General features: G+C 43.5%; 1 protein-coding gene across 1 annotated transcript; it reads left to right on the top strand.

Moving 5' to 3' along the window:
• The first annotated feature begins 1,599 nt into the window (after positions 1-1,599).
• LOC149461649 (uncharacterized) lies at positions 1,600-49,876 on the top strand. Its single transcript, XM_089677881.1, has 8 exons — positions 1,600-1,698; positions 8,283-8,657; positions 16,270-16,449; positions 22,633-22,848; positions 30,721-30,841; positions 36,375-36,474; positions 41,226-41,321; positions 47,188-49,876. The coding sequence occupies exons 1-8, from the start codon at positions 1,644-1,646 to the stop codon at positions 47,191-47,193; spliced, it is 1,149 nt and encodes a 382-aa protein (XP_089534007.1). The 5' UTR covers positions 1,600-1,643; the 3' UTR covers positions 47,194-49,876.
• Positions 49,877-53,918: the final 4,042 nt, after the last annotated feature.

Below are 53,918 nucleotides of genomic sequence, written 5' to 3'. Positions count from 1 at the left end.
CATTCACTGTCCTCTAGACATAGCGGAACACTGATCGCTGTACGGGACCTCTGGACGAGGTCCCAATCACGTGATCACTGATTGGCAAATCAGTGATCACAGGAACAGTAGTAAACAAGATGTCACTTCCTGACATCATTGCTTACTACTAGTGAAATCTGTGAATGATCACAGAGGTCACATGGTACAGGGTTATTCACAACAGCCTTGTACCATGTGACAAGCTGTGACCAATCACAGCTCTCACAGTATTTCTCAATGGCTGCAAGAATGCAGTCAGAGAGGAGAAATTATTGCTTTTACAGCCTTTATGGGTGTAAAAGCAATCAGTGTAAAGAAAAAAAAAAATCTTCATCACCCCCCACAAGTAGTACAGTGTCACCATGGTGACACTCTACTGCTAGGGTGACAGTATGTAAAAAATAAATAAAACATAAATAATAATATAAAAAAATTAAAACTTTTTTTGAAAAAATATCATTTTTGGTTATAAACTAATTTGGGTTTTTTTTTTTTTTTACTAAAAAGATAACCAAATACATTTTGGCCAAATTATTTATTTGCAAAATGTTATAAGAAAAACACCTTGTTTCAAAATGTTTGGACTTTTTCATTTATATAACAAAAAAAAATTAAAAATCCCACTGGTGAATAAATACCACCAAAAAAAGCTTTATCTGTCTCAAAAAAATACTAAAAAATTCAATGTTTAAAAATTATAATTTTTGGTTATAAACTAATTTGGCTTTTTTTTTTTACTAAAAAGATAATGGAATAAATTGTGGACAAGATTTATAATGAAATATTATTTATTTGCAAAATTTTATAAGAAAAACACTTTTTTTTCAACATTTTCGGACATTTTCATTTACATAGCGAAAATAATTAAAATCCCGGCAGTGAATAAATACCACCAAAATAAAGTTTTATCTGTCTCAAAAAAATGGTAAAATAATTCTTATGGGTACAGTGTTGCATGACCGCGCAATTGTCATTTAAAATGTGATAGCAATGAAAGCTGAAAATTGGCCGGGACCAGGGGCGGACTGATCATTTGGAAACTGGGGCACTGCCCGAGGGCCCGGGGTCAGTAGGGGGCCCCATGAGATGCCCCTGGTACCTTTTCCATAGGCTTTTTTGAGTTTGGGCAAGGACACAGGGGCCCCATGATCCCCTATTGCCCGGGGGCCCCATGAGTTGTCAGTCCGACCCTGCTTGGACAAGAAGGGGGGAAAGTGTCCAGACTGGAAGTGGCTAAAAATACCGCCATCCAATGAAATGGCTGCAAGCGGCAATAAATATTCCATTTCATACAGATGACTCTGGTATGTTCTTATAGCTGCCGATGTAGATGTGCGCATTCTCCGGTTTATCAGCCAATCAGTGTCCTCCGGTGATCACGTGCCTCCAGGTGAGTCGGGGATACAATGTTACTATTCCCTGTCATATTGCTACAGTTCTGCGTTCTATCCCCGCCCCCTCTGGTGTTAGGAGCTTCTCGGGGAGGAAGGGAACGCTGACGCGCATGCGTAGCTTGGTGAGAGGGCAGTCCCAGCTGTCTAAGCTCTGATTGGTTGAACGTATAGGCGGGAAATTTGATCTGCGCAGCTGCCCACATTCTTTTCCGCCATGATCTAAGACAGATGGAGGTGCTCTGGGTCAGCCTGGTGCTGATTCCGTGTGTCATGTCAGCCAGAAGTGAGTATCGGCACGTGCTATGGAGTCTGGGCCCGGCGGACTCAATGTTGCACGTGTCCGGATGGTGTGAACCCACCTATTACGCAACCTATGGGGGGATCGCCGCCCCGCCCCCTTGCTGTACCCCCGATGCCTCACCATCACTGTGCGCTTATAGAGGGGCGGAGCTATCAGCTCCTTTTTTTTGGCCCCGCCTCACTGCTTCGGCAATTTGCCCCCCCCTCCCCCTTCGTGCTCGGTATAGACCGTGACCGTGCTGAAGGCACGGAATATCTCACCGACCCCCGCCCCCCCCCCAAAAAAAACTCATCACACTGCGCTGCACGTCGCCTTTCCTCCTTGTCAGTGTGCGGGGCTATGAATAGCTGTCATTTAAACCCCGCCCACTGCACCAGGGATTAGGAGGGGAGTGACAGCTGGAGTGCTTCGAGTATTGTGAACAGTTCAGGAGGGCCGTGTGTACAGAGAACACCTACTGGCCTCCTTAGTACACATAGGTCAGTAGTAAGTGACGTGGAGTTCAGGGGTCAGTAGTACATGATGGAGAGGTCAGAAGTGACGAGGAGCTGAGAGGTTAGTAGTAAGTGATGCAGGGTTCAGTGGTGACGCTGAATTCAGGGGTCAGTAGTAACTGACGCTGCGTTCAGAGGTCAGTAGTGAGTGACGTGGAGTTCAGGGGTCAGTAGCAAGAGACGTGGAGTTCGGGGGTCAGTAGTAAGCGAGGCGAAGTTCAGGGATCAGCAGTATGTGATGCAGAGGTCAGAAGTGACATGTAGAGTTCAGGGGTTAGTAGTGAGTGACACATAGTTCAGGGGTCAATAGTAAGCGAGGCAGAGCTCAGTAGTAAGCGAGGTGGAGTTCTGGGGTCAGTAGTAAGCGAGGTGGAGTTCAGGGGTGAGTAGTAAGCGAGGTGGAGTTCAGGGGTGAGTAGTAAGCGAGGTGGAGTTCAGGGGTCAGTAGTAAGTGACGTGGAGTTCAGGGGTCAGTAGTAAGCGACGTGGAGTTCAGGGATCAGTAGTAAGCGACGTGGAGTTCAGGGATCAGTAGTAAGCGACGTGGAGTTCAGGGGTCAGTAGTAAGTGTCGTGGAGTCCATTGGTCAGTAGTAAATGACGTGGCGTTCAGAAGTCAGTAGTAAGTGACACATAGTTCAGTAGTAAGTGACGTGGAGTTCAGGGGTCAGTAGTAAGTGTCGTGGAGTCCATTGGTCAGTAGTAAATGACGTGGCGTTCAGAGGTCAGTAGTAAGTGACACATAGTTCAGTAGTAAGTGACGTGGAGTTCAGGGTCAGTAGTAAGCGTGGCTGAGTTCAGGGGTCAGCAGTACATGATGCAGAGGTCAGAAGTGACAAGGCGCTGAGGGGTTAGTAATAAGTGACACGGAGTTCAGGGGTCAGTAGTAAGTGACGCAGGGTTCAGTGGTGACGCTGAATTCAGGGGTAAGTAGTAAGTGACGTGGAGTTCAGAGGTCAGTAGTAATCGAGGCAGGGGTCGTTAGTGAGCAAGACAGAGTTCAGGGGTCAGTAGCAAGAGACTCAGAGGTCAGTAGTAAGTGAGGGGAAGTTCAGGGGTCAGTAGTAAGCAAGACAAAGTTCAGGGGTCAGCAGTATGTGATGCAGAGGTCAGAAGTAAGCGAGGTGGAGTCCAGGGGTCAGCAGTAAGCGAGGTGGAGTCCAGGGGTCAGCAGTAAGCGAGGTGGAGTCCAGGGGTCAGCAGTAAGCGAGGTGGAGTCCAGGGGTCAGCAGTAAGCGAGGTGGAGTTCAGGAGTCGGTTTTTTTTAATTACCGGCAATTTTTAATTTTTTTTACATTCAGCTGACAGCTGAAACATTAACGCATGGTTTTCACTACTAAAATACCACAAGACTTGATAAAATAGTTCATGCGGTATTTTAGTAACGTTTTTTTTACTGAAAACTTTTTTTTTTCTGAAAAAATGCTGTGTGGTATTTTACCGCATACTCCGATGCGGTAAGATACCACTTAGTGAGTTATGCCCTTACTCATGTCCAGGAAGGACTACGGACTATGGGATTTATAGTGCACATGACATGGAAGTGAGGGGGAAAGGCAAGGCTCAGGAGCTCAGAGGATGTTACAAAGAGGCAGAAAAACAAAGTAGGAAACAATTTAATGAAAAATACATTACAAGGCCATTAAAGTGGTTCTGAGGGCTGAACATTTTCCACCTTAGTGTATTCCTTGCATTAGGGTAAAATATGTTTAGGCGTCGCACCCCCTTCTTACACTTCCTGTGCCCCTATTGGATCCAGCACTGTGCCCGTCTGCAGCTTTTCTCTTCCCTCACTTCCTGGTCTCACAGGATTTGCTGAGGCAGCGGGAGCCATTGGCTTCTGCTGCTGTCAATCAAAGCCATTGATGAGGAAGCAGGGGGCGGGGCTGAGTCCCACTATCTCTGTCTATAGACATGGGCAGCAGGGCTCGGGAGTGAGCCTGTTTGAGTGCTTCCAAAGGGAGCGGATTTCTATGGGGGCATTTCCCAGGAGAGCCAGTGAGGGACCTGAGAAGAGGAGGTTCAGGACTATCCTGTGCATTCCAAGTATAACATGTTTGTTATTTTAAAAATAAATAATTTGCAATCACTTTAACCAATGGATGTGTATGGATTATTATTAAATAGGGATATTGTTTAGTGTCACTTTAAAGGCCAAGTCCACCTTGCTGGCCAAGTTTCATGGTACATCTACATTGTTGGTGTAAGGAAATGTGGTGGCATTCTGCAACCCCTTGTACCTGAATTGTGGGGTTCTTCTACTTGCAGCATCATATTCATATATATGGTATATAATATGTACAGTGCATTCATAAAGTATTCAGACCCCTTCATTTTGTTCAATTGTGTTATGTTGCAGCCTGATACTACAGTTGTTTAAATTCATTTTTTACTCAATCTGTACAAATCTTTAGTAAGACCTCATCTGGAATATGCAGTTCAGTTTTGGGCACCAATTCACAAAAAGAACATTGGGGAACTGGAGAAAGTGCAGAGAAGGGCAACCAAACTGATAAGAGGCATGGAGGAGCTCAGCTATGAGGAAAGATTAGAAGAACTGAATGTATTCTCTCTTGAGAAGAAGAGATTAAGAGGGGATATGATCTCCATGTATAATACATAAGGGGGATATGATCTCCATGTATAATACATAAGGGGGGATATGATCTCCATGTATAATACATAAGGGGGGATATGATCTCCATGTATAATACATAAGGGGGGATATGATCTCCATGTATAATACATAAGGGGGGATATGATCTCCATGTATAATACATAAGGGGGGATATGATCTCCATGTATAATACATAAGGGGGGATATGATCACCATGTATAATACATAAGGGGGATATGATCTCCATGTATAATACATAAGGGGGGATATGATCTCCATGTATAATACATAAGGGGGATATGATCTCCATGTATAATACATAAGGGGGGATATGATCTCCATGTATAATACATAAGGGGGGATATGATCTCCATGTATAATACATAAGGGGGATATGATCAACATGTATAATACATAAGGGGGGATATGATCACCATGTATAATACATAAGGGGGGATATGATCAACATGTATAATACATAAGGGGGGGATATGATCTCCATGTATTATACATAAGGGGGGATATGATCATGTATAATACATAAGGGGGGGATATGATCACCATGTATAATACATAAGGGGGGATATGATCTCCATGTATAATACATAAGGGGGATATGATCTCCATGTATAATACATAAGGAGGGATATGATCTCCATGTATAATACATCAGGGGGGATATGATCTCCATGTATAATACATAAGGGGGATATGATCTCCATGTATAATACATAAGGAGGGATATGATCTCCATGTATAATACATCAGGGGGGATATGATCTCCATGTATAATACATAAGGGGGGGATATGATCTCCATGTATAATACATAAGGGGCGATATGATCACCATGTATAATACATAAGGGGGGATATGATCTCCATGTATAATACATAAGGGGGGGATATGATCAACATGTTTAATACATAAGGAGGGATATGATCACCATGTATAATACATAAGGGGGGATATGATCAACATGTATAATACATAAGGGGGGATAAGATCTCCATGTATAATACATAAGGGGGGGATATGATCTCCATGTATAATACATAAGGGGGGATATGATCACCATGTATAATACATAAGGGGGGGATATGATCACCATGTATAATACATAAGGGGGGGATATGATCAACATGTATAATACATAAGGGGGGGATAAGATCTCCATGTATATTACATAAGGGGGGGATATGATCTCCATGTATAATACATAAGGGGGGGGATATGATCTCCATGTATAATACATAAGGGGGGATATGATCTCCATGTATAATACATAAGGGGGGGATATGATCTCCATGTATAATACATAAGGGGGGGGGGTATGATCTCCATGTATAATACATAAGGGTGGATATGATCTCCATGTATAATACATAAGGGGGGGGATATGATCTCCATGTATAATACATAAGGGGGGATATGATCTCCATGTATAATACATAAGGGGGGATATGATCTCCATGTATAATACATAAGGGGGATATGATCTCCATGTATAATACATAAGGGGGGATATGATCTCCATGTATGATACATAAGGGGGGATATGATCTCCATGTATAATACATAAGGGGGGATAAATCTCCATGTATAATACATAAGGGGGGATATGATCTCCATGTATAATACATAAGGGGGGGATATGATCACCATGTATAATACATAAGGGGGGATATGATCTCCATGTATAATACATAAGGGGGGGATATGATCTCCATGTATAATACATAAGGGGGGATATGATCTCCATGTATAATACATAAGGGGGATATGATCTCCATGTATAATACATAAGGGGGGATATGATCTCCATGTATGATACATAAGGGGGGATATGATCACCATGTATAATACATAAGGGGGGATATGATCTCCATGTATAATACATAAGGGGGGATATGATCTCCATGTATAATACATAAAGGGGGATATGATCTCCATGTATAATACATAAGGGGGATATGATCTCCATGTATAATACATAAGGGGGGATATGATCTCCATGTATAATACATAAGGGGGGATATGATCTCCATGTATAATACATAAGGGGGGATATGATCTCCATGTATAATACATAAGGGGGGATATGATCTCCATGTATAATACATAAGGGGGATATGATCTCCATGTATAATACATAAGGGGGGATATGATCTCCATGTATGATACATAAGGGGGGATATGATCACCATGTATAATACATAAGGGGGGATATGATCTCCATGTATAATACATAAGGGGGGATATGATCTCCATGTATAATACATAAAGGGGGATATGATCTCCATGTATAATACATAAGGGGGATATGATCTCCATGTATAATACATAAGGGGGGATATGATCTCCATGTATAATACATAAGGGGGGATATGATCTCCATGTATAATACATAAGGGGGGATATGATCTCCATGTATAATACATAAGGGGGGATATGATCTCCATGTATAATACATCAGTGGTTCATATAGTGAACTCGGTGTAGAGTTCTTCACCCTGAGGTCATCACAGAGGACAAGGGGGCACTCCTTACATCTGGAGGAAAGGAAATTTAATCTCCAAACACGGAAAGGTTTCTTCACAGTGAGAGCTGTGAGAATGTGGAATAGACTCCCTCAAGAGTTGGTTTTGGTCAGCTCAGTGGATTGCTTTAAAAAAGTCCTGGATTCTTTCTTAGATACACAGAATATAACTGGATACTAACATTTATAGGTAAAGTTGATCCAGGGAATATCCGATTGCCTCTCGGGGGATCAGAAACACATCTTTTCCCCTGCAGAAGCAAATCGGATCAGGCTATGCTGGGTTTTTCACCTTCCTCGGTCAATGGATGGTGGGTATAGGATTATAACTTTTTTTTTTTAGCTGGATGGACTTTTGTCTTTTTTCAGCCAGACTAACTATGTAATCTACACTACAGAGTCAGTACCCGATGATGACAAAGTGAAAACAGAATTTTAGAAATGTTTGCAAATGTGTGAAAAAAGTAAAATAAAATTTAGCTCAGGTGACTCCAATGTCTCTTGATTGTTGCTGAGATATTTCTACACCTTGATTGGAGCCCACCTGTGGTAAATTCAATTGATTGGACATGATTTGAAAAGGCACACCCCTCTCTGTAAAAGCTCTCACAGCTGACAATGCATACTGTATCAGAGCAAAAGCCATGAGGTCAAGGGAACCTGCAGGGCTCAGAGACAGGATTATTGCAAGGCACAGATCTAGGGAGTGCTACAAAAAACAATTCTCCCGTACTGAAGGTTTCCAAGAGCACAGTGGCCTCCATAATTCTCTTTTTGATTTGATTTTTTTTTTTACTTTATACAAAAGTTGGAATATGACATTAAAGAGACCCTGTTGTCAGACAATTCTTTGTGAACTTGTTAGTTGTACAATCGGGTACTGACCTTTTTTTTTTTTTTTCTTTTCTTGACTTTTAGTCTGCGATTCACTCTTGCTAACCGCACCAGATGATAGTGTAACCTGTACGACGACGGAGCCAGCCATACTCGGTGGAAACGTTACACTTACTTGTATCCTCCTGAATCTCGAGGAGGTTTTGCAGGTGACGTGGTGCAAGATAAAAGGCAATGAATATAAAGACTTGGCAGCTTCCAGCACAGGACATGGGCAATACATATATCCAGAGTTTTCTGCGTTTACTTCTTTCATCCTGTTGGATCCAGATGCACATTTAAGGAGATCAGCCATTGTAATTTCAAAGCTGGAGAAGGAGGATGAAGCTTGTTATGGCTGCTATTTTAACATAAAGTTATCAGTTGCTGTTCATGGTGTCATTTGCCTGAAGGATATCGGTAGGTTGGATTTGGGACTATTCATGTCTTCACACTTTAGATCAGGGCTGGGCATTAGTGCAAATAGCACTAGCAAGGATTCCACTTTATTTTTAGGTTTTGGTTCACACATTGCACTGATGTCAATAGTTCACAATTTTACAGGGTAATAGCTAGTAACCAATAAGTTTAAACAAAAACTTTTTTTTTTTTTAATAAGCAGTACATTTGAATTTAGTACATGTTTTTGTGGAGAACGCAGCACCAACCCAACTATATTTGATGGGCTGGACTTTGCCTGGTCCCCAAAAAACCCTCTTAGGTGACTGGGTCATTGAGAGCCATTGTCATTGTTCTCTGATCTTTCTGCTGTCTGCCCTGTCAACACTTCATCCCTTGTTTCAACATTACTTACTCTTGATCACTATTCCACCCCTGCGCAGAGTTTTTCTTCTCTATTGCACAGCCTACTTGTCAGGGATCTGGGTATGACCAGAAATGTGTGGACTGACACAGGGAAGTAGCAGGCTTCAGGAACACAGGCGTAGTCAGGGCTGGAGAGGTAGAATGGTCAGGCAGGCCGTAAGGTACTGCCAGGCACCGCCCGGTGGGATCTCTAGTGACCCACAGAACAGGATTCCCCAGGGCGCGGAGTCTAAGCCCCAGTCTGCCTTTTCACCAGAGCCCCTGATGGTGGGGATGGACTTGGCGCAGGACTGAGACCAGGACGCGGCCCCTGAGTGCACCCAACTGTGGTAGAGGGGTCCGCCGAGGGTATGTACCGAGGGAAAGCCTGATGTGAAGGGGCTGGCAGGTTCGGACAGTAGTGACTGGATCCGTGCGGGATGGATGGATGACAGTATGGAGTGTAGTCAGTCAAGCCGAGTCGGTAACGGTGGAGGCAGATCAGTACAGTGCAGCAGGCAAAGAGTAAACGGGTCACGAGCCAAGGTACAGAAACAGGAGGTCAAACAGCATAGGAGTAGGCAGAAGAATAGTGAGGAGTCAGAGCAGGAGATGGTCAACAGGAATCAGAATCAGGCAGGGTCGGCAACAAGGTAACTTCTCTCAGGAACAGATGCACAGGAAACTAGGAACAAGATACAGGGGCTCATGGGAAACATACACCAAGGCACTGACTGCAGGTCTTGCCATTCCTTAAATGCACCTCCTGCAATCAGCCTCAGGTGATGGCTGATTGCAGGAGTGAGCCTCTGGTTGCTGAGAGCACCCGCTGGCCAGCCCTGGTACTGCAGCCCACAAGGCAGGTGAGTCCCACCACCATTGGCAAGTCCATTCCTGACACTACTCCTCCACAGCTTTCTCCTTTCACTCTATAGTCAAAGGGTGGTGGTAGGGGGGAGGCCTGTAAGTGAAACTGTGGAAGGGAAAGACTAGGTCCCCTCCCCTGCCATGCAGAACTGTGCTACATAGCAGAGCAGTGTAAAATCTCAGGACTGGTTGGACAGAAATCAAATCCATTTGGCAGATAAACCAGCTTTTGGACATACAGTATACAGTTAGGTCCATATATATTTGGACACAGGCACAATTTTTAGTTTTTTTTTCAGGTATTTACCAAAACATATTCAAGCATTAGTTATATAATGGATATGAGCTGACAGTGCGCACTTTCAGGTTTCATTTGAGGGTATGTACATCCAAATTTGAGGAAGGGGTTAGGAATTACAGCTCTTAAGAGTAGCCATCCCCGCTTTTTCAAGGGACCAAAAGTAATTGGACAATTGAATAGAATCATAAATAAAATGTTAATTTTTAATATTTTGTTGAGAATCCTTTACTGGCAATGACTGCCTGAAGTCTGGAACCCATGGACATTACCAAAGACTGGGTTTCCTCCTTTCTGATGCTTTGCCAGGCTCTAACTGCAGCTGTCTTCAGTTGTTCTTAGTTTGTGGGTCTTTCTGCCTTTAGTTTTGCCTTCAACAAGGCAAAACTATGGGGTTGAGATCAGGTGATTGACTCGGCCATTGCAGAATATTCCACTTCTTTTCCTTCAGTTTCACTTACAGGTCTCCCCCCTACCACCACCCTTTGACTATAGAGTGAAAGGAGAAAGCTGTACACTAAGAAGCTAATCGTGTAGTTGAAGGCTGGATCAGAGAGATAAAGTTTTGGAAGCTGAAGATTCACTTTAACAACTCTGCTTGGAATTTTAGTGTTGTCAGCCCATTATAGGAAGTTAGGTGCTCCATGTGCAACAACAGGTGATTTTTCTGTACTTGCATGGTTTTTAAAGAAACAAAATATGGAGAAATGGCCATGTAATGGAGAGATGTACTGAATTTTTTTATATAATTTGCTCAAACATAGACTTTATGGTAAACAACTCAATAACCTAAAAATTGCTGAAAGTATACTATACATTCCATTGGAAAACTACTGTAGGTGCATGTTGCCCGTCCATATTTGGGTTTTGTTTTTTTGCACAGATTTTCAGTACAAACTTTGGAAGGTCTATCCCCCTCATTCTTGGTCCACTCTGGTAGAATCTTCAGCATCTGACACTTCTAGGTACATGAGAAGTCTACATCTGCCTACTGGGCTTCGACCTGATGGGGGTGTTCACATGTCGTGATGATTTGATTGGTGTCTGTGGCAAAAATGAATGCTGCTGTCACGTTACGAACACAATCCCTTTAAAAGAATGTGGTTGGGCCGCAAATGCCTCATTGCACATGGTTGCAGCACATTGGTGCAGCATTTATGGGGTTCAAAAATGCATATCACTTTTCAGAAGCACAGCAGTTTGACTGAACTCTAAACTAAAACTGGGAAGAGCTCATATTTTTCCCCCTTGATAAGCCTGTGAGCTCATTTGAAGAAACAAACAAACAGATTTCCACATCCACACAAGTGAGGTGGATAAAGAATTAATTGCCCCCTTCCCCCCCTCCTTGCTGTGCTATTGTAATTTGAAAGCGGGACTTCTCCACTCTCAGAACACACTGATGCAGGCGCCTATCGAATAAAAGTTTTCAACAGTCCTGTTTGAAGGAAGTCAATCCTTAGATCCACTTCTGTGAAGCAGGAACAGCCATAGATGGATCAAAATTGGGCCTGTCCCTGCTGAACCGGCCAAATTTTGGTCCATCTGTTGCCAGCTGAGATTGCAGTACCAGATCTCATCTGCAGATGGCAGCATAGGAGAAACCTATTTTCTGTTTTGGCAACATTTCATTTGGATGATCCAACCCAGCCTTCTTCAACCAGGGCGCCCGGGCACCGTGGGGTGCCTTTAGGTTTATTCAGGGCAGCCTTGGCAAAATGCCTACAAATTGCTCAAAAAGTATATACAAGCCAGCTGGTGGATGAAGCCTGCCTTTTAGTTACACAAAGCAATGGGTTTTCTGGTACCAAAATAAACTTTATTGCAACCGAAAGTTACAGACATGATAAAGCAGAGGCAGATATGAGGTAGTTAAATATTTGTTAAGGTATACAGTAAGAAGTAACATGCCCTCGCAGGGGCTTTTACATCATACATCAAATTATATAGGATGACAAAATGTATACTTGTACCAATCAGAGGCCTAAGTGGCATAGAAAAGGAATGTACCTGGAGCTTTGCATGGCGTTGTCCTGCTTGCCCGTGTTCTGATCATTATGGGGACGACTATAACCGCTTATGTAACCGCTTAGCTCAAGGATTAAGGCACAAAGTAGGTTAAGTGGCAGAAGATAATGTAGAAGGGCGATGTATGCAAGAAAGGCAAAGAGCCAAGAGGAAAAGTAGAAAATGGTGAGATGGGGCAGGGATGAGGGAGAAATTCGCCAAAGGTTTTCATTGTGCACCTTTACAACCATCCAGCAGCCAGCATCCTAACAACCATCCAGCAGCCAGCATCCTAACAACCATCCTGCAGCCAGCATCCTAACAACCATCCTGCAGCCAGCATCCTAACAACCATCCAGCAGCCAGCATCCTAACAACCAATGACATCATTGGTTGATGAGGAGTAATCTGGGCATCTGAACAACATCCTTGTTTGCCCATCCCCTGCCCCTTTCCGTCAGCACTGGGGTCACATTAGCAGAGTGAGGGAGAAGAGAAGCATTAGAATACTAGTCAGTACCAGTGTGCAAAGGTGTATTTGCGTTGGAAAAAGAAATCCCCTCTGACATTGGGTGTAGGGCTGCCACTGACGATTGTTTTCATAATTGACTAGTTGGCCAATTTATTGTTTATTGTCGATTACTACGATAAAGACTACAAAAAAGCGAGGTGCAGGCCAGTCAAGTTCTTCCACCCCAAACTCGCTCATCCATGTCTTTATGGACCTTGCTTTTTGCACTGGTGTGCAGTCATGTTGGAACAGGAAGGGGCCATCCCCAAACTGTTCCCACAAAGTTGGGAGCATGAAATTGTCCGAAATGTCTTGGTATGCTGACGCCTTAAGAGTTCCCTTCACTGGAACTAGGGGGCCAAGCCCAACCCCTGAAAAACAACCCCACAACATAATCCCCCCCTCCACCAAACTTTACACTTGGCACAATGCATGTTCTCCTGGCAATTGCCAAACCCAGACACGGCCATCAGATTGCCAGACAGAGAAGTGTGATTGGTCACTCCAGAGAACACCTCTCCACTGCTCTTGAGTCCAGTGGCGACGTGCTTTACACCACTGCATCTGACGCTTTGCATTGCACTTGTAAGGCTTGGATGCAGCTGCTCGGCCATGGAAACCCATTCCATGAAGCTCTCTATGCACTGTTGTGCTAATCTGAAGGCCACATGAAGTTTGGAGGTCTTTAGCTATTGACTCTGCAGACAGTTGGTGACTTCTGCGCACTGTGCGCTTCAGCATGTGGGACCTTGGTAATTGTCATCCTCATGGTCGTCCAGTTCTGGGAGTGCATCATATGACGTCCTCCCAGAACTGCACCCCTAGCAGCGCGCACCTAGCGCTCTCGGTGATTGCTGTGTGAAAAAAAAATGATAAAAATGTCATATGGTTGCAGTGTTGCATGACCGCGTAATTGTCATTCAAAGTGTGACAGCGCTGAAAGCTGAAAATTGGCCTGGTAAGGAAGGGGGTATTAGTGCCCTGTAGGCAAGTGATTAAACAAACATGCTATGCCTACGTGCTCTGTGTAATGGTTTTGCACAGAGCAGTTCCTCTTCTGGGGTCCCCCACTGTCACTTCTGGCTCCTCCTGCTTCAGAATGCCCCTATAGCAGGCCACAAAGTATAGTATAGAGTGCCCCTATAGTAAGGTAAGAAAAGTCTGCCTTTTAGAATCACTCCTTTCCTTCTCCTGCACAGGACTACATGTCCCATGAGGCAGTGCTCCTCACACATTCACATGTTCTCAGGCACTTACCGACATGTATGAACAGTGTACTGAGCTGCATGTGTGTTGCACTGTGTATACTGACATGTATGCATGGTGTACTGAGCTGTATGTGTGCTGCACTGTGTATACTGACCAGTATGGGCCGCGTACTGAGCTGCATGTGTGCTGCACTGTGTATACTGACATGTATGGGCCGCGTACTGAGCTGCGTGTGTGCTGCACTGTGTATACTGACCAGTATGGGCCGCGTACTGAGCTGTATGTGTGCTGCACTGTGCATACTGACATGTATGGGCCGCGTACTGAGCTGCCTGTGTGCTGCACTGTGCATACTGACATGTATGGACCGTGTACTGAGCTGCATGTGTGCTGCACTGTGTATACTGACATGTATGCATGGTGTACTGAGCTGCATGTGTGCTGCACTGTGTATACTGACATGTATGGACCGCGTACTGAGCTGCCTTTGTGCTGCACTGTGCATACTGACATGTATGGACCGCGTACTGAGCTGTCTGTGTGCTGCACTGTGTATTCTGACATGTATGGGCCGTGTACTGAGCTGCATGTGTGCTGCACTGTGTATACTCACATGTATGGACCGCGTACTGAGCTGTATGTGTTCTGCGCTGTGTATACTCACATGTATGGACCGCGTACTGAGCTGCATGTGTGCTGCACTGTGCATACTGACATGTATGGACTGTGTACTGAGCTGTATTCTCTGATATGTAAACATATAATGCATTCTGTGTGCAGGCACATCTAACCAGCTGACCAACTAATCAAATATGAAAAGAATTGACAACTATTTTCATAATGGATTATGTTGATCAGTTGTTTCAGCCCTAGTTGGGTGTCTTACGTGTGTGGCGGTTGCTGCAAGATATAGAACTGTTAGTTTTAGTGGTGCACCGAAATGAAAATTCTGGTATCGAAATAGAAAATTCCGGATGCATTGGCCAAAAACTGAATTGGACAGCTTTTACAAATTAATATATTTTTCAAGTTCAATTGTTTTGGAACAAAATACACTTTAATGATTAAAGAAAAACACAATATATACCCCAATTTTTTTGTAATAATGAAAGATGATGTTACTACGAGTAAATAGATACCCAACATGTCACGCTTTAAAATTGCGCACGCTCGTGGAATGGCTCAAACTACTTAGAAATCTCCATGGGTAACAATTCAAAAATGTCTACAGGTTACCAGTGTAAAGTTACAGAGGATGTCTAGTGCGACAATTATTGCTCTGACATTCGTGGCGATACCTCACATGTGTGGTTTGAACACAGTTTACATATGTGGACGTGGCCTATGTATGTGTTCACCACTATGTGCGAGCACGGGGGAAGGGGGGGGTGGATAGGGGGCACTTTAAACTTTTTTTTTTTTTTTTTAATTTCAATTCATTAAAATTCAGTAAAAAAATTTTTACACTTTCCCTTTAACCTCTTCACGCCGGCCAAACGCAAATGTGCGGCCTCCCGCCATCTGGGCCTAGACGCCAAGCGGCCGCACATTTGCATTCTAATAAAAAAGGACATATGTGCCGAGAGTGCGTGTTCCCAGCACACGTGTCCGGTATTCACGGAAAGGTCCCGATCTCCTCTTTCGATGAAGACCTTTCCCGATCATGTGAGGGCGTGTCACAGCAGTCACATGACCCTAAACCCCGCCTCCCAGCTTTTGAAACTCTTAAAGGGCCGGGAGGCGCCGACATGAAGGGTTTAAAAATAAAAATTTTAATCACTTTTATTCCTATCACAAGGAATGCGTACATCCCTTGTGATAGAAATTAGTAGTGACAGGTCCTCTTTATGGAGAGATATGGGGTCAATAAGACCCCACATCTCTCCTCTACAATGTAAAGCATTAGATCAAAAAAGCATTGATCTAGTGCTTTAAAAAAAAAAAAAGGCCTTTTTGAAAAGGCACCGGTACCGGAAGTGCCGTCACTCCGGTCCACCAAGGGCATAGAGATGAGTGGGGGCCATCTTTCCTTCACTCATCTCTATGCCCAGCGCCGGGATCGGTCAATGGTTTCTCAGGTAGGGCTGAAAACCACCTAGTGGTGGCGGGTGGGCAGCAAGGGGTGGGGTTATATTTGGCACCTGTATTGGTGCTTATCTTCATATCGGCCAATGGCCTATAGGGGTGTATTCGGCCACCAAAATTTGGTGCACCCCTAATTTTAGTTTTTACATTTTAGAATGGTGTGGCTTGAGATTCTGCATAATTTTACAGGGGGCCTTGTCTGGGGGAAAAAAAGGTTGAGAAACACTGACCTGACCTATTGTTCACTATAGGTATATCATATGAATTTACATGTTCAGCCTCCGGGACGGACCTTGGTATCTTCATGAACCCACCAGAGATAAAAACACGAACGTCTGAGCATGATGTCAAAGGGAATCCGCTGCTTAAAGGAAGATACTCGGACCCAAACATCAATCCCGCCTGTATTTTTGTTTCTCAGGCAGCAGGGGGTAAGTAATGGTCTAAAACTGAATTATTATTATTATACAGGATTTATATAGCTCCAACAGTTTGCGCAGCGCTTTACAGCACTTTGGGCAGCACAGTGGCTAAATGGTTAGCACTTCCGCCTGGCAGGTTGTTGGTTTGAATCCCAACCATGGCACTGCCTGCCTGGAGTTTGCATGTTCTCCCTGTGCCTGCATGGGTTTCCTCCGGGTACTCCGGTTTCCTCCCACACTCCAAAGACATGCTGGTAGGTTCATTGGCTCCTGTCTAAATTGTCCCTAGTATGTGTATGTATGAATGTAAGTTAGGGACCTTAGATTGTACGCCCCTTGAGGGTTATGGACTGATGTGAATGTACAATATATATGTAAAGTGCTGCGTAAATTGACGGCGCTATATATGAGTACCAATAATAAATGAAGGCACACATTACAGTTTCAATACAATTTGGTACAAGAGGAATCAGAGGGCCCAGCTCTTTAGAGCTTACAATCTATGAATTCTGGGAAAACCTCTAAATATACAAAGTATGAGTAAGGATGGTCAAGTTTAAGTACCGCAAGCTACAACTGCAACTGTTTGAATTCGCCACCAATACAGGGGCGGACTGACCATTTGGAAACTTGGGCACTGCCCGAGGGCCCAGGGTCAGTAGGGGGCCCCATGAGATGCCCCTGGTACCTTTTTCATAGGCTTTTTTGAGTTTGGGCAAGGACACAGGGGCCCCATGATCCCCTATTGCCCGGGGGCCCCATGAGTTGTCAGTCCGCCCCTGGGTCAATATTTAAAATATTTTTTTCTGCAACACACATACCTCTTTTAATTCTGATTTGGCTTCTGTCTTCAGCCTGTTCAGTTCAAACGGTTCTGAAACCTAAACCTTTTTTAGGTAGGAAGAAAAAAGCAACTGAATGCCTGAGCTCCTGCGCTGGACAATGGACTCCATAGTGTCCATACCCTCACATGTATATGGAAAGAATGCAAGCCTTGCTGCCCTCAACGGACCAGGGAAATCCAAAGAGAACTGTATATAAAGAGACAAAATGAGGGTGCACTGGCCTAGTGCATTACCTTTAAAGATGAGATTTATTAATAAAAAGTAAAATACTCACAAGCCTGGCTCTGAGGAAGAGGCACAACCTCGAAATGTGTCAGACCCAGCTATCCAGAGGTCTACAGTCCCCCACCAGACCACCTTCTGGGATTTTTGAACCATATTGCATTCCTTGTGACATGCTTTCCATTTGATTTTATTTCTCTTGTATTTTACTTTTTATTAATAAATCTCATGTTTAACCCCTTGGCGCCAGCACCTCCCGGCCCTTTAAGGGTTTCAGAAGCGGGGAGGCAGGGCAGGGTTTAGGGTCGAAAGAGATCGGGATCTTTCCGTGAGTACCGGACATGTGCGCAGGGTGCGCGCTCTCAGCACATATGTTTTTTTTTTAATAGAACGCAAATGTGCGGCCGCTCAGCGTCTAGGCCCAGATGCCGGGAGCAGGGGCGGACTGACAACTCATGGGGCCCCTGGGCAATAGGGGATCATGGGGTCCCTGTGTCCTTGCCCAAACTCAAAAAAGCCTATAAAAAAGGTACCAGGGGCATCTCATGGGGCCCCCTACTGACCCCAGGCCCTCGGGCAGTGCCCGAGTTTCCAAATGGTCAGTCTGCCCCTGGCCAGGAGTCTGCATGTTTGTGTTCGGCCGGCACCAAGAGGTTAAAGGTAATGCACTAGGCCCATGCGCCCTCTTTTTGTATCTTTTATACAGTGAAGGAAATAAGTATTTGATCCCCTGCTGATTTTGAATGTTTGCCCACTCACAAAGAAATGATCAGTCTATGAATCGAATGTTCGGTGTATTGTAGCACTGAGAGACAGAATAGAAACAAAAAATTCAAAAGAAATGCATGTCTAACAAATGATTATTATTATAATACAGGATTTATATAGCGTCAACAGTTTGCTCAGCGCTTTACAATATAAGGGAGACAATACAATTACAATACATTTCAGTACAGAAGGAATAGGAGGGCCCGGCTCATGGAGCTTACAATCTAAAGGAAAGGGGAGGTGATACAAAAGGTGATAGCTGCGGGGGATGATCTGGTGGAGGTGATTCAAGTACAGTTCTTAGGTGGAGGTGGGGTAGGCTTCCCTGAAGAAGTGAGTTTTCAAAGATCGCCTAAAGGCAGACAGGGTGGGGGCTGACCGGACATGCTGTGGTAGGGAGTTCCAGAGGATGGGAGAGGCTCTGGAGAAGTCCTGGAGGCGAGCATGGGAGGAGTTGATGGGGGAGCTAGAGAGGAGGATATTATGGGAGGAGCGGAGTGGGCGATTTGGGCGGTATCTGTGGATGAGGTTGGTGATGTAGCTAGGGGCAGTGTTGTGGATGGCTTTGTAAGCTGTGGTTAGTACTTTGAATTTTATACGTTGGGTTAGTGCAGTGGTCGGCAAGCCGCGGCTCGCGAGCCACATGCGGCTCTTTACACACATTAATGCGGCTCTTCTGTGTGCCGGGCGCCCGCTCCCCTCCCTCCTCTCAGACGGCCGCCCCAAAAGTCAGGACTCTGCAGCTAGCCCAGCAATGGGCAAACTACGGCCCGCATACGGCCCGGCGGACCTTTTAATCCGGCCCGCGGAGCGTGGCAAACATTGGCTGTCAGGATGTAGGCGGGGCAGCGTGACGAACTCCTCTCCTCTCACAGTCCGCCCTGAAGACCGGAACGGCGCGGGAACACGGCGAGAGGAACGCGCTGAGCAAAGGTAAGTGAATTGACACAATATGGGGAATGAATTACTATAGGGGGGATGAATTACTATATGGGGGATGAATTACTATATGGGGGATGAATTACTATAGGGGGGATGAATTACTATAGGGGGGATGAATTACTATATGGGGGATTAATTACTATGGGGGATGTATTACTATATGGGGGATGAATTACTATGGGGGATGAATTACTATATGGGGGATGAATTACTATATGGGGGATGAATTACTATGGGGGATGAATTACTATATGGGGGATGAATTACTATGGGGGATGAATTACTATGGGGGATGAATTACTATATGGGGGATGAATTACTATATGGGGGATGAATTACTATGGGGGATGAATTACTATATGGGGGATGAATTACTATATGGGGGATGAATTAGTATATGGGGGATGAATTACTATATGGGGGATGGATTACTATATGGGGGATGGATTACTATATGGGGGATGAATTACTATACGGGGGATGAATTACTATGGGGGATGAATTACTATATGGGGGATGAATTACTATATGGGGGATGTATTTTCAGTTTTAAAAATGTGGCTCTCAAAATAAATTTCAATCGTTTTGGCGAGATTTGGCTCAGTTGAAAAAAAAGGTTGCCCACCACTGGGTTAGTGGAAGCCAGTGGAGGGACTGGCAGAGAGGGGCAGCAGTCGCTGATCGGTTGGTAAGGTGTATGAGTCTAGCAGCAGCATTCATAATAGACTGAAGGGGGGATAGCCTGTGTAATTGTAGACCAGTGAGGAGGGAGTTGCAGTAATCAAGGCGGGATATAACCAAGGCGTGGATAAGTTGTTTTGTGGTGTCATTGGTCAGGAAGGGGTGGATTTTGGAAATGTTCCGGAGGTTGAGGCGGCAGCATTTAGCCAGGGAGTGGATGTGATGCCCAAAGGAGAGGTCAGAGTCCAGGATTACGCCTAGCACCCTGGCATCAGGGGAAGGACCAATGGTAGTGCTGTTGATTTTAATGGTAAAGTCATGAGTGGGGGATTGGGGGGGGAGGAAATATTACAAGCTCAGTTTTTGAAAGATTGAGTTTGAGGTAATGATGTGACATTCATGCTGATATGTCGCTTAGTAGATTTGTGATACGTGAGGAAATTGAGGGGGTGAGCTGGGGAGTGGAGAGAGAGATCTGGGTGTCATCAGCATAGAGGTGGTATTGGAAACCATGGGAGGTGATCAGTTGGCCCAGGGAGGAGGTATAGAGAGAGAAAAGGAGGGGCCCAAGGACAGAACCTTGGGGTACCCCAACAAAAAGAGGGAGCAGAGGAGGAGGAGTTGTATGTGACACTGAAAGTGCGCTGAGAAAGGTAAGAGGAGAACCAGGAGATGATGCACTGATTTGCATGTTTTGTGAACATGAACGTGTTCATGTTCACAAAACATGACTTAGTTGGCAATCACAGAGGTCAGACGTTTCCTGTAGTTGGCCCCCAGGTTTGCACACATCTCAGGAGGGATTTTGGCCCACTCCTCTTGGCAGATCCTCTCCAAGTCATTAAGGTTTGGTGGCTGACATTTGGCAACTCAAACTTCCAGCTCCCTTAATCGGATTAAGGTCTGGAGATTGGTTAGGCCACTCCAGGACCTCAATGTGTTTCTTTTTGAGCCACTCCTTTGTTGCCTTGGCCATGTGTTTTGGGTCATTTTCATGCTGGAACACCCATCCACGACCAATGTCTGTGCATGTTGTAGCATTAAAGTGGTTCTAAAGACTGAAAATTTTTTTACCTTCATACATTCTATACATTAGGGTAAAAAATCTTCCCCCACTTATACTCACATGAGCCCGATCCAGCAATGTGCACGAGAGCAGAAGCTCTCCTGGGTCTTTGCCTCCTCATTTGCTGAGACACAGCAGCTGGAGCCAATCACAGCCAATGAGGAGTAAGCAGGGCCAAGCTGTGCTCTGTGATTCACATAGACACACAGACATAGTTCAAGAGCAAGCAGGCACGAGTGCCCTCAGAACAAGCAGCTTGCAGGGGACATTCAGCATGGGGGAGGGGCCTGGAGCACCAGCGGGAGGAGCTGAGAAGAGGAGGATTCGGGCTCCTGTGTGCAAAACAATTTCGCTTAGCAGGTAAGTATAACATGTTTGGTATTTTTTCTTAAAAAAAATAAACCTTTAGAATCACTTTAATGCATTCCTTGCATTAACCACTTCCAGTCCGGACACTTTCCCCCCCTTCCAGTCCGGACACTTCCCCCCCCCCCCCTTCCAGTCCGGACACTTTACCCCCTTCCTGTCCAGGCCAATTTTCAGCTTTCTGCGCTATCACACTTTGAATGACAATTGCGCGGTCATGCAACACTGTACTCATATGAATTTTTTAGCATTTTTTTGAGACAGATATAGCTTTATTTTGGTGGTATTTATTCACCGCTGGGATTTTTATTTTTTTGCTATATAAATGAAAAAGTCCAATAATTTTGAAAATAAATAATCTTTCTTCATAAATCTTGGCCAAAATTTATTCATCTATCATCTTAGTAAAAAAAAAATATAACCCAAATTAGTTTATAACCAAAAATTATAATTTTTTTCGTACACTTTTTATTTAATTTTTTTATATTATTTGTTATTTTTTTAACATATTGTCACCCTAGCAGTACAGTGTCTCCATGGTGACACTACTACTTGTGGGGGGTGATGAAGATTTTTTTTTTACACGCATAAAGGCTGTAAAAGCAATAATTTCTCCTTCTCTCTGGCTGCATTCCTGCAGCCATTGAGAAATACTGTGCGAGCTGTGATTGGTCACAGCTTGTCACATGGTACAAGGCTGTTGTTAATAGTGAATCATTCACAGATTTTACAAGTAGTAAGCAATGATGTCAGGAAGTGACATCTGGTTTACAACTATTCATGTAATCACTGATTGGCCAATCAATAATCACATGAATCGGGACCTCACACAGAAGTTCCGTACAGCGTTCTGTGTCCGGAGGACACGGGGCACCGATTTGCGGTGCCACTCGCTCCCAGGGAGCACGCACAGGCAATGAATGTGGGGGTCGTTTAGAAACGTCCACCTGCATCGGCAGCGCTCCCGTCCAGACATTTATCAACATGGGCCAGACGGGAAGTGGGTAAGGTAAAAAAAAGGGGCTGCTCTGTGCAAAACGATTACACAGAGCATGTAGGTATAATATGTTTGTTATTTAACAAAACACCTTTACAACCACTTGACTGTACCCTTTGGTGGAAACACCAGAACCTAATATCTTGGAGGGGTGTCAGACTTTATGCTGGTCAGGAATTGGCAGAATTTGGCCACATGGGGTACATTTGGAGAAATTGTTTAAAAAAATTAGATAAATGGCGAAAAAATACCGACTTCCTATTGATGATAAAAATATAACGCACCGTTATTGGTCTTGTTTTCAGGAAAAAGTGAAGGACCAGATGAAGTGGTAGATGTGCATTGTAGTGCATCTGGAAGAGAAATATCTCACATTAATTGGAACAATACAGAAAATTCTGTTGTTGAACATAAAACTACAGATGGCAACGTTACTACGGTCTCAAGTTCTCTTCAGATCCCGCGGTCCTCCCTGTCCCCCGAGCAAAGAGTATCTTGCAATGGAAATCATACCACAGAAGGTATGTGTACTTTTCTACTATCACTGCACTGACTATTAACCACTTACTCTCCAGAGGATTCGCCCCCCCCCCCCTCCTGACCAGGCCATTTTTTGCGATACGGTTGCGCGGTCATGCAACGCTGCACTCAAATTAAATTTATGTTCTTTTTTTCCCACAAATAGAGCTTTCTTTCGGTGGTATTTGATCACCTGTGCATTTTTTATTTTTTTGCTCCTTAAACAAAAGAAGACTGACTGGAATATTTTTTTTCATATTCAGGCGTACCTCGGTTTACGAATTTAATTCGTTCTGCGGGACTTTTCGTATTGTGAAAAATTCGTAAACAGAAACGCGGTTTCCCATAGAAATGCACTGAAAACCAATTAATCCGCTCCGAGGGTCAGAAAAAAGTAAAAAAAAGTATTTTATCTGTTCAAAAATCTTTATAAAGTGCACTTTAAAGGCATACCGTATTTTTCACTCCATAAGACGCACTTTTTTCCCCCCAAAAAAGGGGGTAAAATGTCATGCTGTACTGTCTGCAGACTCTGGTCATCCCCTGTACTGTCTGCAGTCTCTGGTCATCTCCTGTACTGTGTCCGCAGTCTCTGGTCATCTCCTGTACTGTGTCCGCAGTGTCTGGTCATCTCCTGTACTGTGTCCGCAGTCTCTGGTCATCTCCTGTACTGTCTGCAGTCTCTGGTCATCTCCTGTACTGTGTCCGCAGTCTCTGGTCATCTCCTGTACTGTGTCCGCAGTGTCTGGTCATCTCCTGTACTGTGTCCGCAGTGTCTGGTCATCCCCTGTACTATGTCCGCAGTCTCTGGTCATCTCCTGTACTATGTCCGCAGTCTCTGGTCATCTCCTGTACTGTGTCCGCAGTCTCTGGTCATCTCCTGTACTGTGTCCGCAGTCTCTGGTCATCTCCTGTACTGTGTCTGCAGTCTCTGGTCACCTCCTGTACTGTGTCCGCAGTCTCTGGTCACCTCCTGTACTGTGTCCGCAGTCTCTGGTCATCTCCTGTACTGTGTCCGCAGTCTCTGGTCATCTCCTGTACTGTGTCCGCAGTCTCTGGTCATCTCCTGTACTGTGTCCGCAGTCTCTGGTCATCTCCTGTACTGTGTCCGCGGTCTCTGATCATCCCCTGTACTGTGTCCGCGGTCTCTGGTCATCCCCTGTACTGTGTCCGCAGTCTCTGGTCATCTCCTGTACTGTGTCCGCGGTCTCTGGTCATCCTCTGTACTGTGTTCGCGGTCTCTGGTCATCTCCTGTACTGTGTCCGCAGTCTCTGGTCATCTCCTGTACTATGTCCGCAGTCTCTGGTCATCTCCTGTACTGTGTCCGCGGTCTCTGGTCATCTCCTGTACTGTGTCCGCAGTCTCTGGTCATCTCCTGTACTATGTCCGCAGTCTCTGGTCATCTCCTGTGCTGTGTTCGCAGTCTCTGGTAATCTCCTGTACTATGTCCGCAGTCTCTGGTCATCTCCTGTAGTGTCCGCGGTCTCTGGTCATCTCCTGTGCTGTCCGCAGTCTCTGGTCATCTCCTGTACTGTCCGCGCTTAGATGTGCTTTAACTGCAGACTGTCAGCTTTAGAATTGAAATGAAAATTATTTATACTGCAGTTAAAATTATTTCACATCAACTGCGGTGCTAACCATAACCGTTATCCGACTAAACGGTTTTGCTGGACATATAATTCAGCATGGATTGCCTACAGAAGAATGAAAGTTGTACTGTAGAATACACTCATTCTTATTTTTTGTGGGTACTTTCCTCTTTAGGAGGAGTGTTCTTTGGTACATCAGGATAGATAAATGTACTATATTAGAATTGTAATAGTAATATGTGGGGTGGGGCTACAGTTTCCATCTAAGTCATTTACCTATTTTAAATTTACGTAATTTAATTTCTAGTTTCTTTTATCATTTGTTTTTGTTGTTTCCTGAATGTACTTTTTATACACTATTGGGGGGTTCCCCTTTAAGAGGGTTGGTCCTTTGGTACATTAGGGTAAATACATGTATCTTATGACAGTTTATTATCATCAACATGCCTTTTATCATTTGTTTTTGTTGGTTGCCTGAATGTACTTTTTATATTCTATTGGGGGGGGTTCCCCTTTAAGAGGATTGGTTTTTTGGTACATCAGGATAAATACATGCATCTAATGACAGTTTATTATCATCAAAATGCCTATTAGCCCGCTTATAACTGGAACACTGACTGTACTCAGCAATGTTGCAGGCAGTTTTTGTAGATTATTTGTGACATCGGTTGTAATAAACAAAGATGCTGTTTCAGCACAGTAATTAGACAAGCTAGTGTAAGGTATAAATACCTTCTCCAAAATGGCGGATTTTGCACCTCCTGAGGACAATCTGGGATCGAAATGCGTTAACGTTTGATGACGCAACTTCTTCCGCGGTCACATCCGCCCTGTGGAACGCACACCACTCTGAGGAGCAACCACCACAGCGGCGGCCATTTTTTCAGTGCATTAGCAACAAGGCTGAGCACACCAATTGCTGGGATACAGGAACTTTATTTGTGAGTTCATTTCTTATAGTTATTCCCCGGAATAAAGGTTAAGCGGGTTTACACTGTGGAATGTCCCCTTCTGTTTCTTTATATATGGTGACATATTACTGTGACGAGAGTCACTTTGGGTGGGGGGCCCATGGAACACAGCTCACTTTGGAGAGGTGGGGAGACCCCTGTCTCAGCTCCCCATATCCCTCCTATGTGTAAGTCACCCTGTGCCTGTTAGGGGTGCAGGGTGATCTGTCCTAATATTGGGGTGGGGGGTTGTGGAGTGTTTGGTGTTGTGGTTACTTTACATTGTTCTATTGTTTGTCAGGCTTGAGAGCAAACTATTATGAGATGTATGTGTTTATGTGTATTGACTTGGTGGGGGGTGTCTCCAGCAGCCCTCCTGATGGACTGTCTGCTGGTGTGTCTCTTGTTACTAACTATAGATTGCCCCGCCCTGTGTCATTATACAGGGAGGGGGGATTGTCCCCTGAGTGTATATATCTTGTATCTGTGTTAAAATTAAGTAGTCTACCTTCTGGATTACTTCAAGACTGGTGTCATCTAGTCTTGTATGGTCAGCTGTGGTTTCTGTTGTCGTTGTTCGGACTGGGAAGTGGTAATCTAACGGAAATACCCAAGTGCAGTCGGGGTCGGTTCCGTTACAATTACATAATCTGCTTTGGAGGAAAGGAGAACGTGGTCTTAGAACTTGTCTATTATCAATTGCAGTTTCATCTTAAGGAGAGGTGGTTACCTTATTGCAACAATCGCTTCACTGGGATTATCCCAAACACATGTATGACCATTCTAGAGATAGGTGGCCATTGCATGACGCTGAGTGTCAGTCCATGTGGGGCACGATTTGAGTACAGTGGAGCACTTGTCATGCGTCTTGAAGATATACAATACCTTAGATTGTACCCCCCTTGAGGGTTAGGGACTGATGTGAATGTACAATATACATGTAAAGTGCTGCGGAAATTGACGGCGCTATATAAGTACCTGAAATAAATAAATAGACAATCAAGATATTAGAAGTTGAATACTAGCACTTTGCACCGATTTCACTGTTGTGGGACTGAATGATATCAAATATTACATTATTTATTATTTATATTATTTAGATTGTTTTATGCAGATAGCATGCGCAGGTCATATAGTTATATATGTATTCATGAAGGAAATAGTTGGGCCAGTTTGATCCAAACCAACTATTTAACCTCTTCACGCCGTGCGTACGCAAATATGTGGCCTCTCAGCGGCTGCTTTGCATATTTGTGTACCATTTGTGAACAAACGTGCTGAGAGCGTGTGCCGCACAGGCCAATCAGTCCAGACAGAAGTCAGGGGTTTTGCATACTCCTAGAGCAAAATTAAAACTCCTACAAGCTTTAACATGTGCTCTGCTGGACACTGAAAGGAGTCACAAAACTGCTCTAACTGCTGATAAGAAAAGGTATTTAGCAGTTTAAATTTACTAAATTGCACTTCCATGTTGTGACCGGATATAGTGAATGCATGGTCCGGGGAGACTGGATATAGTGAATGCAGGGTCCGGGGAGACTGGATATAGTGAATGCAGGGTCCGGGGAGACCAGATATAGTGAATGCAGGGTCCGGGGAGACTGGATATAGTGAATGCAGGGTCCGGGGAGACTGGATATAGTGAATGCAGGGTCCGGGGAGACCAGATATAGTGAATGCAGGGTCCGGGGAGACTGGATATAGTGAATGCAGGGTCCGGGGAGTTCGGATATAGTGAATGCAGGGTCCGGGGGAGTTCGGATATAGTGAATGCAGGGTCCGGGGGAGTCCGGATATAGTGAATGCAGGGTCCGGGGGAGTCCGGATATAGTGAATGCAGGGTCCGGGGGAGTCCGGATATAGTGAATGCAGGGTCCGGGGAGACCGGATATAGTGAATGCAGGGTCCGGGGAGACCGGATATAGTGAATGCGGGGTCCGGGAGACCGGATATAGTGAATGCAGGGTCCGGGGGAGTCCGGATATAGTGAATGCAGGGTCCGGGGGAGTTCGGATATAGTGAATGCAGGGTCCGGGGGAGTCCGGATATAGTGAATGCAGGGTCCGGGGAGACCGGATATAGTGAATGCAGGGTCCGGGGAGACCGGATATAGTGAATGCAGGGTCCGGGGGAGTCCGGATATAGTGAATGCAGGGTCCGGGGAGACCGGATATAGTGAATGCGGGGTCCGGGAGACCAGATATAGTGAATGCAGGGTCCGGGAGACCGGATATAGTGAATGCAGGGTCCGGGGGAGTTCGGATATAGTGAATGCAGGGTCCGGGGGAGTTCGGATATAGTGAATGCAGGGTCCGGGGGAGTCCGGATATAGTGAATGCAGGGTCCGGGGGAGTCCGGATATAGTGAATGCAGGGTCCGGGGGAGTCCGGATATAGTGAATGCAGGGTCCGGGGAGACCGGATATAGTGAATGCAGGGTCCGGGGAGACCGGATATAGTGAATGCGGGGTCCGGGAGACCGGATATAGTGAATGCAGGGTCCGGGGAGTCCGGATATAGTGAATGCAGGGTCCGGGGGAGTTCGGATATAGTGAATGTAGGGTCTTGGGTTTAGTAACACTTTAACTCTTTATTAACCCATTGTTTACTTAATCAGCTCTAATTAGTCGTTCTTCCCCTTCTCCCCATAGCCATTATTTTCCTGCTAATTTTTTTTTTTTTGTCTCCTTTAATATTTTTTAACAGATAAAAGTTTTGAACAATTACAGGAAGGTTACAGTTGGTGGTATCATGTCTCTAATGGGTAGCAGAGGTAAAGCCATATAGCAGCATAGAAGCATGCACAGGGAAAACATTTCCACAGCATGTCACCTAAGTGAGAATACGAAAGGGGAAAGAAGCAGAAAATGGGACCATGGCGGGGAGACAAGAGGAAGGTCGGATGGGCACCCTGGGACTGGCACTACAATCAAACGTCAGGTACGTTGGGGTGCCTAGCTAAGCCTTCATTCACATGTGCGCTAGTGGCTGAGCCACCGTTTTACTGGCAGTTCACGTGATTAGACCACGCACACGCAGCAAGAGAGATTGCGGTACAGGTACTCTGCCAACCTGAAGTGTCTCGTCTCCAGTGGATTGAGAAACCGATGCCAAATGATCCTGACTGCACAGAAAGGGAAGGCCAGCGTGCTGCTGCATATTCCTTCCTGTTTCTGAAAACAGAAAGCAAAAAATGGAAGTTACAGATGACCATGTGCCACGATGGAGCAATCGTGTGCTTTACTGGCATTTGCTTCAGATCAGTGGACATTGTTCGTGTCTGTAGTGAGCGTGGAGTCATAAGGCATTCCCATACATGTGCTACACGTCCTAATGATAAATCCCTTCTCTGACTACAGAACTGTAAGTGAACGCCTTGGTTTGCCCACACAGGGGAAACCATAAGGGTCCCCTAAAGGGGAATTGGGGGCAAGTATTGGTAAGTGAACCTTTTGCTTTGGCCTGCATGGGTAACTCACAAATGTTAATGTGTTTGTAAATCCTTATATTTACCCAGTCATGTGACTGGCCTCAGGTGATACACAGAGATGAAACAAATCCTCCTACGTAAGTTGTACCTGTTTATATGCAGCCTTTTCTTCTCTACAGACCTATAAAGTCCAGAATTTATACAGCTTGTCTGAGATGTCAGGAAAAAAAAGGGAGGGGAGCTGAAGTTACACTCTTCAGAGCTCAATGAGTAGAGCTCTAAGAGCTGATTGGAGGGAAGAGACCCCTCCCACCCCCTTCACATAGCACACAGGAACAGAGCTGCGGTTGTCAATCAGGTCTCTCCCCTGCCACTTTTTTTTTTCTTTTTATTTCTTTGGTGTCAGGAAAACTTGCCAGAAGTGGTTCATGCTGATAGCCGAGGACCAAAGCAGCGGACAGAAATGACACTTAGTGCTCTGGATTGAAACTTTAGAGGGATATGCTTTGTACATATTTCATGTCTGAGGTTTACAACTACTTTAAAGTTTTTGGTAAATGCAGGGGAGATAGAAGCCTTAAAACAAACAATAATAAGTTACTTTACTAGTGGCTGATAGTTATCATAGGCTCAATTTACAAAGCTTTAAAGTCTAATGCAGGCCATAGACGGGTTGAAGACCGTGCGTTTTTTCGAACGATAAACGAAAAATCAGTCGTTCGTTAAACCGACGTTACCACCAACGATTACAAAAATCGGCTGACCAAGTCATAAAGTTCACCCCATATAACAGCCAAAACTTCTGTTCCTTCCAGGTCACAGCTTATGCGCATATTTTTTTTTTGTTAAAACAATTGTACGATTTGGCCATCATTGCTGCGAAAATTGGTCGTTTTCCACAAATTTTCCAACATGACCAATAATCCAAAAGTGCTAAAAACCCGAAAACCGGCCGACCAATTAACCAACTAACAGTGTGAAAATCGACCGATTAATCTTTCAAACGAAAAATCGGCCGATTTTCGAACCGTCTATGGCCAGCATTAGTCCACCTTTCAGACCCTTCAAGGTGTATCAGGAAGCAGGAAATACAACGATCAGTCCCTCCCCTCATGCCAGGGTACGAGGTGTAATCCTGGACTCCCATCTGTCCTTTCAGCCCCAAAATCCGATCACTGTCCAAATCTTGAAGACATTTTGAGAGAAATAGAGAGAGCAGAAGCAGAGAGAGCAGTATTTGTTGAGATTAGCTGTCTTTTTTTTTTTTTTTTTTTATGTGGTGTTTGGATGTGTTCCGGCTCATTTCTGTGCAGAAATTATTGCAGCCGTGTCTAACATATTTTCTTTCATGTGAAACCTCAAAGTATGGTGTACCGGGTCCATTTGAGTACCAGGAAAACGCTCTGCGTGTATTTTTCATGAAGAAAAAAGGCTCCGGACAGCATCTGGAAATGGAAGAGTTAAAAAAAAAAATTCTAAACGCAAACACTTATAAACACGGTTAGTCGCGTTTACAAGCATTTGCTGTTTGAAACGCTGATAAAATCTACTGCTGAACGCAAGTTTGGTGCATTCAAAAAATGACTGTAAACTCAACTGCCTGTAAATGACGATGTGTACATGGACACTCAGGAAAACATTAGGGAGAGTTCAGGGGCTGCTGAAAAGAAAAAGCTGAGAAGCTCCTAAACGTGAGTTTATCAGCGGCAGTGTACATGGAGCCTAAAAGAAGCCAATGGGCACACACCTAAAACAGATAAACCGCGCATACATACAGTCATGCAGTGCCCAAACCGCAGCACAACGATATGAACCCGGCCTTGGGCTGAACTGTCACTTTTTTAGGATACTGATCCTGGTGTGTTTATCTTTAATTTCATCCTGTTTTTCCCATATTCTCTTTAGGCAACTCAGACAATATGGTGGCAAAGGCTGTTAGAGGAAGAATCTGGACCCTACTTGCTGTAGCATTAGTGGTGGCAGCAGCAGCAGTAGCAGCAGTTTATATTTGGAAGAAGCATAAAATGTAAGTAAAATAAGTACTAATATCCATGATGCCCATAAAGGTGCTGGAAGCCAGACACATGGACTCCCTACAGGTGATCGCTGTCTGCTTACATTACGTAGCCCATTCTAAAATGTCCCTTCTCTCTGTGTGTCTTTTGGAGAGCTTTCTGGCAGGAAATAAAGGGAAATTTCCTCCACGAGGGCACAGATGGCCAAAAAAAATAAACCCCTCTTAACTCCATCCAAAAGGAACTAAAAGTTTTGCCTAGAGGTTAACTTTGAAGATATCTTGTTTAACCTCCCTGGCGGTCTGATTATTTCAGATTTTTGGTGCTGAAAGCGGTACATTTTTTTACATGGAAATATGTATTTTATTTTATTGTAGGCCTGTAATTTTTAGGAATAACTCACTGAAATCTGTCCGAACAAGAGTCTAGTAAACATTCCAGATAGGATAAAATTTGAAACCCGAAATCATAAATTATAATTTAATAAATAATCATAAAAAATAATAAAATAATAATAAATTTTATTCAATAATATAATCAAACCAAAAACACTGAAATTTGAAATATAGCGCCAAGTTCGCACATCACTGAGCAAAGTCGCAGAATCGTTTTCAGTGTCTGATGAGGAATTTCCCCCACGAATCATTATCACTCAATTCTGCAAGTGGTTCTGATTTACTATCGCTGTTCTCTAGCCGGTCTAAAACCGTTTTTGACATAAAGGGACGCTTTTTGGACGCCATGGACGTTTCTCAGTTTCCAGGCAGAAAGAACAGTCAAAATGCAGGCAGGGCGCAGGACAAAGCACTCGGGACAAAATGTATGTGAAATGGTTTGAAACAGCAATGTTTTACTATGTAATAATCATTTTTCAAAAACTTCAAATTTGCCGCCGGTTCCGGCGCCCGTACGTCCCGACGTCACAGGGACCGGAACACGGAAGCCGGATGCCGGCATCGGCCGGAGGAGATGGCCGGGGACCCATCGCGGGAGCGAAGGACAAGGTAAGCGCTGCAGGGACTCCCTATGCAACGCTACATGGTGATCTTGAGTGTAGCTCGGGGATACCGCTTTTGGTACTGAAGCTCTACCCCGAGCTACACTCGGGAATACCGCCAGGGAGGTTAAGTGACTGTAAAGGCAAAAGGTTTTTTTTACCGCAACACTTTTTAGTAGTGGTGCATCAAAATGAAAATTCTGGTACTGAAACGATACAAAAATTCAGAGTGCATGTGACCGAAATCCTATCCGAAACATCTGCTTATGTGGGGGTGGGGAGGCTCCAATTTTGTTTTTTGCTTTTTTTCTACTTTTATATATATATATATATATATATATATATAATTTTTTTTTTTTTTACTTATGATTTTATTGCTATCACATAGGGGACCAATAGTCCCCTATGTGATAGCATATGAGTGACATGTGATTAACCACGTGTCCTCCTGAGGATTTACTCCCCTTCCTGACCAGGCCATTTTTTATGTTACAGCGCTGCATTACTTTAACTGACAATTGCACGGTCATGCAACACTGCACCCAAATGATATCTACATTCTTTTTTTCCCATGAATTGAGCTTTCTTTCGGTGGTACTTGATCGCCTGTGCATTTTTATTTTTTGCGCTATAAGCAAAAAAACCCGACAATTTTGAGAAAAAAAACAATATTTTTGATTTTTTGCTATCAAACATGTCCAGTAAAAAAGTTTTTAATATTCTGGTGCCGAAACCGATACCAAAAATTCAGAGTGCATGTGGCCAAAAACCTAACCAAAATGTCTGCATATGTGGGGGCGGGGAGGCTCCAATTTTGTTTTTTGCATTTTTTTTCTACTTTCATGTTTCATATATTTTTATTTATTTTATTTAACTTATGATTTTATTGCCATCACATAGGGGACCAATAGTCCCCTATGTGATCGCATATGAGTGACAGGCCATCTTTGTAGGAGGGGGGGCAGGAGACAAGCAGTGTATATAGTGAGGGAGCAGTGTATACAGAGAGGCTCCCTCATTGGCTGTCACTATATGTCATTGCTGGTTTTTAAGTGCAATTGCCAGCTTTTTTTTTTTCCTCACTATAGCTCAATGAGCTGTCACTTTCCCCAGAGCTATAGGAATCTTTTTGTTTCTTTTAGCTCAAGGAATAAACTAAAAGGAAACTTTTTGTTTCTTTTAGCTTGGGGAAAAAAAACAAAAGGAAACTTTTGTTTCTTTCAGCTCGGGGAAAGAAACTAAAAGGAAACTTTGTTTCTTTTAGCTCGGGGAAAGAAACTAAAATGACGCATTGTTTCTTTTAGCTGGAGGGAAAGTGACAGCTCATTCTGTGAGCTATAGTGAAGAAAAAAAGCCGGTAATTACATTTAAAAACCGGCACTGACCTATAGTGGCAGCCAATCACTGTATATACTGCTCCTCTCCTGCCTTTCTCTGCTGCTCCCCCCTCACATCTGCAGTACACACAGTCCCCTGTATCGGCACCTGTATCAGCTAAATTTTTACTATCGGCGTTTATTTTCGGCCAATATGTTTCGGTGGCTGAAATTTTGGTGCATCTCTATTTTTTAGTTGAAGCCCCCCCCCCCCTGCTTACCAGATCTCAGTGCAGTGCTGCTCTCTCTCTTTCCTCACTGGACTCGGTGAGAGCAGTGACAGACATTGGCTCCTGCTGCTATCAAGCAAATACAGGGATGGGGGCAGGGCCAAGCCGCACCGTGTGCATCAATAAACACACACAGTGCAGCTCAGGATCGAGCCCGCATGAGTAACCTCCATTGCAAGTGGCTTGCTGGGGGGTGGTTACACAAAGGCAGGAGGAGCCAGGAGCACCGGCAGTGGACCCCAGAGAAAGAGGATCAGGGCTGCTCTGTGTAAAACCATTTCATTGCACAGAGCAGGTAAGTTAAACATGTTTGTAATTTACAAAAAAATCCTTTAATATCACTTTAAGGCAGTGTTTCTCAACTCCAGTCCTCATGGACCCCCAACAGGTCATATTTTCAGAATTTCCATTATTTTGCACAGGTGATTTGATCAGTTTCACTGCCTTAATAATTACCACAGCTGTTTCATCTGAGGGAAATCCTGAAAACATGACCTGTTGGGGGTCCATGAGGACTGGAGTTGAGAAACACTGCTTTAAGGGGACCATTTCCTACAGGCATACTGCAGAGTAAAGGCACTAGGTTCTAACTGGAAAATCTCCATCACTTCCAGGAAACCTTGCTGCTAAGACCCACCCCAACTTATTCCTATTGGTCCATCGCTATGGATGGACAGGCTCAATGGCCAATAAGAGTATGCAGGGCAGGATAACAAGCATTGTTGTGTAGCAGCCTCTAGTGTGCTACTAGAATAGTGTAGTGTATTGCAGGTAAAATTATTGTGTATGACTCATGGTAGTTGTGTGAGTCATGTGATTAACCACTTGCCCTCCTGAGGATGTTACGTCACTGCGTTACTTTAACTGACAATTGCGCGGTCATGCAACGCTGCACCCAAATTAAATTTACTTCCTTTTGTTCGCACGAATTGAGCTTTCTTTCGGTGGTATTTGAGGCCTGGTTCTCACCAAGGCGTTTCTTTTTTTTTGTTTGTTTTTTACTTTTTGCAGAAAAGCACTACAGTCCATTTAACATGGTTTCCTATGGGACATGTTCACATCTATGCTTTTTTCAGCCGCTGCATTTTTGGAAAAGGTCAAGAACTTCTTTAAACGCAATAAGCAGCATTTTTGCTACAATAGAGTTAAATGGAGACGCTGCTGAAACGCATGTATGTGTATTTTGCCGCGTTTTTTACTGTGTTTTGCGTTTTTATTCTGCCCAGCTACAAAAACATTTCCCCTTTAACAAAAAAAAAAAAAGTTGACAAAAAGCGGGAAAACACACATGTAAAAACGTGTTCTTTTTTTGTGGGATTTTTACAGATGAGATCTTCCTGGAAGGCAATGTAGCCTTCCTCAAGATCCATCTGTGAGACCAGGGATATGTCACCAGTGCCCCAAGAAACCAGGAAGTAGCAAACAAAAAATGTAAAAAGAAAAAAATCTTTGATTTTAACATGTTTTGAGGTGTTTTAAAATCTTATGCATGCAACATATGATTTCCTTATGGTGGGGGTAGTCTATTTTTTTTCCTCATTACTTGTATCAATGTTTTTGTGGCTGGACACATTTGTCTGTACATAAAATTAATAAAAATATAAACTAGGAAAGCTACAATTTCTGGGGAAATTGTGTGAAGTGTTCTTGCCTCCACCAGTAGTCTACAACTGGAGTGGGCGGAGTAACTGGGTGGAGTGGCTTGTCACTATGCTGCCTGCTCACACACCTGGGTTCCTATGGCAACTCACTCTACAGCAAGTGCAGAGAAGAGCGGTTAAAAACAAACTGCTCCAACTTGCTCACTTCACTGGCGGTTACCATCTTCAAATGGTTGTAGTTAAAAAAATTATAAACCCTACACCGAAGAGCTTTATATTGCGAGAATCACAAGACCCAGACCTACATTTTGATGCATAGTATGTATCTGAAATATTAAAAATGAAGGCACAGTCGCAGTTTAGAAATTGCCCTTCAAATTTGAGGTGGCTAGAGTAGAGTTTCAATGAATGTCAATGGGCGGCGTGAGTTGCAAACAAATGGTCATAATGTGAAAATTATCAGGACTATGGCTTAGCCGTGGACATTTTTAGTGGCAACGTTTTGATATAAGATTTGTGTAGGTAGGCTTGAAAATGAGGGAGTGATGGCAGTTTAGAAATCATGTCCTGATTTTTCAGCTCACACTCTAGCTTTTGTCAGCTCCCACTCTAGTTTTGAACATTCCGCCATTCATTCCTATGGGACCAATTTCACCACAAAAACGGCGATATTTAGTGAACCATTCGGCGAAACGTTCCACAAAGTAATAGCACACCAATCGGGAACAATCCGCACGTTTCGGCATATTACTGTCTATGTAGTGTAAAAACTGTGGGAGGAGTTAGGGTGGTAAATTTGGCCATAATAATAAGAATATATACTGTATGTGAGATAACAATAAGTGGTCTTGCCATGCAAGAACACTTAATAAAGGCATCTCTGATATGAAAGAAAACAATCTGGTAATGGAATAGTGTCTTACTAGCACTGGTGCTCGGTCACACCCGTCTGACTTGTGAAGTCCACGATTTCAAAGTCGGATGTCATTCGAACTTCAGGTGTGACTTGCAAGACATCTGCATTCCCATTGAAGTCTATAGAACCAAAACCGCAACGTTTTGCTTTCAAAAAAGTCCCTGACCCTTTCCAAAAAACCGCACCAGGTGTAAACGCACAGGTGTGAACATGTCCCATAGGAAATCATGTTAAATGGACTGTACTGCGTTTCTGCAAAACGCTGTGGAAAACGCTTAGGTGTGAACCTGGGGTGAGACATTTAATAATGCATTTGTTCAATTAATTTTACATGAGGCTTTATTTTGTTTCCAGGGAACCTACTTTGGTTGCATCCGTGTTGAACATATGTAATTGGTATGTTTTTTGTTTTCTCCATTTATAGATCCTCCCAAAACAGCGAAGATAAAACGAGCGATGATGAACTCCAGCTGAAAACTACAGAAGGAACTCCAATCAAAGTTTTTAGTAAAAACAACACAGATGTGAGTTAGCGGCCATTACCAGAAATATTTTACTGGGGAAATGTGGGACCATCACAATGTAGTGTACATTTATTTATTTCAGGTACTTATATAGCGCCATCAATTTACGCAGCACTTTACATATATATTGTACATTCACATCAGTCCCTAACCCTCAAGGGGCGTACAATCTAAGGTCCCTAACTCACATCCATACATACACATACTAGGGACAATTTAGACAGGAACCAATTAACTTACCAGCATGTATTTGGAGTGTGGGAGGAAACCCGCACAGGGAGAACATGCAAACTCCAGGCAGGTAGTGCCATGGTTGGGATTCGAACCAGCGACCCTAGTGCTGCCAGGCAGGAGTGCTAACCACTTAGGCTGGCCATACACTATATTTATTTATTACAGGTACTTATATAGCGCCATCAATTTATGTAGCACTTAACATATATATTGTACATTCACATCAGTCCCTAACCCTCAAGGGGTGTACAATCTAAAGTCCCTAACTCACATTCATACATACACATATTAGGGACAATTTTAGACAGGAGCCAATTAACCTACCAGCATGTCTTTGGAGTGTGGGAGGAAACCGGAGTACCCGGAGGAAACCCACGCAGTCATAGGGAGAACATGCAAACTCCAGGCAGGTGGTGCCATGGTTGGGATTCGAACCAACAACCCTAGTACTGCCAGGCGGAAGTGCTAACCATTTAGCCACTGTGCTGCCTATACAATTTTCTGTCCAATTTCTGCCCAATTTCCTTTAGATTTACCTTCAATTATGTGGTGCAAGAGCCTGCTTAATTGGATACAACTGAAAGTGTTGTTTAGGTTTGACCTCCTATTGTATGGTTTTTGGGAAATCTAAACCAAAAATCTTAAGAAAATTGTATAATGGATGGCCAGCCTTAGCCACTGTGCTGCCCTTCATTTACATTCCTTGCACTACACTCTTGGTAGTTGGGGCCCCTAAACAGACGGTTTTTATATAATGTCTGCCATACAGTGTCTGGTCACTTCATATCTCTTCAGGGATAAACAATGGAAAGCTGTTCTTGCTTTCTTAACTGCAATGAAGAACAAAAGCAAGCGCACCAACCTTGCGCACTACCTCAGCGGTAAAAGTAATTTATTGAAGGATAATAGATGTATACTCACAAACGTCACAATAAAAGCATGTAATGTCCAAGGCTGGACAATCAGACCAGAGTCGTGTGCGAATGCCAATTCCAGGAAGACCCTATTGAATGGCTGACGTGTTTCGAAGAATGGAAGATCCCTTCTTCCTCCAGAGCCACAGTGGTCTTCCTTGAATTGGGATTCACACACGACTCTGGTGATTGTCCAACCTTGGACATTACATGCTTTTATAATTGTGACATTTGTGAATATACATCTATTATCCTTCAATAAATTACTTTTACCGCTGAGGTAGTGCACAAGGTTGGTGCGCTTGCTTTTGTCCTTCATTGCAGTACTGTTCTAGGCTTCCCCAGCCTTTCTGAAGAGACGCACAGCTTTTGATCTTTTGGTGGATAAGTTGTCATGGAGGACGGTTAATCCACTAATTCCTGATCTGGGTCTCTGAGCACCGGAGGTGTCATCTTTTATTCTAGAAATTTCTTGCGTTCTTGAGCACTTCGTGACGGAGTGTAAAACAAACACCTGAACACAATTTTGCACTTTTAACATGTCAGTCATTGCAACTACTGTGTGTATCCAGAAGGACAAACTGGGCTTTCTTTTGGAGGAAAATGGTAACGGATATCATAAACCTTTTCTATAATCTTCAATAATCACACATCCTATCCCGCACTCTCAATACTAACATAATGTCCATAATAAAGTCCCAAATTCAAAATTGAAAATCCAAAATTATAATCCCCACTCTCCAATCTTCCAACTGTGAAAATGTCCAATTCTTCACTTCAATCCAGAGTACCTCAAAAAATAAACTAAATATAGTGCATTATCTTTTACATAAAATATAAGTGATATCATGCAACCACACTAGTGATGTAAATATACTAATAAATGAGCATCAAACACGTGAAAAAAATCCACACACAACTTCACTAGTGATCCTGTGAAAACAACCACTACAATACGTGAAATACCACAAATACACAATTAGTGATCAGTAAAAAATGTGCAAAATCTAATAAGTGCCACCACTCTGCGTTTAGGATAATATACAATTACCCTCTTTCAGCTTTAAAAGCGCTCAGAAATCCCCATATGCCAGATAGAATTGCCTTCAATGGGAGTATGCTTTCCTTTAGTGGGAGTGCACAATGGAATCCCCTCCTCATGCAGCAATGGGCATCGGGATCCCCGTTCCTCACAGGGCAGAGAGGAGCAGACTCAGTGGAGTAATATATATAACACACAAATTTATTAGCCGCTTACATTTTAAAAAATACCGTCCATCCTAGATTCAGTCCGTCCTATGCTGAGACCACCTCAAAATGGCCGCGCTGCTCCTTCCGGCTTTGCGTTCTGACGTCACTTCCGACTTTTTCACAAGGGATCCCTTTTCACAGTTGGAAGTTTGGAGAGTGGGGATTATAATTTTGGATTTTCAATTTTAAATTTGGGACTTTATTATGGACGTTATGTTAGTATTGAGAGTGTGGGATAGGATGTGTGATTAACGAAGATTATAGAAAAGGTTTATGACATTTGAAACTTTCAAGGGTGAAAGTTTTACTTTTCTTTGGGGAGTTATAGAGTTTTTGATTTATTGTGGTAACGGATATCACCTGATTTTTTTCCGCTTACGCACTGCCCTATAGCAGAAATACTGGTACAGAGCGGTATGGGTGCTCAAAATCATGCATATACAGTTGTGGCCAAAATTATTCAACCCCCACTGAAATTGAGTGTTTTGGCCAGTTTGACATTGCTTTTGATCATTCAGTCATCTTGCTTACATTTACATTAAAGAGGCACTTGTAGGTCAGACAAATATAACATAACAGTTATAATGAAATAACCACAAATGTCTTTTCTGTGCTCACAGCATTATCAGTTTTATTCAACCCCCAAGTGACATTCAATCTTAGTACTTAGTACAGCATCCTTTTACAGTTATAACAGCTTTTAAACGTGAAGCATAGCTTGACACAAGTGTCTTGCAGCGATCTACGGGTATCTTCGCCCATTCTTCATGGGCAAAGGCCTCCAGTTCAGTCACATTCTTAGGCTTGCGCACTGCAACTGCTTTCTTTAAGTCCCACCAGAGGTTCTCAATCGGATTTAAGTCTGGTGACTGCGATGGCCACTCCAAAATGTTCCAGCCTTTCCTCTGCAACCATGCTCTAGTGGACTTGGAGGTATGCTTGGGATCATTGTCCTGTTGAAAGGTCCAACGTCTCCCAAGCCTCAGGTGTGTGACGGACTGCATCACGTTTCCATCCAATATCTCCTGGTACTGAAGAGAATTCATGGTACCTTGCACACGCTGAAGCTTCCCTGTACCTGCAGAAGCAAAACAGCCCCAAAGCATGATTGACCCTCCACCATGCTTCACAGTAGGCAAGGTGTTCTTTTCATCATAGGCCTTGTTCTTCCTCCTCCAAACATAGCGTTGATCCATGGGCCCAAACAGTTCTAATTTTGTTTCATCAGTCCACAGAACACTATCCCACAACTTTTGTGGTTTGTCCACATGGCTTTTGGCATACTGCAGTCGACTCTTCTTATTCTTTGGAGACAGCAAGGGGGTACGCCTGGGAGTTCTGGCACGGAGGCCTTCATTACGCAGTGTGCGTCTTATTGTCTGGGCTGAAACTTCTGTACCCACATCTGACAAATCTTTTCTCAGTTCCTCAGCAGTCACACGGGGACTTCTCTCCACTCTACGCTTCAGGTAGCGCACAGCAGTCGAAGTCAGCATCTTCTTTCTGCCACGACCAGGTAGCGTTTCAACAGTGCCCTTTGCCTTGAATTTGCGAATGATGCTTCCTAAGGTGTCTCTTGGTATGTTTAACATCTTTGCAATCTTCTTATAGCCATTGCCCTTCCTGTGAAGAGAAATCACCTCTTCTCTTGTCTTCCTGGACCATTCTCTTGCCTTCACCATGTTTGTAACCACACCAGTAAATGTCTAGAAGGAGCTGAGTATCACAGTCATTTTAAAGCTGCCTAATTGGTGCTTATTATGCTTGATTGCTGCTCGGTGACATCCACAGGTGTTTTCAATACCTGATGGAAAGCACCTGTATGAACCTCTGTTCTTCAGAGTGGTAGTCTTTAAGGGGTTGAATAATTGTGGCAATGAAGAAACCACATAAGAACCATTTACTACTGTATTACATAAACAATTGATGTCATTTTAGTTGCATTTGGGTAGTTACAACGTCCTTGTAGGATTTGATTCTGAATACAATTCCAAATGTACACTATAGTCCCTAAACCCCTTTACAGCATTGGGGGTTGAATAATTTTGGCCACAACTGTATACGTGATTTTGTACTTCCGGGTAGGGGGCGTGTGCGCCCTACCCACGCCGCCATTCGCGGCCTCAGCAGTCAACCACCAGGTCCCGGCCGGTGATTCCCTGCCCAGTGATATACACTTACAGAATGTTATTTATGTGAAGGAACTGCCTTGTGAACACGCTTTCGAATCAAAGGCAAAGTAACTCTACAGTGAGGCAAGTGATACAGTACATAAGCCCATTGTGTAGGTAGAGCTGTCATGATGTAAACTAATCATTTATTGCATATTTCCTATTTATATATTTCTTTTAGGAGACCCCAGAAAAAGATTTTGGTGAGAAGAAAACTGAAAATGATGACCTGCTGACCAAAACAAAAAGCTATTACCCAAGGAAACTGGAGTTCGATGTAAGAAATTAGCATTGAAATGGCTGGTATTATCTTCTTATTAAGAACTACATTCTGGTGCAATACTAATAACATAGTAGAGAAGAGAGACAGCAGCGCCACTCTAAGTCTAGACGGTTAAAATCGGGCAGATTTACTGGCAAAATTGCAGGCCAACGAAGGAGTGAGCATGCTCTGAACGCGCGCCATCTTGGAAACCCAGTCCATGCGGTGACATCATCCCTGCGAGCCTCCCTGCGCCCCTCTACTACTCCCCGAGCCCTGGACACCACTGGAGCAGCAGGAATACACTGCGCGGCCAAAGGACCTGATGCTCCCACTGGACCTCCATCTCCATCACTTGACATGCCTACCTGTTGCCTATCTATGTGAGCGCAATTTTACCATTAAATCTGCCTGAGTTTAACCGTCTACAGTCAGAGTGGCGCTGCTGTCTCTTTCCTCTACCTCTATCTACAAGCTCTTACAGCCGGCTGCCTCCTCAGACAAGTCCATACTACTAATCAAGCCCCCCACTACAGATGGACTTGGACACCACCTCCAAATGGACCTTCTACTAACCCCCATTGCTGATGGTCCATCCCCAAACGCACACAGGGTAGATGCGTCTTAGCGCTCCCTCCCCCCCACTCACCACTAATAACATAGTAGCCAAAATATCCAGAACAGTTGTCAGGATGCTTTCCAGTGATGAAGGTCCCACCTGTTGTGGCAGCTCATGTTCTACCCCTGAGATGCATGAGGGTGTATTTAAAAGAATTTGCAGAGCTGTTTGTCCCATGAAACTGCATGTATATTTGTCCTGTGTGAATGCCAGCAAAATGTTAAGCTATTTTCTCTCCAGGTTGGAAGTTCTTCATTCATAAGAATAGGAATTGGGAAAATACCACATTGTGGCTACTAGATGGAGCTAACGATCATAGGAAATAAGTATTGGCTTTCTATGAAAATTTGCAGAGTATTCACATTATGGCCACTGAATTTCATAGGAAATAAATATATATATTTTTTTTTGATCATCAGCTCTATCTAGTGGCTGTAATGTGAGTATCCTAAAGTGATTCTAAAGGTAAGTGTTTAAAAATAAATAACAAACATGTTATACTTACCTGCAGCCCCTATCCTCCCCTTCTCGTGTCCGTCACTGGCGCTCCTGGCTCCTCCCCCCCTGCCGAGTGCCCCCATAGCAATTTGCTTGCTATGGGGACACTTGTTCAGGTTCACTCATGAGCTGTGCTGTGTGTGTCCATGGTCACATAGAACGTGGCTCAGCCTTCCCCCGCTCCCCTCTCACTGGCTGTGATTGACAGCAGTGGGAGCCTATAATGAGATAAGAGAGAGCCACTGCTCTCATACACAGTGCTGGTTTGAGACCGGGCTCAGGTAAGTAAAAGGGGAGGCGGGGGGGGGATTTTGCATGCAGAAGGTTTTTTTACCTTAAGGTATAGTCTGCGTTAAGGTAAAAAAAAAAAACCTTGAGCCTTTAAAACCACTTTAGAGATTTTTTTTTTTATTTGGAACAAGCTTGCAAATGAAACTAGTCACCGCAGACAGATCTGCATGCTTGTTCCAAGTTTGTGTGTCAAAGTACTGAAGCCTTTGGATCTGCATGATGGCCGGGGAACAAGTATTTTCGACAGGAGAGGCCAGCCTTTCTCAGTACAGGCTTCCTTTACCTAAAATAATGGTTTACTCATCCAAGAGTTAGGCACTTGGCTCACTGAAGGTGAATGAGTTCATTTATCTCCATTGCTTACTTTACCAAACGTGGTCCCGTGATAGGTTGCCACCTGTGCAATAAGTCCATCCGTGACATTTCCTGGCTACTAAATATTCCACGACCAACTGTTAGTGGGATTGTAACACAGTGGAAGTAACTGGGAACAACAACAACTCAGCCACCAAGTGGTAGGCCACGTAAAATGACAGAGCGGGGTCAGCGCATGCTGAAGCACACAGTGAGCAGAAGTCACCAACTGTCTGCAGAGTCAATAGCTAAAGACCTTCAAACTTCATGTGGACTTCAGATTAGCACAACAACAGTACATAGAGAGCTTCACGGAATGGGTTTCCATGGCCGAGCAGCTGCATCCAAACCTTACATCACCAAGTGCAATGCAAAGCGGCAGATGCAGTGGTGTAAAGCACGCCGCCACTGGACTCTAGAGCAGTGGAGATGTGTTCTCTGGAGTGACCAATCACACTTCTCTGTCTGGCAATTTGATGGACGTGTCTGGGTTTGGAGAACGGTACTTGTCCGACTGCATTGTGCCAAGTGTAAAGTTTGGTGGAGGGGGGATTATGGTGTGGGGTTGTTTTTCGCACCCCAACACATGAAAAAGTTTGTTGCAGTTCATGTGGTAGTACAGCTCTCTATAGTGTGATCAGGCCCGCACTACAGCACAAACCTTGTCTTTACAAACATGCTTCTAGCTGTGTCAGTAAAGTACTAATAATGTATTCTACTGACCATCACAATCTTTGTACAATCAGCATTAGATTAACCAAAACTATGTAATAAGAGGACCATCCATTATTACCCAGTCAGTTTGTATTCAGTCAGGAAAGTACTGCCGATAACCGGCAATTGTCAGCGGAGGGATCGGCATTGATTATCAAGGACACTGATGATCACTGCCCATCAGTGCCACCCACCTGTGCACATCAGTGCCCAGAAGTGCCACCCATCTGTGCCCAGCAGTGCCACCCATCAGTACTGCCTATCAGTGCCCATCAGTGCCACCCACCTGTGTACATCAGTGTCCAGCAGTGCCACCCATCAGTACTGCCTATCATTGCCCATCATTGTTGAATATTAGTGCCAGCTCATCAGTGCTGCCTATCAGTGCAGCCTCATCAACGCACATCAGTGAAGGAGAAAAATTACCTGTTTGCAAAATTTTATAATAGAAACAAACACATTTTTTTTTCTTCAACATTTTTGCTCTTCTTTTTTATAGCGCAAAAAAATAAAACCCCCAGCAGCGAGTACATATCAGCAAAAGAAAGCTCTATTTGTGTGAAAAAAATGATAAAAATGTCCTATGGGTACAGTGTTCCATGACCGCGCAATTGTCATTCAAAGTGCGACAGCTCTGAAAGCTGAAAATTGGCCTGGGCAGGAAGGGGGTAAGAGTGCCCGGTAGGCAAGGGGTTAATACAATATACCTATCAATCTCTGTGTCATCCAGTTAGGGTTCACACCTCTCTACAGGCTAAGTTCACCTTTAAGAAAAAATATAACCCCACACATTTTTGCAGGAAAAAGGATGAGCATTTATTATTTTTTCTCTTAGGAGTCTGTAAATCATCACACCTGCAATCAATGTATAGCAGGTGCAAAGTCAGGCCCCTGCAGACATGCCCTCCAGCTTTCTGCCTGTACCCCTCTGTATGGGCTTTTAGGCCCCTTTCACACGGATGTTCCATTTCTTTCATCAGTTCAGTCATGTTTTTTCCAAGAAAAAAACGGATCAGTTTCCATTTGTTTTCTATCCAGTTTTGTCCGTTACATAAGTTTGTCATCAGTTTACATCCGTTTTCCATCCATTTATTGTCCGTTACATGAGTTTGTCATCAGTTTACATCCGTTTTCCATCCAATTTTGTCCGTTACATGAGTTTGTCATCAGTTTCCATCCGTTTTCCATCCAATTTTTTCCATGTCCAATTTTGTCCGTTACATGAGTTTGTCATCAGTTTACATCCGTTTTCCATCCAATTTTGTCATCAGTTTCCATCCAATTTTGTCATCAGTTTCCATCCAATTTTGTCATCAGTTTCCATCCGTTTTCCATCCAATTTTGTCCGTTACATGAGTTTGTCATCAGTTTCCATCCGTTTTCCATCCAATTTTTATCCGTTACATGAGTTTGTCATCAGTTTCCATCCGTTTTACATCCATTTATTGTCCGTTACATGAGTTTGTCATCAGTTTCCATCCGTTTTCCATCCAATTTTGTCCGTTATGTGAGTTTGTCATCAGTTTCCATCCGTTTTCCATCCATTTATTGTCCGTTACGCGAGTTTGTCATCAGTTTCCATCCGTTTTCCATCCAATTTTGTCCGTTACATGAGTTTGTCATCAGTTTCCATCCAATTTTTTCCATGTCCAATTTTGTCCGTTACATGAGTTTGTCATCAGTTTACATCCGTTTTCCATCCAATTTTGTCATCAGTTTCCATCCAATTTTGTCATCAGTTTCCATCCAAGTTTGTCATCAGTTTCCATCCGTATTCCATCCAATTTTGTCCGTTACATGAGTTTGTCATCAGTTTCCATCCAATTTTGTCCGTTACATGAGTTTGTCATCAGTTTCCATCCGTTTTCCATCCAATTTTTATCCGTTACATGAGTTTGTCATCAGTTTCCATCCATTTTCCATCCATTTATTGTCCGTTACATGAGTTTGTCATCAGTTTCCATCCGTTTTCCATCCAATTTTGTCCGTTACGTGAGTTTGTCATCAGTTTCCATCCGTTTTCCATCCAATTTTGTCCGTTACATGAGTTTGTCATCAGTTTACATCCGTTTTCCATCCAATTGTGTCCGTTACATAAGTTTGTCATCAGTTTACATCCGTTTTCCATCCAATTTTGTCCGTTACATGAGTTTGTCATCAGTTTTCATCCGTTTTCCATCCAATTTTGTCCGTTACATGAGTTTGTCATCAGTTTCCATCCAATTTTTTCCATGTCCAATTTTGTCCGTTACATGAGTTTGTCATCAGTTTACATCCGTTTTCCATCCAATTTTGTCATCAGTTTCCATCCAATTTTGTCATCAGTTTCCATCCAAGTTTGTCATCAGTTTCCATCCGTATTCCATCCAATTTTGTCCGTTACATGAGTTTGTCATCAGTTTCCATCCAATTTTGTCCGTTACATGAGTTTGTCATCAGTTTCCATCCGTTTTCCATCCAATTTTTATCCGTTACATGAGTTTGTCATCAGTTTCCATCCATTTTCCATCCATTTATTGTCCGTTACATGAGTTTGTCATCAGTTTCCATCCGTTTTCCATCCAATTTTGTCCGTTACGTGAGTTTGTCATCAGTTTCCATCCGTTTTCCATCCAATTTTGTCCGTTACATGAGTTTGTCATCAGTTTACATCCGTTTTCCATCCAATTGTGTCCGTTACATAAGTTTGTCATCAGTTTACATCCGTTTTCCATCCAATTTTGTCCGTTACATGAGTTTGTCATCAGTTTTCATCCGTTTTCCATCCAATTTTGTCCGTTACATGAGTTTGTCATCAGTTTACATCTGTTTTCCATTAATTTTATGTCCGTTACATGAGTTTGTCATCAGTTTACATCTGTTTTTAGTCCGTTCCATTTTTTTTTTAACGGAAGAAAAATTTAAAAAAACAGATGTTAACAGATGTGGACATTAACGAATGTAAACAGATGATCATCCATTTACATTTGCTAGTCCATAGAAATACATGGGTGTCCATTTTTTATCCATAAACAGATAGATGAAAACCGGACATACGGAACACTCATGTGAAAGGGACCTTCATTAGAAAGCTGGAGGAGGTGACAATGAACTAACAGTCCTCTGATCAGCACTCTCACAGTCCATTGAGAACTACAAACGGTCTGCTGCAGTGGAAGGTGGGACTTGTAGTTCATTCATTCACAGATCCCTGCTAATGATTAATGTTGCTGTGTGAGCAGAGAGGGACCCCCTGACCGCTGTCACGGGGAAGGGGAGGCTCAGGAGTTGAGAGGGGGTTGTTGCAACATGTAACACTTTAAATATGGATGTAACATGTTCTAACGTTAAATTTATCCTTTAATAAGTAATATTCAGGACATGATTGTTTCCTGTTTTTCAATAATTCTTTTTTTTTTTTTTTAGTTTTAGGTTGTATGATTTGTCGCAACATTCATATCTGCATCAGAAAACATTTAATGACAGATGCAATGTTAAATGGAAGCATTGGCCCAACAACGTGAACAATGCCAATTCGGTTTAATGTCAAGTCATGTTGCCACGTGGTGAAGGACAAGTCCGCAATTAATGCTGCTAAACAACAACCAGCTGAGCATAGAGAACTCTTTGCTCAGGCATGGAGTGATGGTCAGCTACAGCTCCATGTATCACTTCGCTCTCTGCTCTCCTCCTCTGTGCACCTCTTCCCCTTTCTTGGCACTGCTTCCCATTATTACAATGCCTTGCTACCTCTGCCTCTCCTCCTCCACTGCCATTCTCAATAATGGACTTTCCTCCAGTCTCTTTTTCTTTTCTGCTTCCTCTTAACTCTACCATTTGGTAGCGTGCTCTGCAGCCATTCTTCCCCATATGTGTACATTTTTGTATTTGTTCATATATGTGTTTGTATTTTGTCTTTATATATGTTTTTATATGTTGTTTTATATGCAGTTGTCTGTATATGATTGCCATACTCCTCCTAATGCAGGCCATAGATGGGCCGTTTATCAGCTGATAAACGAAAAATCGGTTGGTGCCATTGCCGATGCTGCCACCAATGCTCATGAAAGAATGGGACAAGAAACCAGTTTGACAGGGACAGGGGAGCACACCATACAGTGTGACAGCAATACAAATACATTGTTTTTATTTGGATACAAATGGATACATTTGTTGCAACTGCAAGACTTTTTCATATAAAATATAATAGCGGACTGGACTTCCAGTTCGTAGGAAGGATTCAGGTGTCTCCCATCCTCCTCCTCTTCCTCTTCCTCTTCCTCCTCCTTCTCCTCCTTCTCCTCCGGACATCTGCTGAAACAACTGTTTTTTTTCTACTCCTATAAACCTATCTTAGCTTGGAAAATAGAATATTTTAAAGAACCTTTTTAGAACCTCATTACCTTTTCTAGAAATACAATTTAATTATGGATATAAATATAAATTTAAATATACACACACATACATACATACATACATGTGTGTGTGCATTTACAGTAAAAAGAATGCTGGCAACCTTGCAGGTCACGGCTCATGCGCAGATTTTGTATCGGTAAAACAATTGGCCTCAAATTTTCCAACATGACCGATAAAAAAACTGTGCAAAAAACCCGAAAAACGGCTGACCGTTTTTTTTTTTTTTGCACTAACAGTGCGAAAATCAGTCAATTTTCGACTGAAGGTATTGGGGAAAAAAAATAGTAAAACAGAAAAATGTTTTTTTTAACTACTTGCCCGTGGTCCCCTACTACTAGTGCCCCCTTAGTATAGTGTCCCCAAAAACGCAGTGTTACCAGGATCAGTCCTGTTCTCTGCCAGCGCTAGCATTTAGCTCCTCCACTGTGTTCACAGAAGATTTGTATCAATCGATTGTGGGCTAAAGCAATTTATACGCAAAAAAATACATAGTCTCCCACCCAAATTCAGCTCTTGACAAACAATTTGCATGGAAACCTATCATGGTTTCCGAATTTAAAACTTTTTTTGGGTCTAACCCTCAACATCGGCATTACAAAAAAAAAATGAATTGCGGTCATATTGGTCCACAGACCTGATTCATCATATACCCTCATTCTCTGCTGCCATGGCCAGGTATAGATATGAGACGATAATGCGCTTCAGCATTTCAGTGATAGCACATTCATGAAAATATAGAACATTACGTATATGCCCAACAAGGACCAGCAAAATACTGGTACATCACTGGACTATGAGTGCTTATACCAGGATCATACCTGCAGGCATCATCCTGGTATTGTCAGCTTTCATGTAAAAGCAATCCTAGGGGCTAATCAGTCGCTGGATCACTTTTAGAGCAGCAGGAAGAGAGGTTCCCCTCCAATCTGATCACACCGAGCTTGGCGTGATCAGATGCTTTAAGGGCAGAAGAAAGATCTAGAGTCTAATAGACCCCAGATTTCTCAAAAAAAAGAGTACCTGTCAGTGCCTATTGCTATCACAGGGGATATTTACATTCTCCGTGATAACAATTAAAATAATAAAAAAAATTAAAGGGACAATGTAAAAAAAAAAAATCAAATTCCCCACTGCATGCAAAGGCAAACACAAGCATCTGTCCCATGTTGGTATGTAAACAGATTGCACCTTGCATGTGAGGAATCACAGCAAACATCGAATCAAGGGCAGTAATTCTAGCGCTAGACCCCCTGTGTAAATCTAAAGTAGTTACCTGTAAAGGCTTCAAAAGCATCACCTATGGATAATAAAACTTCACGTCGTTTTTTGCCATTGCATGGGCGTGCGCAATTTTTAAGGCATGTCTATTTACTTGGCGAAACATCATCTTTTATACGTTATCAAACAATTGGGCATTATATTGTGTTTTTGTGCATTCAAATTTTAAAAGTATTTTTTCCCAAGTTGCAACACCCACCATTCTATTCTCTAGGGTCCCTGCTTTAAAAAAAATGTTTGGGGGGTTCAAAGTAATTTTCTAGCAAGAAAACCGTTTTTTTCATGTAAAGAAAGTGTTATTTCACATATACCCATGGCATGCATGAGGAATAAATCAAGTGACAACTATGTCTAAAAAAAAATATTTGTTTGTCATTTTCCAAAAAATTGTGAGAAAAAATTAAATCTTCCATGGACTCAACATGCCTCTCAGCAAATTTCTTGGGATGTCTACTTTCCAGAAACTGGTCATTTGGGGAGGGGGGGGGGGTTGTACTGCCTGGCACTTTAGCACCTCAAGAAATGTTATTGGCTGTCAGAAAGTAAAAGCTGCGTAAATGTTAATATATATACCATAGTTTGTAGATGCTATAACTTTCACACAAACCACAAAACAGTCCTCCTCCCCGTCGATGATCCTTGGTAATCACCGGGCACCGGCGAGTATTCACCAGTCCAGGACCCGGTGATAGATGGCCGCGTGCGCCACCTACCTGGAAATGCGAAATCACGTATATATACATGATTCCGTGTACCTGTGCCGCCCTGTAGCAGTATTTCTGCTATAGGGCAGTTGGGAAAGTGGGTAATCAGTGGAGCAGTTGTTGATTGCTTTAGGCTGTGCTGGACGTCACTGATTGCAGGTTTGATTGTTTCCCCCTGCATTCTAGAGGATTCTAGAGCACTCAGCAGATGGCAGATATGAGGTGGGTATTGAGAAGTGGCAGAACATTTGTTGGTTAAGAGCATCAAATACAGCCAATGTGTTTTGGGGGAAAGTCCTTCCTCCTACTCTACAAGTAGTGGATTTTATTGGAATCAAGATGAGATACAATATGGATGGGGCTTAAACATCTTTTTTTGTTAATAGTTCTGGATGGAGTGGAGAGGGATTAGAACCCTTGTCAGTTTTTATTGCAGTCTGTGCCCCCATTATGGAGATTTACCCTCTCTATTTGTTCTGTTTACCATTATCAGTGAAAGTGAAGAAAATCCCAAATTTTGGGTTACATATGTAGTTACATAGTTAGTCTGGCTGAAAAAAGACAAAAGTCCATCCAGTTCAACTAAAAAAAAAATAATAGGTATGATCCTATGCCCACAGTTGATCCAGAGGAAGGAAAAAAACCCAGCAAAGCACGATCCAATTTGCTCCTGCAGGGGAAAAATCCCTTCCTGATCCCCCGAGAGGCAATCGGATATTCCCTGGATCAACTTTACCTATAAATGTTAGTATCCAGTTATATTCTGTGTATCCAAGAAAGAACATTTTTAAAGCAATCCACTGAGCCGGCCAGAACCAACTCTTGAGGGAGTCTATTCCACATTCTCACAGCTCTTACTGTGAAGAAACCTTTCCTTATTTGGAGATTAAATCTCTTTTCCTCCAGACGTAAAGAGTGCCCCCTTGTCCTCTGTGATGACCTCAGGGTGAATAACTACACTGAGTTCACTATATGAACCACTGATGTATTTATACATGGAGATCATATCCCCCCTTATGTATTATACATGGAGATCATATCCCCCCTTATGTATTATACATGGAGATCATATCCCCCTTATGTATTATACATGGAGATCATATCCCTCCTTATGTATTATACATGGAGATCATATCCCCCCTTATGTATTATACATGGAGATCATATCCCCCCTTATGTATTATACATGGAGATCATATCCCCCCTTATGTATTTATACATGGTGATCATATCCCCCATTATGTATTATACACGGAGATCATATCCCCCCTTATGTATTATACACGGTGATCATATCCCCCCTTATGTATTATACATGGAGATCATATCCCCCCTTATGTATTATACATGGAGATCATATCCCCCTTATGTATTATACATGGAGATCATATCCCCCCTTATGTATTTATACATGGTGATCATATCCCCCATTATGTATTATACACGGAGATCATATCCCCCCTTATGTATTATACACGGTGATCATATCCCCCCTTATGTATTATACATGGAGATCATATCCCCCCTTATGTATTATACATGGAGATCATATCCCCCCTTATGTGATATACATGGAGATCATATCCCCCTTATGTATTATACATGGAGATCATATCCCCCCTTATGTGATATACATGGAGATCATATCCCCCCTTATGTATTATACAGTGGGGCAAAAAAGTATTTAGTCAGCCACCAATTGTGCAAGTTCTCCCACTTAAAAAGATGAGAGAGGCCTGTGATTGGCATCATAGGTAGACCTCAACTATGAGAGACAAAATGAGAAAAAAAATCCAGACAGACAATCACATTGGCTGATTTGGAAAGAATTTATTTGCAAATTATGGTGGAAAATAAGTATTTGGTCACCTACAAACAAGCAAGATTTCTGGCTCTCACAGACCTGTACCTTCTTCTTTAAGAGGCTCCTCTGTCCTGCACTCATTACCTGTATCAATGGCAGCTGTTTGAACTTGTTATCAGTATAAAAGACACCTGTCCACAACCTCAAATAGTCACACTCCAAACTCCACTATGGTGAAGACCAAAGAGCTGTCGAAGGACACCAGAAACAAAATTGTAGACCTGCACCAGGCTGGGAAGACTGAATCTGCAATAGGTAAGCAGCTTGGTGTGAACAAATCAACTGTGGGAGCAATAATTAGAAAATGGAAGACATACAAGACCACTGATAATCTCCCTCGATCTGGGGCTCCACGCAAGATCTCACCCCGCGGGGTCAAAATGATCACAAGAACGGTGAGCAAAAATCCCAGGGGCACCTAGTGAATGACCTGCAGAGAGCTGGGACCAACGTAACAAAGGCTACCATCAGTAACACACTACGCTGCCAGGGACTCAGATCCTGCAGTGCCAGACGTGTCCCTCTGCTTAAGCCAGTACATGTCCGGGCCCGTCTGAAGTTTCCTAGAGAGCATTTATTATTATTATTATACAGTATTTATAAAGCGCCGATAGTTCGCTCAGCGCTGTACATTACAAAGGGGGACAGAACATGTGATAGAACAATACCAATACATTGCAAAACATGAGGGGATTGAGGGCCCTGCTCTTTCGAGCTTACAATCTAGGAGGGAGGGGATGGTGGCACAGGAGGAGATAGCTGTGGGGGATGGAGTGGTAGGAAGAGTGGAGGAGGTCGGCAAGTTAGCAGGGGGCGGGGTAGGCTTCCCTGAAGAGATGGGTTTTCAGGGTGCGCCTAAAGGAGAGGAGAGTAGGTGATAATCTGATGGGTTGGGGCAGGGAGTTCCAGAGGATGGGTGACACCCTGGAGAAGTCCTGGAGGCGGGCATGGGAGGAGGAGACCAGGGAACTAGAGAGAAGGAGGTCTTGTGAGGAGCGGAGTGTGCGTGCTGGGCGGTACTTTGATATTAGGTCAGTGATGTAGTTCGGGGCAGTATGGTGGACAGCTTTGTACGTCAGCGTTAGGATTTTGAATTTGATCCGTTGCGCAATCGGAAGCCAGTGGAGGGATTGGCAGAGGGGGGTGGTGGAAATGGAGCGGTTGGAAAGGTGAATGAGTCTGGCAGCCGTATTCAGGATCGACTGAAGCGGGGATAGCCAGCAGCGAGGCAGGCCAGTGAGGAGGGAGTTGCAGTAGTCGAGTTGTGATATGATGAGGGAGTGGATGAGCTGTTGGATGATCCAGAAGAGGATTGGGAGAATGTCAGATGAAACCAAAATAGAACTGTTTGGTAGAAACACAACTCGTCGTGTTTGAAGGATAGAGAATGCTGAGTTGCATCCAAAGAACACCATACCTACTGTGAAGCATGGGGGTGGCAACATCATGCTTTGAGGCTGTTTCTCCACAAAGGGACCAGGACGACTGATCCATGTACAGGTCAGAATGAATGGGGCCATGTATCGTGAGATTTTGAGTGCAAACCTTCCATCAGCAAGGGCATTGAAAATGAAACGTGGCTGGGTCTTCCAACATAACAATGATCCCAAACATACCGCACGGGCAATGAAGGAGTGGCTTCGTAAGAAGCATTTCAAGGTCCTGGAGTGGTCTAGCCAGTCTCCAGATCTCAACCCCATAGAAAACCTTTGGAGGGAGTTGAAAGTCCGTGTTGCCCAGCGACAGCCCCAAAACATCACTGCTCTAGAGGAGATCTGCATGGAGGAATGGGCCAACATACCAGCAACAGTGTGTGCCAACCTTGTGAAGACTTATAGGAAACGTCTGACCTCTGTCATTGCCAACAAAGGATATATAACAAAGTATTGAGATGA

The sequence above is a fragment of the Staurois parvus genome, unplaced genomic scaffold (assembly GCF_062004578.1).
Source record: "Staurois parvus isolate SC_StPar_1 unplaced genomic scaffold, SC_StPar_1.0 ptg000195l, whole genome shotgun sequence".
NCBI lineage: Eukaryota > Metazoa > Chordata > Amphibia > Anura > Ranidae > Staurois > Staurois parvus.
The sequence above is the reverse complement of the archived record's forward strand: the minus strand, read 5'-3'. Positions and strand labels throughout refer to the sequence as shown.

Excerpts from the sequence above, each read along its gene's own strand:
- LOC149461649 (XM_089677881.1), top strand. The coding sequence starts at position 1,644 with ATGGAGGTGCTCTGGGTCAGCCTGGTGCTGATTCCGTGTGTCATGTCA. Across the intron at positions 22,849-30,720 it reads TGGAAATCATACCACAGAAG|GCAACTCAGACAATATGGTG; the intron begins GTATGTGTACTT and ends TATTCTCTTTAG. Across the intron at positions 36,475-41,225 it reads TTAGTAAAAACAACACAGAT|GAGACCCCAGAAAAAGATTT; the intron begins GTGAGTTAGCGG and ends TATTTCTTTTAG.